At 35.9% G+C, this 61,183-nt stretch overlaps 3 protein-coding genes across 3 annotated transcripts; all 3 read left to right on the top strand.

The window, feature by feature from the left end:
• Nucleotides 1-12,913: 12,913 nt before the first annotated feature.
• LOC127198149 (olfactory receptor 18-like) lies at nt 12,914-13,843 on the top strand. Its single transcript, XM_051155949.1, has one exon. It carries the CDS (start codon nt 12,914-12,916, stop codon nt 13,841-13,843), a length of 930 nt encoding a protein of 309 aa, XP_051011906.1.
• A 15,508-nt stretch (nt 13,844-29,351) lies between these two features.
• Nucleotides 29,352-30,347, top strand: LOC127198145 (olfactory receptor 867-like). The gene has a single exon (XM_051155945.1). It carries the CDS (start codon nt 29,352-29,354, stop codon nt 30,345-30,347), a length of 996 nt encoding a protein of 331 aa, XP_051011902.1.
• Nucleotides 30,348-50,179: 19,832 nt separating this feature from the next.
• Nucleotides 50,180-51,130, top strand: LOC127198147 (olfactory receptor 7D4-like). Its single transcript, XM_051155947.1, has one exon. It carries the CDS (start codon nt 50,180-50,182, stop codon nt 51,128-51,130), a length of 951 nt encoding a protein of 316 aa, XP_051011904.1.
• The last annotated feature ends 10,053 nt before the right edge of the window (nt 51,131-61,183 follow it).

Below are 61,183 nucleotides of genomic sequence, written 5' to 3' on the forward strand. Positions count from 1 at the left end.
AATAACCCTGTTTTTATGCCTATGGCATGGTCCAATTCAGTGCTTTCCCTGGACCCTTGCTTTAGTATGAAAATTAGTAATATCTTCTGTTCATAGTATTACCAAAGCCTAATGTGTTTTATAAGTAAATGCATCTTTCCTCATTTTCCTGAGTGCATGGAGTTATTCCTTACAGAAAAAAAAATATATATATGAACAAACCAATACATTTTTACCATGTGTTTTATAAACTCCTGGAAGAAAAATATGTTTTATTTCTCTTACCAAAATAGATTTAAATAGGGTAGATTAATGGTCCACTTAATAGTATCTGAAAAGTTAAAGGACACCATAACTAAAAAAATGACTATTTATTGTTTAAAAAGCAAAACAACAAAAAGGAGGATGAAAAAAGTAACATTGTCCAAACTGTACATTTACAGAGGACACAGGAGAAGGTGATGAAATTTTTGTTTCCTTTGAGGATAATGAGGGATGGTTATCAGAATGTTTTCTTATACAATATGGGGGAAAGTGTTAAAAATACAAAACAAGTCACTGACATGCCTAAATTTTTCTCTCCTACAATTTAGACCCTAGGATCAGTTCAGCAATTACATAGTATTTAATCTCAGTTCTCAGCACAAATAATTGAGTTTCATTATCACATGCTACTATTGCATAGTCATTCAAAAAGTCATTTTAACATTTCTTTTCATACATGTTTGCATGTATGTGTGCATGCATGTATGTATATATTTCTTACATTTGGTCTTCCTCAAAATTTTCTCTCTGCAGTTATATACAAATATATAATTATCATTCTTTTTTCCATCTCCAAATATTTATATCTGATGTTATTCTTCATGAAAGAGAATAATACTCAACTTGTCAATTGTTCACATACAGTATTTTAATTCAGGGAATTTCAAAAATAAGAACTGAAATATGCTTTAGAAGATAATTCGCATCAAATCTTAATTATTACACAGTATATACTAAAGCCATTTTCATAAAGACTGATGTGTTTCAACATAAAGAGCATGTTTCAAAGAAGAGCTAATACCAATACTCTTTAAACTATTTCTGGGATATGACTTTCACACGTGCTCTAGTGCCTCATATTTGACCACGTCCCCTGGATGAGGAGACCTGGTGGCACTCAGAGGAAGGATCGCAAGCTACCAAGAAGAGACTTGATACCCTATGAGCATATAAAGGGGGAGAAAGTCCCCCTCAGTCACAGTCATAGGGGAGGGGAGTAGGGGGAAAATGGGAGGGAGGGAGGGAGGAATGGGAGGATACAAGGGATGGGATAACCACTGAGATGTAATAAGAATAAACTAAAATAAAATTTTTAAAAATACAAATATTTAAAGATAAATGGAAAAATAAGAATAGAAAAGCAAGTTATTATTTTTTAAATTTTTTTAAACTATTCCACAAACTAGAAACAGAAGGAGCATTGCCAAACTCATTCTAAGAGATCACTGTCACCCTGATACTTAAACCACACAAACAATCAACAAAGGAAGATAATTTCAGACCAATTTCCTTTATGAACACTGAAGCAAAATATTCACAAACCAAATCCAATACCACATCAAAAATCATCCACTATGGCCAGGTAGGCTTCATCTCAGGGATGCAGGGATGGTTCAGTATACAAAAATCCATCAATGTAATCCACTATATAAACAAACTTAAAGAGAAAAAACCCACATAATCATATCATTACATTTTGAAAAATGTACTCCTTCATGTTATAAGTACTCCTTCATGTTATAAGTGTTGGAAGGATCGGGGATAGATGGTACATTCCTAAACATATTAAAGGCAATATACAGTAAGCCAAGAGCTAATATCAAATTAAATAAATAGAAACTTAAAGCAGTTCCAGTTAAATAAGAGACAAGACTGCTCACTCTCTCAATATCTTTAATATTGTACTTGAAGTTCTATCTAGAGCAATTAGAAACTAAAGGAGATCAAGGGGATACAAATTAGAAATTGATAAAAAAAATATATATAAAAATAAAAATAAAACAATAAAAATAAAAGAAATTGAGAAGTCAAATCATCACTATTTGCAGAAGATAGGATAGTATACATGAGTGACCCCCAAAGTTCTACCAGAGAACTCCTACAGATGATAAGTGGCTAGGTACAAAATTAACTTAAAAATTAGTATCCCTCGTTTATACAAATGATAGGTGGACTGAGAAAGAAATTAGAGAAACAACACCCTTCACTATAGCTATGAGCAATATAAAATATCTTAGTGTAGCTCTAACGAAGGATGCAAGAGATCCATATGACAAGATCTTCTTATCTTTGAAGAAAGAAAATGAAGATATCAGAAACAAACAAAAAACCTCTCATGCTCATGGATGTAGGTTTAACATAGTAAAAATGGCAATCCTATAAAAGCATTCTAAAGATTCGATCCACTCTCCATCAAAATTTCAAACACAATTCTTTTTTTTTCTTTTTTTATTATTAATTTATTCAAATGACATCTCAGTTGTTAGCCCATCCCTTGTGTTCTCCCATTCCTCCCTCCCTCCTGCTTCCTCCCCATTCCCCTCCCCTATGTTTGTGACTGAGGGAGACCTCCTCCCCCTGTATATGCTCATAGGGTATCGAGTCTCTTCTTGATACCCTACACATTATATATGTATATATGTTTATATTTTTATTTCTGTAATTATAATTTCATAATTCCACCTTCTCTTGCTTCCTCCAAACACTTCTTATACCTCTCTTAGCTCCCTTTCAAATTCATTGCCTCTTTATTCATTCATAGTTGTTTATGCATATATATATATATATATATATATATATATATATTTCTAAATGGAACATACACACAGAAGCTTGAAAAGCTGTATAACTATATCATGGAGTCTTGAAGATATCAGAATTAAAAAATATAGATGGCTGCAACCATGACAATTATTACCAAGGAGCCTTACAGACTAATTTGCACAGTATTACAAAGATTTGTTACTTTATTTTTTCATTACTTAATTAATTTATTTCCATGCTATTCACAGCTTCCCCTCCCGCCTCTCCTCTCAGGTCCTCCCTTTCACCTGCGCTGTCCCATGTGTCCCCCCTTTCTCCTCTGAGTGCCACCAGGTGTCTCCATCCAAGGGACATGGTCAAATATGGGACACCAGAGTTTGTGTGAAAGCCAGATCTCCTTCTCCACTTAACGGTGGAGAATGTCCTGTCCATCAGCTAGTCTGGGTAGGGGTTCAAAGTTTACTGCCTATATTTTCCTTGGCTGGTGCCATAGTTTGAGGAGGACCCCAGGGCCCAGACCCAACTGTAGTTTTCCAGGACCCTCTGGATCCTTCTATTTCCTCATTCTCCCAGGCTTCTCACACCTAAAGTCTCAATAGGATGTCCTCCCCTCTGACCCACTTTCCTGGTAGGTAAAGTTTTCCATGGGGACGTACCCCTTGGACTAGTGTCTCGATATAAGTGAGTATATACCATTTAACTCTTTTGCTGCTGGGTGAACTCACTCATTATAATAATTTCTAGTTCAATCCATTTGTCCACAAATTTCGGAAATTCCTTGTTTTTAATAGCTGAGTAGTATTCCATAGTGTAAATGTACCACAGTTTCTTTATCCATTCTTCTACTGAGGGACACTTAGGCTGTTTCCATGTTCTGGCTATTACACAATTCTTTATACACACTGAAAGAACAATATTCAACCTCATATGGAAAAACAAAAACCTAAGATACTTAAAACAATCTTGTATAATAAACGAACTTTTTGAATGTATCACCTTTGTTGATTTCAAGTTGTACTACATAGCAATAGTAATAAAAACTGCATGGTATTGGCATAGCCCGACATGTTGGTCAATGGAATCATCAGAGACCAGCCATATACCTGGGATTAGAAGTATGTCTGTATTCTAGCCAGAATAGCTATATTGCTATTTAAAATTCCTCTATACCATACTATGGGAAAAAGGTAGCATTTGTAACAAATAGTGGTGGTCTAACCTGGTGTCTGAATGTGGAAATGCAAATAGATCCATATTTATAATGCTGCACAAAACTCAAGTCTAAGTGGATCAATGACCTCCACATAACATCAGATACACTAAATCTAATAGAAGAGAAAGTGGGGCATAGCCTAGAACTAATTGGCACAGGAAACAATTTGTTGAACAAAACACCAACAGATCAGGTACTAAAATCAATAATTAATAAATGGAACCTCATCAAAGTGAAAAGCTTCTGTGAGGCAAAGGACATCATCAATAGGACAAAATGGCAGCCTAACAGAATGGGCAAATACCTTCACAAACTGACAGTGGAATAATATCCAAAATATATAAAGATATCATTAAATTAGACATCACCAAACCAAATAACCCTATGTAAAAAAATAGACTATAAAGAATTCTCAACAGAGGAATCTCTAATGCCTGAGAAGCACTTAAAGAAATGTTCAACACCTACAGTCATCAGAGAAATGCAAATCAAGATGTCTCTGAGATTCCATCTTGCACCCATCAGAATGGCCATGATCAATAACTCAAGTGACAGCACATCCTGGTGAGGATGTGAAGCAAGGGGAGCAATCCTTCATTGCTGGTGAGGGTATAAACTTGTACAACCACTTTGGAAGTCAACATGGCACTTTCACAGGAAACTGGGAATAGCTCTACCTCAAGGCCCAGCTATAGTACTTCTGGTCATATACCCAAAAGATGTCGTACTACACCACAAAAACGCTTGCTCAACTATCTTCCTAGCAGCTTTATTTGTAACATCCAGACACTGGAAACAACCTAAATGCCCTTCAATCCAAGAACGGATACAGAAAATGCAGTATGTTTACACAATGGAATACTACTTAGCTATTAAAAACAATGACAGCGTGAAATTGGCAGGCAAACAGGTGGAATTAGAAGATAATCCTAAGTGAGGTAACCCAGACTCAGAAAGGTACACACAGTATATAATCACTTATAAGTGGAATTAGCTATAAAATACAGAATAATCAGACTACAACACAGACCCAAAGAAGGAAGGCCCAACATAGGATGCTTTAATCACTCAAAGGGAAGTAAAATAGACATGAGAGGTGGATGAAGGGAGTTAACTGGGTGGTAGAAGGAGTAGGGAGAGAAACAGGAGGCAACAAGTGTGGGGTCGACTGAAGGAGAGAGAGCTAGGAGAGATTACTGAAATTGATGATGGGGCAGATCTGGAATTAGCCAGAAACCTAGGACAAGGGAAACTCTCAAGAATCTATGAGGGTGACAATAGCTAAGACTCCTACCAACAGAGAATATGGAACTTAAAGTGTCCAACTTGTGTAACCAGGCAAGACTTCCAATAGAGGGATTATGATACCAATTAACCTCCCCCACCCAAAAAAAAAAAAAAAAACCCTTCCAACCAAATTTGTCCTGCCTACAAGATGCACATACATAAAGAAGGATCAGAAATTAAGAGAATGGTTAATCAGTGACTGACCCAACTTGAGACCCATCCTGTGAGAGAGAATGCCATTTCCTGATATTATTAATCATATTCTTCCATGCTTGCTGACAGCAGCCTAGCATAACTGTCCACTGAGAGTCTTCACCCAGCAACTGATGGAAACAGATCCACAGCCAAACATTAGATGGAGCTCAGGGAAACTTGTGCAAGATGAGGAGGAAGGATTTAAGTCACTAGAGGAGTCAGGGATATAACAAGAAAACCTACATAATCAACTAACCTTTCCCATAGGGACCCACAGAGACTGAACCACCAACCAACTAGCATGTAAAGGATAGACCTAGCCCCCCTATACATATGTAACAGATGTGTAACTTGGTCTTCATGTGGGCCCCTAACAACTGAAGCAGGGACTGTCCTGACTCTATTGTCTTCATTTGTATCCCTTTCCCTTACCTGAGCTACTGTGTCTAGCCTCAGTGGGAAAAGACACATCTAGTCCTACCAAATCTTGATATGCCAAGGCAGGTAGATATACATTTCAGATCTCTCATTCTCTGAGCAGAAAGGGGGGGCACATGGGACAGGGCAGGTGAAAGGGAGGACCTGGGAGGAGAGGCGGGAGGGGAAGCTGTGAATAGCATGGAAATAAATTAATTAAGTAATGAAAAAATAAAGTAACAAATCTTTGTAATACTGTGCAAATTAGTCTGTAAGGCTCCTTGGTAATAATTGTCATGGTTGCAGCCATCTATATTTTTTCATTCTGATATCTTCAAGACTCCATGATATAGTTATACAGCTTTTCAAGCTTCTGTGTGTATGTTCCATTTAGAAATATATATATACATATATGCATAAACAACTATGAATGAATAAAGAGGCAATGAATTTGAAAGAGAGCTAAGAGAGGTATAAGAAGTGTTTGGAGGAAGCAAGAGAAGGTAGAATTATGAAATTGTAATTACAGAAATAAAAATATAAACATATATACATATATAATTTGAAATAAAAAGTAGAACATGGAATGTCATGCAAATTTATGAAAAAACACACAAATTTGGAACATAAAAGACAAAACTCTAGTATATGACTACAAAGTATCAAACCAAACTTCTCAGAGATATCAATTAAAAAAATAAATTGTTTCAGATTCCTTCTACAGAAAATTTAATTCTCTACAAATTTCATTAATCATTTAAAAACTGCATATGCAGAGACACATGGGAGAACAGCAAAATAAAAGGATACAGAGGGTCCTAGAAACCTACAAGTAGAACAATATGATAGGCAGATTTGGGCCCAGGGGTCCCGCTCAAACTAAGGCACCAGCCAAGGACAATACAGGAGGTAAACTTTAAACCCCTTCCCAGATCTAGCCAATGGTCAGAATATTCTCCACAGTTGAGTGGAGAGTGTGATATGACTTTCTCACGTACTCTGGTGCCTCACATTTGACCATGTCCCCTGGAGGGGGAGACCTGGTAGCACTCAGAGGAAGGACAACAGGTAGCCAAGAAGAGACTTGATACCCTATGAGAATATACAGGGGGAGGTAATCCCCCCCAGGAACAGTCATAGGGGAGGGGAATAATGGGAAAATGGGGGGTGGGAGGAATGGGAGGATACAAGGGATGGGATAAACATTGAGATGTAACAAGAATAAATTAATAAAAAAAAAAGAAAGAGAAAAAAAAGAAAAAAACTGCATATGCATGTATGCATATGAATGTATGTGTTTTAGTTTTGTAATATTTCTACAACCTGGATGGCAGAACAGGAAAATTAAACTTCTTCCTCAGACAGAAAATGTTATATTTTTCCTAGTATTTTACTTTTTGCCTTTCTCTTCTAAATTACTACTAATAGGTCCTTAGAGATTTGAACAGCATGAAAGGATAATTATCGGCTCTGAATTGAGCTGCAAAATCTCATAAATATCCACTCTGTATTATAGCTCTAAATTTCAACAGTTCTTACCCAGAATAGCTTATATGTATGCTTTCTTATCCTCCCAAATCCATCAGCCTCATGGGAACTGTCGTGACTGACTGTGTTTCTACCAGTCCTGAATTCAGAACCTGAGCCACCATATTCCAAGAAAGAAGGCAACAGTGTTTCAGTCACTTCTGATCATTCTCATGTGGAAATAATTTATAGCCTAGTAAGTGCTAATCTTTGCAAGATAAAATAGAAAGACACCAGTGTTTTCAGTGTTGGTAGAGAAAGATAATGTTATGTGGTGTGGGGTAATCAGAGAGGAAGGCATAACAATAGAAAAGTTTTATGTCAAAACGCTATGAAATTTATTTTATTAGTTAAGCTTATTATTAAATTTATTTTAATAGTTAACATGAGAATTCTCACATACTGTTTAATATTTTTACCCTCATGGATTCTAACTTCTGTAAGAATCTCTTCAAACAGAACATGAAATTGATGCCTCTCTAAACTGTCCACTATTGATTTAAAATATCATGAAACTATTAATGAAAATAAAGATGAAAATGATCACAGGATCCAAATATCAAGAACCAGTGAATGGGGCTTTGTGGCACACACATGATTACAGTATTTAACAAAGGTATTAAAATTTTGAGTTTGAGGTAAGTCTGGAATCAAGGCAAGCATGAACTATTTAGCCAGAAATTGTAGGAAAATTAGACAAAAATGAATAAATAAAGAAAAATTTACCCAGAGCTTCCAAATATCAAATTACAAACTTTCACTGAGCTTGTAACTTTATATATATTCAATTATTTTCCTATAAAATATATATGCATTATAATGTAATTTTGAGGTTAAAAGAATATGCTTATGTACCTTTTAATAACTGTCTTTTATTTGGAGAATTTTAATTTAATTTAAAAATTCCTCCTTTGCCTTTCTTCTCTATAAACCATCACCCCAAACACTCTTTATTCTCCTTCAAAGTAAAGACCTCTTTTTTCATTAAGAGTTGTTGCATGCATACATGTATACATAAATACATATTTATTCCTAACTATTACCTGTTAAGTCCAGAGAGTGTTACTTAAATGTATGTTTTAGGGCTACTTTTTGTAATTTTTCCCATACCTTGCAGTACAACAGAGTAATAGCAGGTTAAATAGGGATGGTCAGATTCCATCTCCTGTATAACTAAGAGTTGTCTATTCTACCAATCCAGCCACAAATTTCTTTTCTCTTTAATCGCAAGAAGAACTTGTAGCCACTATGTTCTTTCCTCTGTGTCACTGGGATAACACATAGTAGAGCTGTAGGTTCCCTTTTCCCATCCAGCTACAATAAGGATGGCACTAACATGGGGGAGGGGAAACCAGAGTGCTAATACAGAATAACTCATACCAAATCTGTAACTTGTCCTCATTTCTTTATTTTACATCCACTGATTATTGTCTCGTTTGTTATTTACACAGCCACACGTACACAGAAATGTTAACCCAACGGGCACTGTAAATTACACTTTTGGGTTGCATACTGAGGCAACTGAAAACTGTTATTGGGATCTGAAGAGGTAACTCAGTGGGTTGGATGTTTGCTGCACACAAAGAGGACAAGCGTTCAATTACCAGTATCCACACCAAATATCTGCGTATGGTGAGGTGCGTCTGTAACCCTAGAATTAAATGAATACACATAAGCAGATCTTGGAGTGTGATGAGTCAGCCAGTGTAGCCCAAGTAAGGTTGAGGATCGATGAGATGCCCTGTCTCAAAAACGAGGATGTCTAGTAAACAAAACTGAGTCTGACATAAACAAAATTCTCACAGGTACAACATCACACATCTAAAAAAATTGAATACACTTGAAGATTTATAACTATATCTCAAAACTTCTGCTTAAAACATATGAACTTGAGGAAACTGAGTAAGTTCTTCATATGGAGCTTAAATTTTAATCAAATAAACTTATTTAATCAAATTATTTAATTGCTTATTACCTAAAAATTATTTGTAATCAACTTGATTAAATAAAATATAATTTTAATATCATGCTTTATGTGTTACCAGTGTGGTAACAGACAAATAATTATTACAACTACAATTCAGTTTTGTCATCTAAGTTGAGTTCATATGTTATAATTATGAGTAGATTTTAAATCATGGCAACCAGTTTGTGACTGAACAAATGACATAAAATTAAGTATGGTGTTATATTAAAATGGAAAGTATCATTTCAAAATTCAGCAAAAATATTATTTGAAGACTCAAATTGCTTCCTTTTTTGTTCATTTTTCTCAATAGATGCCAAACAAAATTTTTATTTTTGATGTTGTTATTTTTATTGCTGTTATTTCTCATGCTGTATTTATTCTAAGCAATTCTGGGATTTTCATTCCCAGAAAATACCACATTATTTTTGTCCTATAGGAGTACACTTTTCTTATACATATTCTGTTGTCTTTGTTCTTTGTTTAAGATAGTGCCTCACTATATCGTTGAACTAGCTTGGGGTCACTTTTTGCTTACATCAGCTTCTATGTGATGGAATCACATTCCTTTATAACAGGACAGAATCAATGATAATAATGATAGTTATACAATGACAAAATACACAAATAAAAATATGAAAGCCTTAGGGTTCTATAACACCTAAACACCTAAAAGAAATGAAGTTTTAAAAGGGATCTAGACTAGATATTTACAAATATTTAAGATTCTGTGGGATACAAACCAAGAGAAAACAAACAGGAAAAAAGGAATCCATTAGAGCTAGGTGTTCAGATTTTTAATGTTACCTTGTGTAATATCTTATCAATGAGGAATATCTCAAGTTATCTTCATCAATGGAGTCTTCCTTACCTTCTAGGTGGGAATAAAAAAAAAGGACAACATAAAGACCACTCCTAACACATAAAGAACAGAAAAAAAAAAGAATAGGAGCCCTTTATATTTCTGGAAGATACGTAATCCCATGCAATTGCTATGTAAAATGATATAGGGGCTCTTCAAAGAAAGCTAAAAATAGAACTATTATATGATCCAGTAATCTCATTTTTCAGTCTGTGTCTAAAGTGAATAAAACCAGTAGCTTGAAAAGCTAAAGAAATAAAAAATAAAAAAACTTTTTCCATATAAATTTCTTTCAACAATCTTTGCTTCAACTCTCTTCATTGCTAATTAATTGAATGTATTCTTGGCTGCTAGAAGAAATGAACACTCAAAGTTTTAAAATTAAGGTATCTGATTTTACAGGAAATGCAATAATCCTAAGGAAAAAAAATACTAAACAGAAAAGATCTTAAGATGTCATAAGAAGGTCAAACCAAAGTTCACAATAAAGCTTTGGCCCTGTGTTTTCAACTGCACATGATAGAATGAAAGATAGAAAGAAAGATTACTAGATTACAACACACAACAACAAAAGAACAAATTGTGAGCTCAGCCTTAGTTCTTCGCTTATGTCATGCAGCACTTACAGAATATGCAAAGTTTGAATGTAGCCACATGTCTAGCATGTGCAGCGCTTTGAGCTCACAGCTTACCCATACTAAAGAAAGGAAAGAAAGGAGGGAAAGGGGAGAGAGAGGGAGAGAGAGAGAGAGAGAGAGAGAAGGAAAGAAAGAAAGAAATGAGCAATATATAGAGTGATAATTAGACAATAATGTTAAAAAAGAAAGTAAGGAAAAGGATTATTGCAGCTAAATGTGGTACTACATGCCTGCCTGTATTTCTGGGACTTGAGATCGTGAGTTAGGATTGCAAGTTGGACTCTAGTGAGTAATTTTAAAAATGTCCTGTTTTCTCCCGTATGTAACCATAGATTCAAATGCATAAAGGAGAAGAATGTGTGGAAGGGGACGGTCAGAAGCTGAGGGGAGGGAGACTAGGGAGGACACTTGAGAATGGATGTGTGCAAAGTATAGTAACATACATTTTGGAATGTTGCATAATGAAATTTGTTATTTTGTATATCAACTAAAAAGACAAAGGAAAAATATTGCTTAATCGCCTGTACTTTATCAATTAGTAGTCCCTTTAGAATCAAGTATATAGAATATTTATGCAGTCTATAAAAACAATATGTTTATCAAGCTCTGAAAACATTGTTAAATGTTTATATATTCACATATACTTGAAAATACTTTTACCTGATAATTTTCACATATGTGCAAGAAATAAATCTCAGTTGAATATGAGTTACCAAATCAGGATATGGAAAGATGAAGAAACTATATGAATCATGTAGAATATAAAAATTATATTTGACATTTCAGAGAACTAGAATCGAGGGTTTTTAAATTTTCAAATTTTTGAATATTTGTTTCATTTTTGTGTACAAGCCAATTGTGTATAGAAACCCAAGAAGGACAAGAGAGGGTGTGGTTCCTCTGGTATTATGGTTATAGGCTGCTTTGAGCTACCTGCTATGAGTTTTGGGAACAAAACATGCGTCCCCTAGAAGAGAAGGGAGTGCTTTTAGTTGCTGAGGCAACTCTTCACACCTGGTTTTAGCACGTGTACACAAAATATAAATACAAGAAAATAAAATTAGTGCATTTTAAAAAGATAAAATATACATAACTTCCTCATAGTGTTTTTAATTAGAATAATTTCCCTCCCCCAAGGGAAGCTGGAAAAAAAGCTTCTGTGGAAAAAAGCTTCTTCTTGTGTGGTTTTAGTGGTAGAACTTTTACTGTGTTCAAGGATTAATTATTTGAAAATATTCTGCCTCTCTAATATATTTTTCTTAGAGTTTTTATAGATAGTACATGTAGAAACAAGGTATCTTGACAAAGGCCATTGAAGGAAAGGTGGTAGTGTTTGCACAACTGAGAAATTGTCCATGAGTTAGTTTTGCATTATTATCAAAAGTGCCGAAGACAGATAAGCTTTACTGGAGAAGGAGTTTATGTAGCTCACAGGTTTGGTAGTCTATAAGTTCAAACAGTGTAGCACTGGCTTTGATGGCGGTCTGATAGTGAATGGAAGAAATGAAGTCGTGTTGGAGAGGAAATCATAGTACGTTGTAAGAGGAACCCAGAGAACCTGGACTCTCTTAATATGTCTATCAGGAACATTTCCTAGTTGGCGGACTTCCCATGAGACTCCTTTCCTTTTCTCTTGTTTTCTCTCTTTTCTTCCTTTCTTGCCCCATAAGCCATATAATTTAACAAGTACCTTGGAATTCCCCCTTCATTTCTCTATTCCCAGTTTGTGTTGAATTTGGATTTAGGTTCTTACATTTACTAGACAAGAGTGCTAACACTGATCTACATTCAAATCACGGATCGCACTTCTTAAACGCTACAAGTAACTACCAAACAGAAGACAAAGCTTCTAGCCCATGAATCCTTTTGCTGAGAAAATAATGTCTTAACCTTAACAGTTCTAATGTATGAATGATTCCCTATGAATTGCTGCTTTAGAAAACACTGACACGCAGTCAATTGCCTCTATCAAGATTAATTCATTGCACAGTCTCTTTCTTTTTAAAAGATATCTTACCCCCATGGAGCCATATAATTTAACAAGTACCGTGGAATTCCTTCTCCTCGGACTCTCAGAGGACCCTGAACTGCAGCCCATCTTATTCGTCCTATTCCTGATCATCTATGTGCTCACAGTGCTTGGAAATGTACTCATCATCTTGGCCATCAGCTCTGATTCCCACCTCCACAGCCCCATGTACTTCTTCCTCTACAATCTTTCCTTGTCTGACACAGGCTTCAGCACCACCACAATCCCTAAAATGCTGAGAAACATGCAGACCCATAACAAGTCTATAACTTACGCAGCCTGCCTAAGTCAGATATCTTTCTTCTTTCTTTTCGGATGTATGGACAGCCTACTACTTGCTGTGATGGCCTATGACCGATGGGTTGCCATTTGTCACCCTCTACACTACCAAGTTATTCTGAATCCTCGCCTGTGTAGATGTTTGGTCTTGGCATCCTTTTTCATTAGCCTCATGGATTCACAAGTACACTGCCTGATGGTGTCACAACTAATATTTTGCACTAATATAGAAATCCCTCATTTCTTCTGTGATGTTCCAGAGCTTCTAAAACTTGCCTGTTCTAACACCTCTATCAATAACATTGTCATGTTTCTTGTCAGTATAATTACTGGTTTTCTCCCTGCCTCAGGAATCTTTTACTCCTATTATAAAATTATTTCCTCTGTTTTTAGAGTTCCATCATTGTATGGGAAGTATAAAGCCTTCTCTACTTGTGGATCTCACCTGTCAGTTGTTTGCTTATTTTATGGAACAGGCCTTGGTGTGTACCTTAGTTCATCTGTTTCTAGTTCTTCCAGGGAAAGTATGGTGGCTTCTGTAATGTATACCATGGTGGTTCCCATGATGAACCCTTTCATCTACAGCCTAAGGAACAGAGACATCAGGAAAGCTCTCCAGAAAATTGTCAGTTGGATAACATAATATAACTACCTTTATGATCACTTTCTTTATGATATACTTTCTTAAGCTGTGGGTCACAGAGCTGAGGATGGTATCATGAAAAATGTAACAATTCTAATTTTTTGGAGAGGAAAATCATCAAAAATTAAAGCATACATATAGTGAATGAGGGTGTGTCTTGCTATGCTTATCCAAGTTACATGTTATAGCTTCACTGTGACATTGTTTCTAAAAATATAACATTAAAAATTAGCACTGCACATTTTTATACAATAAAACACAAAAATTACAGCCAGAAATACTTTGAATTGAACTCAATTTGTTTTAAATCATTATGCTTTTACTATATGAACACATGGAAACACACATGGTTTAGTTACAGAAAGTAAAATTTTTCAATATTTTCCTAACATAATTCATCATCATAGAGCAGATATTTGCAGTATGCAATTTTTTTAAGAACAGAGAATCATTCCATTTCATCATCTGGCCACTGATAGTATTTCCATGCTCTACAGTTTGCCCCAAACTTGAATATGGAACTCAATGGACTATTAGGATATAGTTATGAAACTGGGTGGAGAACACATAATGAAAGACACAGAGAGTGATGGTAGGGGTCATGTGAAAATCAGAACTTTATAATGGGCAGATCTGGGCCCAAGGGTTCTGCTCAAACTATGGCACCAACCAAGAACAATACGTGCAGTAGACATCTAATCTCTACCCAGATCTAGCCCGTGGACAGGACATCCTCTATAGCTGAGTGGAGAGCAGGGTCTGACTTTCACACGAACTCTGGTGCCCCATATTTGACCACGTCCCCTTGAAAGGGAGGGCCAGTGGCACTCAGAGGAAGGATAGCAGGCTACCAAGAAGAGACATGATACCCTATGATCATATAGAGGGGAAGGAGGTCCCCCATCAGTCACAGACATAGAGGAGGTGAATAGGGTAAAAACGAGAAGGAGGGAGGAACGAGAGGATACAAGGGATGGGATAACAATTGAGATGTAATATGAATAAATTAATTTTAAAAAATGAAAATCAGAACTTTATATGCTTATATTTCATTGTATACATGTATGAACTTCTCTGTCCTGGCCCGCGGGACAGTCAACGGGAGACCCTAGAAATGGAGGGGAAGGGGGACAAGGGGAGGCACGAGAAATGTAGACAAGACAGGTTTCTGATCAAGTCTCATTTATTGAAAATCCTCACAGAGCTTTTATGGGTGGTTACTGGGGCAGATGTATTTGCATAAGTGAGGTCGCTATGGATACCCAATTATAAAATGTTCCAGAAGTTATCTACTTTTACAGCTGCTCTAACCACAGAAGGAGGAAAAGTTCCAGAAAGTGAGAAGTTGTAAAAGGTCTGGATAGTCAAGCAAACAGCTCCATTGACTGCTGTTCCCGGAACAGAGTGGCCTCGCCGGCAGCTGGCCTTTACCTGATCTTACCAGTAGTCTTACTGGAAAAGATAGTTTATAGTCAGAATGGAGTAACTCTTACTATGAGGTCGGAGGTCTAGGATGACCGTTCCCCACACTTCTCTAGAATAAAGAAAATTTTAAATCACTAAAATTTTTTGACTTGATATTAGTGCAGAATTGGCAACAATTTCTGAAGAGGTGTTGAATGTACCCCCCCCCATCTTTGCTATGTATTTATGTAACTCACATATCCTTGCAGTAATGACTACTAACTCAAAATAATTATCAAGTCTGAAAAACAATGAGAAAGTTATATATTCTGATTTGTAATATTTTCAGTCATGATTTTTTTGCTTATGAAAACCTATAAAACCTACCTCTAAATACTAAGTATGCAAATTTGCTTTTATCTTATTAAATGCTAAAATTTTATGAATGATGAAGTTTTTGTTATTATTATATTCTATCAATATTTTGCATTGTACATGAGTTGATTACATCATAACATTTTCTTTTTAATAAATTAATTTGGCCACTTTATATCCTGATCATAGCCCTCTCCCTCCTCTCCTCCAGACTAAACCTCCCTCCCTCTTCACCCATCCCCCTTCCCATATTCTTCAGAAAAGGTGAGCCACACACCCACCCCAGCTCATCAAGCTGCATAAGGACTGAGCATGTCTTCCTCCCCTGTGACTGTCAAGGCAATCCCACAAGGGGAGGTGATCAAAACAAAGGCAACAGAGTCCATATCAGGGACGGTTTGCACTAGGCTTACTAGAGGACCCACATGAAGCCTAAGCTGCTCATCTGTGGAGCAGAGAGGACCTTGGTCCAGTCCATGTATGATCCTTGATTGATGCTTCAGTGTCCACAAGCCCCTCTGGTCTCTGGTTAGTTGGCTCTGTTGATCTTCTTGTGGGGATACTGTCGCCTCCAGATCCTTTTATTCCCTGCCCCCACTTTTCCGTAAGACTCCCTACACATCGCCAGTTTTTCACAGTGTCTCAGCATGTTCCCAACCACTGCCGGGTAGAGCCTCTCAGAAGGCAATTCTTCTAGGCTCCTGCCTACAGGCGTAGAAGAGTGCTATTCATAGTGTAAGGGGTTGGCTCTCCCATAGGATGAGTCTTGGGTTGGGTCAGGCATGGGCTGGGCATTCCCTCAATCTCTGCATTATCCCTGCAATTTTTAGGCAGGTTAATTTGGGGTCAAAGTTTTTGTGGGTGGCTTGATGGTCCCCTCCTCTACTAGGATTCTTGACTAGATAAAGAGTGTCCTCTTCAGTCTCCTTAGGCCCTGCTACTAGGAGTCTCAGATAAAGTCCCCTTATATCCTCCCAGAAGTCTACCTTGACTTAGGTCTCCAGATTGTCACAGAGACACCCCACACACAGACTCTCTTTTCACTGCAGGCTTTCTGTCCTCCTGCCCCTGCTCTGGCCAGGTCTGATCTCCATCCTCATTTCTCTCTGCACTGTCTCTCTCTCTCCTATCTTGTTTCCCCTAATCATCCACTGCTGATGTCTATTTTTTCCCTTCTGAGTGAGATTTAAGCATCTGCCCTTGAGTCCTCCTTGCTTCTTGTCTTCTTTGGGACTATACACTGTGTTGTGTTAATCCTGTAATATATTGCGAAAATCTGCTTATAAGTGAGTGTATGCCATGTGTCTTTTTGGGTCTGGGTTACCTCACTCAGGATGATCTATAATTCTATCCATTTGCTGTAAATTTCATAATTTTTAATAGCTGTTTAGTATTCCATTATATAAATGTACCACAGTTTTCTTATCCAGTCTTTGACAGAGGGACATGTAGGTTGTTTCCAAATTATGGTTATTATTAAAAGGCAGAAATGACCATAGTATAGCAAATGTCCTTGTGGTATGGCGGATCATCTTTCATGTATATGCCAGAGTGGTATAGCTCTGCCTTGAGGTAGAGGTATGCTCAATTTTCTGAAAAACCTCCAGGTTGATTTCTACAGTGGTTGTACAAGTTTGCACTTCCACCAGCAATGTAGGAGTGTTTCCTTTACCCCACATCCTTGCTAGCATGTGTTGTCATTTGAGGTTTTGGTCTTAGTCATTCTGTTAGGTGTAAAGCAGAATCTCAGAGGCATTTTAATTTGCATTTCCCTGATGACTATGGAAATTGAACACGTCTTTAACCGAAATCCTCTATTGAGAATTCTCTCTTTAGCTATATACCCCATTTTAAAAATTGGATCTACTTGGACATGAGTTTTGTGCAGGGTGATAAATATGGTTCTGTTTATGTTTTTCTACATGTAAACTTCCAGTTAGACTAGTAACATTTATTGAAGATATTGTCTTTTTTCATTGTATGGCTTTGGCTCCTTTGTCAAAAATCAAGTGTCTGTAGGTGTGTGGGTTTATTTCTGGGCCTTTGATTTGATTCCATTGATCCAACAGTCTATTTCTATGCCAGTACTATAAAGTTATTATTACTATTATTCTGTATTATAGTTTGGCATCAGGGATGAAGATACGTCCAGAAGTTCTTTTATTGTACATCAGTGTTTTAGCTATTCTGGGTTTTTTGTTTTGTTTTGTTTTTCCATATGAGGTTTAGAATTATTCTTTCAAGGGCTGTAAATAATTATGTTTGTGTATTGATAGGGATTGCATTGTATTTGTAGATTGCTTTCGGTAAGATGGCCATTTTACTATGTTATTTCTACAGATGCACGAGCGTGGTATCTTCCCATCTTCTGACACCATCATCATTTTCTTTCTTCAGAGTGTTGAAGTTCTTTTGATACGGGTTAGAGTTGCTTGGTTAGAGTGACACCAAGATATTTTATGTTATTGTGCTATTGTGATGGGTGTAGTCTCCCTAGTTTCTTTCTCAGCCCATTTGTCATTTATATACAGGGGTGCTTGTGATTTTTTAAAATTAGTCTTGTAACCAGCCACTTTTCTGAAGGTGGGTATCAGCTATAGGAGCTCTCTGGTGGAATTCTTCTTGTCACTCATGTATACTATCATATCATCTGTGAATAGTGATACTTTGACTGCTTCCTTTCAAATTTGTATCCCCTTGATCTCTTTTAGCTGTCTTATTGCTCTAGCTAGAACTTTAGGTACTATATTAAAGAAATATGGAGAGACTGGCAGTCTTGTTGTATCCCTAATTTTGGTGGAATTGCTTTCAGCTTTTCTTCGTATAATTTGATCTTAGCTATTGGCTTTACTGGGTTTACCTATGGGCCTTGTATCCCTGATTTCTTCAAGACTTTATAATGAAGGAGTGTTTGGTTTTGCATCTAACGAGATAATCATGTGATTTTTTTTTCAATTTGTTTTATGGTAGATTACATTGTTGGATTATTGTATGTTGACTCATCCCTAATTCCCTGGAATGAAGCCTATTGATCATTAATTTTTGTTGGATTTGTTTTGTGAATATGTTATTGAGTATTTTTGCATTGACATTTATGAGTGAAGTTATTCTAAAATTCTCTTTGTTTACTCTTTTTGTTATTTAGGTATCAGAGTGACTGGGGCCTCATAGAATGAGTTTGGCAATGATTCTTTTATTTATTTTTTGTGGAATAATTTGGGGAGTATTAGTATTAGCTCTTCTTGAAAGTCTGGTAGAAATCTGTGCTAAAACCATTTGAGGTTGTTTGTTTGTTTGTTTGTTTGTTTGTTTTGGAGAATTTTGATGAGTATTTCTATTTCCTTAGGAGATATAAGACTGTTTAAATGTTTTTTATTTAACTTTGGTAAGTAAAATATCACAAAATGTTCATTTGTTTTATATTTTAGAAATTTGTGAAATTCAGGCTTTTTAAATACAAACTTAATGATTTTTTTTTTTACTTCTTCAGTATATCCTGCTATGTTCCCCCTTTTACTTTCTGGTTTTGTTAATTTGCATACTTTCTCTTCCTTTTTGTTAGTTTAACTAAGGGTCTGTTTATCTAGTTGATTTTCTTAAAGAAACAGCTCCTGGTTGTTTTGGTTTGTTTTTTAATTCTTTGTATTTCTTTCTTTTTTCTATTTTATTGATTTTGGCCCTAAATTTATTTTCTTCTATTTACCCCTCTTGGGTGTGTTTGCTTCTTTTTTTCTAAAGCTTTAAAGTGAGTTGTTAAATTGCTAGTATGGGATCTCTCCAATTTCTTTATGAAGGCACTTAGTGCTATAAACTTTCCTTTTAGCACAGCTTTCATGGTGTTCCGTAAGTTTGGATATGCTGTGCCTTTGTTTTCATTGACTTTTAAGAAGTCTTTATTTTTTTATAATTCTTTATTTAAATAATTTATTCAGATTACATCCTGATTATCATCCCCTTGCTTGTATCTTCCCATTCCCCCCTCCCTCCCTCTTTCACCCTATTCCCCTCCCTTAGGCCTGTGAAGGAAAGGGACCTCCTTCCCCACCATATGATCACAGCCTATCAGGTCTCAACTGGATAATCTGCTTCCCCTTCCTCTGAGTGCCACCAGGCCTCCTCACCAAGGGGAAGTAGTCAAAGAGGGGTCACTAGAGTTCATGACATAGTTGGTCCCTGCTCTACACCCAACTGTGTCGAATGTGCTGTCCATTGGCTAGATCTGAATAGGGGATCTAGACTAAGATAAAAAAAAAAAAAACTCAAGTGGGGGCTGGAGAGATGGCTCAATGGTTAAGAACACCACCTGCTCTTCCAAAGGTCCTGAGTTCAATTCCAGCAACCACATGGTGGCTCACAACCATCTATAATGTAACCTGGTGCCCTCTTCTGGCCTGCAGGTAAACAAGCAGACAACACTGTATACATAATAATAAAATAAATCTTTTTTAAAAACTCAAGTGGCAGCACATGCTGGTGAAGATGTGGAGAAAGTGAACACTCCTTCATTGCTGGTGGGAGTGAAAATGTGTACAATCACTTTGGAAATCAATCTGGCACTTTCTCAGAAAATTGGGAATGGGACTACCTTAAGACCCACCTATTCTACTCCTTGGAATATACTGAAAGATGCTCCACCACACAACAAGGACATTTGCTCAACTATGTTCAAGGCAGCCTTATTTGTAATAGTCAGAATCTGGAAACAACCTAGATGTTTCTCAGTCAAAGAATGGTTAAAGAAACTGTGGTACACTTACACTCTGAGATACAACTCAGCTATTAAAAACAAGGAAATCTTGAAATTTGCAGGCAAATGGATGGAACTAGAAATGATCATCCTGAGTGAGTTAGCCCAGTATTTAATTTCTTTATTTCTTCCCTGACCCAGTGATCATTGAACAGGTCAGTTTCTGTGAGTGTATTGGCATTTTTTTTTTTTTTTATTTCTGCTGTTGTTGAAATCCAGCTTTAATCCTGGGTTATCTGATAAAGAAAAATGGGTCCATAAATTTTCTTGTATTGGTTGAGGTTTGCTTTGTGACCAAATATATGCCTATTTTTTGTGAAGGTTTAATGTTGTGCTGAGAAGAAAGTGTATTCTTTTGTGTTAATGCGAAAATTTCTGAAGACATGTATTAGGTCCATTTGATACATTACCTCTGTGAGTTTCATTATTTTTCTATTTAGTTTCTGTTTTAATGGTCTGTCCATTGGTGAGAGTGGGTCCATCAGAGCCTTGAGAAGGAATAAACTTGATTTCCTGAGTATGCTGGGAGTGCATACAGTTTGTCATATTCTCTATGTAAAAGCCTTTTCTCAAAACAAAACACATAGTTGAGATTCATAGCCGAGCATTAGGTGTTGAAAGGACTTGGAGGGGATAAAGATGCCAGAAGAGAACCAACAGTCAACTAACCTAGAACCTTCAAGGCTTGTGGAGACAGAGGCACCAACCAAGAAGCATGCATGAATTGGGCCTGCCCCCCCCACACACATGTGCAATCAATGGACAGTTTAATCTTCTTGTGAGTTCCCTAGTAAGTTTAGTAGGTGTTGTTTATGGCATGGACTCTTGCCTGCTTTCACCATTTCTCTCTGGCAAGGCTGCTTTGTTTGGCCTCAGTGGATGAGGATAAACTCAGTCCTGACGTGACTTGATGTGCTGAAGTGGGTTGGTGGGTAGATCCCTGTTTTGAGAGGAGGAGAGGAGGATGATGGAAGGAGGTTGGAAGTGAGAAAACCAGGAGGAAAGGAGGGAGGGGCTATGATTAGGATATAAAATTAATATATAAATTAAAAACAAACATGATTATAAAAGTTTTTAAGTCATGAAGAGCCCCATGAGGATCAGAGAGTCATTTAACCCTAAACCTGTATTTATTTATTTTGTATTGAAAATATATTCTTCTCTCATACAATATATCCTGAACACAGTTTCCCATCCTTCCAGTACTCCCAGACCTCCCCTTCTCCTCACCTAGACCCACTCCTCCTCTCTTTCCCTTCTGAGAGGAGCAGGCCTCCTAGAAACAACAACCAAACATGACATAACAAAATAAAATAAGCTAAGGCAAAAGCCCTCATATTAAGGTTCGACAAGGCAATAATGTAGAAGGAAAAGTGTTCCAAGAGCAGGCAAAAAATTCAGAGATACTCTCTCACTGTCCTCCCATATGAGCCCTGTGCAGTTGAATGGGTGTGCCATGTTCTTTTGTTCCTTCTGACTCCTGTAACCCTTTCTCCCCCTTTTCTACAGGCTCCTAAGCTTGGGAACATAGGCTGGCATGGGCTCCGTCTCATGGTCTGGGCCTCAAGTAAAACCAGATATTAATTGGTCATTCCCATAAATTCTGCACCACCATTTCCCCAGCACATTTTGCATGAAAGACAGTTTGTAGGTCACAGGTTTTGTGGGTGGGTTGGTGTCCATATTTTTTTCAGTACCGTGCAAAGTACATTGCTATACCAAGGAGACTAGAAATAGCTGTGAAGGGTCCATGCAGACACCAGTTTAACCTCTTCATGTTTTATGACCTGTGTGGACATTGCTCTCAGAAATGGGTCATGCTGTCAGTTTTCTAGGAATTACCCTCTGTCCTTGGATAATCCTGAATTGTTTAGGAATCTCCATGGATGCCCTTGGCCGACAACTCTACCAAGTGCAACTCTGAGCCTACTTTGGAAGTTTTGTAGGATTAAAAAGATGGCCAGTTCAGACTCCATATACTCGATTACTAGGAGTACTCACTAGGGCATCCTCTTAGACTCTAGGAAGTTTCCACTGCATTCAGTTTCCACACAACCCCCCAAGATCCTACAATTCCAGTTGTCTCTTCTCACACTCTTCCTTTCATCCCTTACCAACAAATGATCCAACCTGCCCACATCCTACCTGCCCTCAGTTGACCTGCAAAATCTACTCTATTTCTCCTTCCCAGTGAGACCCATGAGTACCCCCTTTAGTCTCCCTCTTTACCCAACCTCTCTGAGTATGTGGATTTAACTTTTATTATCATTTACTTAACAGATAATATCAACTTAAATGTGAATTACACATTTGTCTTTCTACATATTAGTTATTGTACTCAGGATGATGTTTTCTAATTGTATCCATTTGCTTACAAATTTCATGATCTCATTTTTAACACCTGAGTAATACTCCATAATGTAAATGTACCACATTGTACTTTGGTTGAAGACACCTAGGTTGTTTCCCATTTGTGGCTATGACTTAAAAGGCTGCAATGAACATGGTTGAGCAAGTGTCCTTTTGGTAGAATGGAGCATCCTTTGGCTGTATGCTCAGAAGTACTATAGCTGGATCTTGAAGTAGATCAATTCTCAATTTTCTGAGAAACCTCCATATTGATTTCCATATTAACTTTACAAGTTTTCACTCCCATGAGCAATGGATGACTATTATCCTTGCTTCACATTCTTACCAGTAGGAGCTGTCATTTTTGTTGTTGTTCTGAGACATTCTGACAAATGTAAGATAAAATATTTAAATAGTTTTGATTTGCATATGTCTTATGGCTAAGTATGTTGAATAATTTTAAATATTTCTCAGCTGTTTGAGATTCCTCCAATGAAAATTCTCTTTTTAGATTTGTACCCAAGTTTTTAATTGGATTATTTGGGTTTTTTTATATCTTAATTTCTTGAGTTATTTCTATATATGGATATTATTCCTCTACTGGATACAGAGCTGGTAACCATCTCATCTTTCCCCATTCTGTAACCCGGTGATTTATCCAATGGGGGGGGGCATTTATTTGCTTTACAGAAGCTATTGAGTTTCATGAAGTCCAGTTTATTAATTTTGTATATTAGTGTATGCACTATCAGTCTTACGTTCAGAAAACTGTCTCTTTTACCAATGTGTTCAATGTTATTCCTCATTTTCCCTTCTATCGGGTTCAGTTTTATGTTTTATGTTGAAGTCTTTGATCCACTTGCACCTGAATTTTCTGCAAGGTGATAAATATGGATCTATTTGCGTTCTTCTAAATGTGGAAATTTAGTTTGGCCAGCACCATTTGTTGAGGATTTTCATTATGTCCTAGATTTCCTGGGTGTTTTGTGTGAGATTTTTAGATTTAAATTTTTATTTAACTAATGTATCAATTTCTTGTATCTTCTACATCTGAGATTCTCTCTTCTATTTCTTGTAGTCTATGGTTGATGTAATTCCTATTATCTTACTTAGGTTTTCCATGTCCAGGATTTCTTCAGTTTGTATTTTCTTTATTGCTTTTATCCATTTCTTTCACCTGTTTGATTGTATTTTCCTGTATTTCTTTAAGTGGTTTATTCACTTCCTCTTTAAAGGCCTCTATCATCTTCATAAGATTGGATTTAAGGCCATTTTCCTGTGCTTCAACTATGTTAGGAGATCCAAGGTTTGTTTGAGTAGGATAGCTGAGCTCTGATTGTGCAATATTGATCTGACTGTTGTTTACTGTGTTCTTATGCTTGTCTCTAACCATTTATGTTTTGTGGTTACTATAGACTTATATTCTGATTTCTGAGTTCATCATTGTTATATAGGTGTTTTGCAAATTTTTCCTCTTAGGGTTTTTTTCTTCTCTCCGTCTTCTTGCCTTAGTTCCTTGTGGTTCTGCTGCTAGTGAGTCTCCAGGTCCATTATGGTTTCTCCACTGAAATTTTTGTAGACTGCATAGCCTCTGGAGTTTGAGTGCTAACTTTGTCTCTGGGGTCCCTTGTACCAGCATGACCTGGGTCCTAAAGTATTTGAGTGGCCTCTTGGAAAGCAGGTGGAGTTGTGGCCCACAAAATGGAGTTCACAGCTTAGGGGTACAGTTTACCACTGTTGTGTGTGCTTTCAGGGATGTAATGTGCAAGGACTTGGGAGGTGTGTCTTACATGGTGTCCCTAGCGTTGGTGGGCCTCCAGGATATCAGGCAGCAACGTGTGACATAAAATGGAGCTAAGGGTATAAGGGAAAGTTTACCACTACTGTGTGCTTTTAAGGGACTTGGCAGGCAATAGTTTGGGGGAGAATCTCACCTGGTAACCCTGGTGCCATCAGGCATCCAGGAAAACAGGCAGAGCTTTGGGATAGAGAGTAGGGCACAGATGATAGGGTGCCAAGTTTATAATTATTTAAGAACAAACTTTTTTTTTTGTATGTGTTGGGTGTGGATCCCAGGTACCTATTCTCTATGCTAAGTAAGCTTTCTACCACTATTTTTTTTAAGATTTATTTATTTGTTTTATGTATATGAATGCTCTGTTTTTATATACACCAGAAGAGGGAATCAGATTCCATTACAGATGGTTGTGAGCCACCATGTGGTTGCTGGGAATTGAACTCAGGACCTCTGGAAGAGCAGCCAGTGCTCTTAATCTCTGAGCCATCTCTCCAGCCCCAAGAACAAACTCTTAAGGAAACTATTTATTGCAGTGCCAAAAAAAGAAATAATTTTTTAACATCCACGAATTCCAATCAAATGATTTTAAAAAATAACTTGAACGCATTAAGAAAGACCATACTGTAGACTAATGAGATGTTGAATGAAGAAAGATTTTAGTAAAGAAAATAAAATAGTAGTGCTACAAATGGAACTCTCAGTAACATGAGAAGCCTCTGGAGATTATCACCAACAGCATTTATCAGCTTGAAATTGCTAAGGACCTGTTTATACATTCAAAGTGATTTATCTTATAAACACAAGAATGTTAGATCACACAGTGGTGAAAAATAACTGGCTGTTTAGGAAGCTAAGACAGCCAAGACAATTTGACTGTGGACATACAAAAGTGTAATACTCCACAATAATTTATATGTTAATCAGTCTTATAGAATGTTTAATGTTGTTGAAGCTTTTCCTGTGAAGTTGAGTTAATGTGTAAAAATAGAAATATAAAAGTAAAGATTACCAGTATGTAAGATCAAAATACATCAATACTAAAATATTAAAAAACACTTAGAAATCTGTGGAGTAATGGGATTGCTTGAACACTGTTTTCTGTTTATTTGTTTATGTTCTCTGTTTATGTAGCCCTGGCTGTTCTCAAAATTGTTCTGTAGACCAAGCTGGCCTCAAACTCAGAGATCCATCTGCCTCTGCCTTCCATGTGCTGGAATTAAGGTGTTTACCACAGGTGTGCCAGTTCCATGCTGAATACTGGTTTCTAATTGTAAAAAAAAAAAAAAGAAAGAAAAAAAAAGAAAATTAACAAATACCAAATTATTGTATTATCTGTTTAGTATAATCACAAGAAAAATTAGAATTTCAGAAAAATATGTGTGTTTGTGTGTGGAGGGGTTGTCTTGAAATAAACCAAAACAGTAAGGAAAATCCCACATGGTGTCATTGATATTTGCACCTTTTTAAGTTCATCCTAGAGAAATAGAAGAGGGGGTTATCAGTGGTCAGGACTATTGGAGGGTCATATTAGACAGACACTTGTCAAATATGACAAAATCACATTTAGACTAGAGAAATGTACAGTAGTACGTACAGCTGCATAAATATAATTAGCAATATATTTCTAAAATATGACTCGTGAGTAGTATTCTTATATAAAATAGTAACTTTGTAAATATGTTAATTCTCACTTTTCATTTATGAATAACATAAAACACCTCTAGACTTGACATTGCACGGACTATGTAGACATGATTTTATCTGTCAAACTGAATGGTTAATTTAAAAACTGAAAAATAAACCATGGAAGTTTATAGTACAAAAAAAAAAACATTACTTTCCTTTGTAATGCCGTGGATGTAGTATTTCTCAAACCTACTAATGCTCTTAAATTTGTTATGTTTTCATTCTTTTATAAACCACCCAAAACATTTGAAGCTATTTAGTTCCATATTCTTTATAACTGTAACAATTTCCTCTATTAGCTCAATAATATCACTAAATGAGATTTTCCCACTATAATAGTCATAAGTTTTTCATTCTGCTTTCTAAATTTATATTGATTCCTATGATTATGTTTAAAATAACTTGTTATCAGTATACTTCAAGGGGAGATGTTTTTCATTATTATACTATTATTGTTAATATTAATATACTCCTTTAAAATACTTATTTGGAGTACACATTATTTATATAATGTATATTGTTTTAAATTTTCAGATTTCTTTGCATTGTTTGTTGTAGAATTAACATTTCCTTTAGGGACATAGGATGATTTTTAACCAAATCTACATAAAGAGTTCTTCTTTAGAGAAAATAAATCAATCTCCCTTTGCTATTAACTACATAAACACAAAATTGACTAACAATTATTAATTTTCTTTTTTGTACCCCAAGGATTGAGTTTGGAGAGTGTAAAGACAATAGAACAATTTAAATAATGAGGAGCTTTGAGAATTCAAGCCCTGGGACACATGACAATTTAATAATGCTCTTTCTCATCCGTTTCTCCCTATTTCCAATGTCTGTGCTGTGAGAACTCATCTGATTCTTCTGTGAACAGGTAACTGAGAAGAAAACCCTTCAGTAACAAATACTGGAAGAGCTGGTATGCTCTGGTCAGGGCTGGTGGGGCAGGTGTTGAAAGCAGAGGGGATGCATGTACCGTGCTAGGCTCTTAGAATAGTGCAAGCTAGAAGGTGCCCCTGTAGTGCATTGTTATAAACACTCTGTACTTCAAAGGCACTGCAGTTTCAATGGAGTCAATTTTCCAGATCTTATTCTGTTTCCATCTCTCCACCTTTGAAATATTGGGGATTTTCTCACATTTTTTTTTCTGAAGAGAATCTATTTATTCTCCACTCTTTTGTGTGACTTGCAGAGTCCTGTCAGACTTCCTAGTTTTATATTTCATAACTATTCAAAATCCATTTCAAGATTTATGTTCTCCTGTTCACCCAGTGTTACTCCCTTTAAATGTATGGTGGTTTTTATTTTAATTCACTATTCTTTCATGTACCTACATTCAGGCATACAAAATATTGGAAGATTTCTCTTTGTATGTGATTTCTCATCAATATTTACTTCACTTCCAACATTTGCATTTATTCAGGTCCTAAAATTTAATAGGCAAAATCCAATTCTCCAAAAATACAAACAATGATACAAAACAATCAAGATGTCAGACTAATAAAGAATATGAATTAATCAGTGTTACAGTGGCATAAAGAAAATTCAGAAGATAGTTCATGAACCTCATACCTTTCCTTGATGCCTTCACCCTTTGCTTCTTATTTCACTGGCCTTTCAATTTCCCCACCAATATCAGATCCCTACATCACAGAGTAACTATGTACTCTTCTCTCAGCCTGTGTGCCTCTCTCTCTCTCTCTCTCTCTCTCTGTGTGTGTGTGTGTGTGTGTGTGTGTGTGTTGTCTATTATATTTTTGCCTCTGCTCAAACATTCCTTTTTCAGAGAAGATGATGTTTTCATTCTCTCACTCTCACGGGATGAGTTACTTTATTATTTTGCAGGTATTTTGTCACAAGTTAAGTAACATTAAATCATAAATCTCTCTTTTTTCTATGATAATTTGGTTTACATTGTGTTTCAATATTTGTGATCATAGTCATTAATTGTATATTTTGACCATTAGTGCTCCTGGTTTAACAACAATGTATCCCTACCCCTATCTATGGACATATAAGCACATATGGAAATGCACCCCCTGATTTATTATAACGATGGTGTGCTTTATTGTTTCCTACTCTTAACTACGTAGACCGCGTTCTCTTTTCTTTTTTCCAGAGACATTCACTTGGAAACAATTATTTGGAAAAAAAAAAGGAGGTTGGGAAATCTCATTAACTTTAAGTGGTTCATGGTTTTCAAATGGAAGGAACATCTATTGTATTTATATTAATAAATTTATTTTCAATTTCTGCTGCTTCATGTAACACAATCTCTCAATGATTATTATTCCTGACAAACTTAAGAGTTCTCATAATTTTCTCAAGTTTATACAGATGTCAATGAATGAACCCAAATTATGTTTAAGAAACCTGACACAGTAATTCTAAGTAAATCACAATTCGACATTTACTTTTTGAATTTTAAGTACCCAAAATAATTATTATAAGAAAGTGATTAATACTAACAATAATAGTATAATAATAAAAACCAACACCCATTGAAATACATTGTTCATAAGGTATTTTTAAACATAAAGCATAATAATTGCAACATCATGAAGTAGAAAGCAATTAAAGTCTCAGAGGGGAAAAGCTCATGAAAATAAGAGTGGAGAAATCTCATTTAGTGAATATTATCAAGCTATTAAAAGAAATAAATTATTACAGTTATAAAGTAAAAGGAATTAAATCATTTCAAATGTTTTGGAGGATTTATTAAAGAATAAATTATCTATATAAGTTCACACTGAAGAATTCCAGTAATAGCAGTTTTAGATAATAAAGGGGAGAGATATTTGAATTAATTAAAAGCAATAGTAATTAGCCAGATGAGGTGTGGTGGTGCATGCCTATAATCCCAGCACTCTGTGAGGCAGAGGCAGGAGGATCTCTATGAGTTTGAAGCCAGACTAGTCTCCAAAGTGAGTCCAGGACAGCCAAGGCTACCCAGAGAAACTCTGTCTTGAAAAAAAAAAAAAAGAAGATTTACACTTGTTTTTAAATAGTGAAGAAAATTACTTGGTTAAGTAAATGGCATTCATTGTTTGAATGAAAGATAAGCCTCCAAGGGTTATTCTGGGGCACGCCAGTGAATATTATTTGAAAACCATCCTTAAATTATCTCTAGCAGATACAAAAGATACATGGAAACAGAGAACCACACACTGATAGCGGAATTTCTCATCCTGGGTCTCTCAGATGATACTGAACTGCAACCTGTTCTCTTTGGACTGTTCTTGTCCATGTACCTTGTCACGGTGCTCGGGAACCTGCTTATCATCCTGGCTGTCAGTTCTGACTCCCACCGCCACAACCCAATGTACTTCTTCCTCTCCAATCTGTCCCTTATTGACGTCTGCTTCGTCTCAACCACAATACCAAAGATGCTAGTGAGCATGCAATCACAGAGAAAAGACATCTCCTACATAGAATGCCTTACCCAGGTATATTTTTTTAATACTTTCGCTGGAATGGATAACTTTTTACTTGCTTTAATGGCCTATGATCGCTTTGTAGCAATCTGTCACCCGCTCAAGTACACTGTTATTATGAACCGTCGGGTGTGTATCCTTCTGGTTCTGATGTTTTGGATCATCATGTTCTGGGTCTCCATAATTCATGTTCTGTTAATGAAGGAACTGAACTTCTCTAGAGGCACTGAAATCCCACATTTCTTCTGTGAACTGGCTCAAGTTCTCAAGGTATCCAACTCTGACACCCACATCAATACCATCTTTCTGTATGTGGTGACTTCCCTACTAGGTGTGATTCCTATGACAGGAATTCTTATGTCTTATTCACAGATTGTCTCATCCTTACTAAGAATGTCCTCTACTGTGAGTAAGAACAAGGCCTTTTCCACCTGTGGGTCTCATCTCTGTGTGGTCGCCTTGTTCTATGGGTCTGGATTTGGAGTTTATTTCAGCTCTTCCATGTTCCATTCTTCCCAGGGAAGAATGATCGCCTCATTGATGTACGCTGTGATCAGCCCCATGCTGAACCCCTTCATCTACAGCCTGAGAAACAAGGATGTGAAGGGGGCCCTTGGAGAACTTTTAGACAGAGTTTCTTCTTGTACTTCATGGATAATTGACATGAGAACTAAATTCATACTGAGTACTGTAAGGCAAGTTTTGTGAACATACCTCTCCTGGGTCTTTTTCTATCACAAGTCATATGCCTAATGCACACTATTCTGAAAGTATATGTACGTTTGCATTTGTATATTTTTTCACAGAAAATATTTTAATCCCCCTATGCATGGTGTTTAAAGTTTACATATGTTCTTATGGTTTTTAATATTCTAAGTTCGATATGAATTATGACTCATGAGTTCATAGAAGTTCATCTTAAGTAATGTTTTAAAGGTTACTGTGCTTCACCTTAATTTGATAGTATTCTTGTTTTCCCTAAATGAAATGTAATGAAAAACTAACACCAATGTTGTTATCATATCAGTTGTTATTATCATTTAACATATGAGTTTTCATCCTGAAAACAATGTATTATTTTTTATTTTAATTTTATTAAAATTATTTTATTTTATTAATTTTTATTTTATTTTTGAGATAATATTCTAATTCTATTCCTCCCCTTATTTCTCCCTTCCCAAACCTGCCCCTTTTTCTTCAAATTCATGTCCTCTTTATTAACTGTTATTGCAAATGTATATATAGAGAGAGAGGGGGTGTGGGTGTATTTATAAATATAATCAGTTCAACTTGTATGATATTATGTGTTTGTATTCTTCAGAGCTGAACGTTTGACATAGTGTGCTCTTCCATTGGAAAGACCACCTTTTCTGCTCCCAGATCTTTCTCAGTTGTCTATAGTTACAAGAAACTATCTATAGTTTGACATGTTTACTCCTGTCATCCTTGTTCAACTCATATTTGGGCAGTCATGTTGGAGTGCCTTTATGGTTGTCACTTCTGGTATTACTTCTGATATTACCTGAAGACACAATCTCACAGTCTCTGATGCTTTGTATCTCATAAATTTTCCTTCTATTTTTTTTTCTACAATATTTGCTGAATCTTGGGTTTAGAGATGTTTTGTAGGTGCATCCATTCGTACCAGGCATGACAACTTATACTTGGTTGGTTGTGGTTTTCCGTAATGTTCTCTGACAGTTGCAAAGAGAAGCTGCCTTGATGAATAGTGAAGACTGCACTTATCTGTAGGTATAAGGACACATACTTATAAACTGTTAATAGGAATTATCATGGTTTAGTAAATTAATGGCTGCATGTTCTCCTTCAGTATCATGATATGTGAAGGTACTATTCAAACTTCCAACAGAGATAGAAAAGCAACAGTTCTATCTAGCTGTGACTCCCATGAGAGTCATCAACCACACTGAAGACCAGCATGGTATGATAACCTTAAAGGAACAAAAGTGGTGCACATTCTTTGTATGTATGAAGAGTCCGCAGTTCACTCTTTGGACTTAAGACCTGCTCATCAAGAAAACAATATAGCTGGTACTTCAAAGCTAGCTAACTACACACTGCTAGTGCGGTCATGGTTTCTTAGTTTTATGATTTCTCAGGGGAGAATCTGAGGTTGTGGTGGATTGTTATGCAAGCCTTATACTTAGTTTTATATTTAATGCCTTTCTTTATGAAATGATGATTGGAGTTTGGACATGAAATCTCTATATAGTTGTTTCATTCCTGTGATTCTTTTTATAATTGGTTGTACACTTTATTAGTCTGCTCCTTCGAAATTTGCACGAGCACAGAAGGTTGTTCTCTACAGAATCTCTATTCCTTTACCTATTATCCAACCCCCAGCTCACGTTTTGCCATCAGTTTTACCAAGTATACAAATTGTACTTTTCCTTGCCATGAATCCATCCACTATATAATCTTGATATTTGATGCTTGTCACATATGCTTTTGCAAGTGTTTTCAATACTCTGACAGTTTTCTGTTTTGGAAGGAGCTGTTTATATACATGTATAGTATACATGTGCCATAAATAGATCTCTTAAAGTTATTGTTGTTTAACTAGACCTTTTTAAATAACATCTATTTAACAACCTTCCCTTAAACTCTGATAGTCTGTTTATTCTGTATGAGGTATACTACTTAAAATCCAAGTATAAGAAAATGCATGTCACATTTCTCTTCTTATCTGATTCTCATTTTACATGGCCTAATGATAAAGTGATTTATCAATGTTGTAACAAATGTATTATTTTATCCATGTGCCTGTATATTTCTGCATTAGATACACCACATTTATCTGTACACCTTAAACATTTACATAAATCTACACACAATTGAAACTAATTCTGCCAAAATAATGAGAATATACAAAAATCTTGATGCATTGATTTAATATCTGTTGGATAGACATGTATAAATGAGACTAATAAATCTTATGTTTCTCATTTTTGAGAAAATTATTTTTGTTCTTTTTATAAATATTATATTAACTTATGTTATATTCAACTTATGTTGAATTAACTTAGTAAATTCAAATATTTACTATTTTATAAATATTTATTGTCCATTATATTTTTATGACTTTTTAGAAGTATACATTAATATTCTATTACAATTTTCATTTTTGTATTATCTTTATGATCATTGAATTAGTGATATTGGATAATATGTTCTAATATCTTTTATTTGTTTATATTTTTGAGGATTTTCTGATCAGAACCTTTGTTGATTTTAAGCAGATTATTTATTTTTAATCCAATTATTATTATTTTGTCACAGTTGAATTGTGTGATTTTTAAATACTTCATGTTGAACTCTTAACTAATAAATGTTTTCTAAATATATTCTTCTCTCATTTAGCCTTCTTTCCTTTCTTTTGCTAAAGGCACTTGTAATATTTCAAAATGTATTTTAAGGACTTTATTAAAATATGATAATTATAGAAAAATGGGTTTCATTATATAATTTTCATGCATGTACAAAATGCAATTTGCTTATATTCCACTCCTTTTAGTCCCTTTTCTCATCCCAACTCTCTTCTTTCTTTCATGTCATTTTCTGTAACCTGGTAAGTTTTATTCGCTTGTTTACAGGAGCATGTGGACCTTACAAATGGCTATCCTACTTTAATGTATTTCTCTCGCCCATCAACAGTAACTTCAGAGATGGGTAGGGCCTTTTAAGTCTCTCCTGCTTCCATGAAAAGGTGTGGCAGTTCCAATTTTGTGGAGGTCTTGTGCAGTTAATCACACCTTCTATAGATTCCAGGGTACAATAACTGTCATGACTGGAAGCTAGCATTCCACACCACCCTCCTCAGGTTTCTCCGGCTTTTCAATTCTTTCTACCCCTTCTTCCAGAATGTTTTCTGAATTATGGGGTGATACTATGATTGTGGCACTTAGGGTTGGAAGTTTATACTTGGTATGATGTAAACCCGAGAGACAGACAGACAGACAGACACAGACAGAGACAGAGAGACAGAGACAGAGACAGAGACATAAACACAGAGACAGAGACAGAGACATAAACACAGAGAGAGAGAGAGAGAGAGAGAGAGAGAGAGAGAGAGAGAGAGAGAGAGAGAGAGAGAGAGAGCCCCATGGCTGGAGAAGCCATGGGACCTAATGGGATGATACAAGATACGGCTGTCAGTTTTCTCCAAATAAACATTCTGTGCCTGACAAACTACCTTCTAATTGGCTGATTCAGTCAGTACCCATAGAATAATGCAGCTGGCAATTTTGGTGGGAGGAGCTTCTTTTTTAAGTGGTCAGATGTGTCTGCAGAGAGGTATAGGTTTACAAAGCATTGTATAGGCTGTCTTTCTCCCTCTGAAAATTGTTCAGCTGTGAGTGAAAGAGGTGGTATTATCCAGTCTCGGTTTGTGAGTACTTTTACTGTCTGCACTTTTGGTACATACTCATAGGCAAACATGGATTGAACACTTCCATCGTATATCCTCCCACACAATTTCCTACCCAACAGCGTACCTATTCATTAGTTGTGTGAAGCAACATCCTAGACTATTCTCATATTTTCATTAGTCTTTCTTTTAGTCTTACACTTAAGTCTTTATCATCTTCATTTTTTTTTTCTTCTTGGAATAGGGAAACCTAATCTGATTCTTCTGCATGTGGGTTTCCTAGTTTCCTATCAGCTTTACCAATTAGACTGCCCTTTACCCAACATGTCTCGGATATTCTCAAAAGCTATCAAATGGTCAAATTAATTTATGAATGTATTTCTGTATGTGTAACAAGTGACAACTTTTCATTTTAAAATAATTGCTGTAATAATTATATACAAAAATTATATACATTAACTGTGACATTTGATGCTTTTATCTATATACTGTACATTTTAGTAATTTATAATTACATATATAATCAACTTGTCATGCCATTTTCCTCTCTACCTTTTCTTTTTTGTTTTTATTTTATGTGCATTGGTGTAAGGGTTTCAGATCATCTGGAACTGGAGTTACAGACAGTTGAGAGCTGCCATGTGAGCTCTGGGAATTGAACCCAGGGCCTCTGGAAGAGCAGCCAATGAGTGCTCTTAACCACTGAGACAACTTTCCAGCGCCTCTTTCTACCTTTTCTTGTTTGTCCTTTAATCTTTCACTGAGCAGCCATCCCATTCGTATATAGCACTGCTTTGACATTATCTTCTTTTACAATCTTTTATAATCCTTTTGTTATTCCTGTCTGATGTCTGCAATTTTTTGCTTAAAACTATGATACCCTCTTATATTTCCTTTCTAAAATTTCATTCCTTTTTATGTCTGATAGGACGCTATTATAAAAATATGTGCCATAATTTCTCTTTCCACTAACATGTTAATGGGAACTTAGATTGATTTTAGATCTTCATTACTTTGAAGAGTTTCAGCATAAAAATAGTTATACAGTTAGCTGTTTGTATGCTGACTTCAGATACATAACCAAGAATGCTATAGGTGGTTCCTAGAGTGGCTTTATTTTGAGTTTGTACGTGTATTAATGTGTGCGTGTGTACATGTGTGTGTGTGTGAGAGAGAGAGAGAGAGAGAGAGAGAGAGAGAGAGAGAGAGAGAGAGAGAGAGAGAGAGATAATAAATATTATTTATTTATTTTATTTTCTTTATTCTTTTCTCATATAATACATCCAAACTTCAGGCTCCCCTCCTCCAAGGTTCCTCAATTCCTCTTTCCTCCAGTATCATTGCTACTTTGTTTTCCTTCAGAAATGAGCTGACCTCTCAGTGATATCAACCAAAAACAGCATAAAGAGCTGCAATGACTAGTCATAAAACTGCATATCAAGTCTGGATGAGGCAACTCAGGAGAAGAAGGGCCCCATGAGCAGGCCAAAGAGTCAGAGACAACCCCACTCCCGCTGTCAGATGTCTACCAAAAACTCCAGTCTAACCACAGCGTGTATGCAGGGGCCAAGCACAGGTCCACCCAGCTGTGCGGTTGCTGCTTCACTCTCAGGGAGTGCCTGTGAGTGTGCTGAGTTGGCTCTGTGAACTGTGTCCACAACTCCCCTGGCTCCTACAATCCTTCCTCCTTCTCTTCTGCAGGGTTCCCTGTGGTCCCCCTAATGTTTGGTTGTGGGTCTCTCTATCTGCTCCCATAAGCTGCTGTAGGAAGCCTCTCTGATGATTATTGGGTTAGGCACTGACCTATGATTATGGAAGAATATCACTAGGAATTAGGAATCATCTCATTGACTTTTTCCTTTTTTTGTTTTTTTGTTTTGTTTTGTTTTGTTTTGTTTTTGTTTTGTTTTTTGTCAGTCATATTTGTTCTACCTTAGGTCTATGAGCCATTCAGCTTCCAGACCCTGGCAGTGTTGAGCATGAACTCCCTCTTGTGTCATAGGCCCCAAATTACACCAGTCATTGGTTAGCTGCTCCTACAAGCTCTGAGCCACCACTGCCTCAGCACATCTTATGTAGAAGGGGTTGTGAGTCATAGGTTTAGGGGAAGAGTTGGTGTCCCAGTCCCATGAAGGTGAACCTAGCCTGGTTGCATAAGGTTCAGTTCAGGGTTTATATTTTGCATTTATAGGACTCCTCCCTAGAGTAACCAACCTGCACAGGTTCTAGGACGTTTCCACTACACTAGGTTTCCACATTGCATACTAAATACCCACCTATTTTGGTTTCCTTTCATGTACTCTCTCTATATATATATACTTCCTTCTTTCATATAATCTCTCCTGATTTTATCCCTACCCACCTCCTGTACACCCACAAAATGTATTTTCTTTACCCAGGGAGATTAATGTGTCTCCCTAGATCTTTTCCCTTTATCTAATTTCTCTGACTGTGTGGATTGTAGTGAGCTTCCTTTACTTAACATCTAATGTCCACTTAAATGTGAGTACAGATCATTTTTGCCCTTATGGATCTGGGTTCCTTCATTTGGGATGATTTTTTTTTCTAGTTCCATTCAGTTGCCTGCAAATTTCATGATGTCATTTTTTTCTAGCAGCTGGATAATACTGTGTATTCTTTGGTAGAAGGACATGGAGGTTGTTTCTAGTTACTAGCTATTATGAATAAAGCCACTATTGACGTAGTCGAGAAAGTGCCCTAGTGGTAAGATGGGGCATCTTCTGGGTACATGCCTAAGAGTGGCATAGCTGTATTTTGAGGTAGACCAATTCCTAATTTTCTGAGTAACTGACATATTGATTTTCATAGTGGCTATACAAGTTTGCACTCCCACTGGCAATTTAGTATTCCCCTTTCTCCAAACCCTCACTAACATAAGCTACTGATCTGCCATTCTAAGAGGAATAAGATGGAATCTCAAAGCGGTTTTTATTTGCACTTTCCTGGTGGCTAAGGATGTTAGACATTTTAAATGTTTCTTGGCAATTTAAGATTCCTCTAATGGGAATTCTCTGTTTAGGTCTATATCCCATTTTTAATCGGATTTTGTAGTTTGCTGATGCCTAGTTTCTTGAATTATTTATATATTTTAATCAAAGACCGAGTACTATGTCCGTACACCTATGGACAGCTGATTTTGATAAGGAAGCCAAAAATACACAATGAAAAAAAGCATATTAAACAAATGATACTTATCTAGCTGTATGTCTGCATGTAAAATAATGAAAATAATCAGTATTTATCATGCTGCACAAAATTCAAGTCCAAGTGGATCTAATACTCCAACATACAACAAGACACACTAAATCAGGTAGAAGAGAATGCATAGGTACAAAGGATAATTTTCTAAACAGAATAGCAATAGTGCAGGCTCTAGATCTACAATTAATAAATTGGACTTCATTAAACTCTGAAAAGCATCAGTAAGGCAAATAACACAGCCAATAAGACAATACCACATCCTGCAGAATGAAAAAAGAGTTTCACCAGCTTCACATCTTATTGAGAGATAATATCAATTTTTTTATTTTTAATATATGCATTACAGAAAATAAAACTCAAGAAATCAAGAACCAGTCTTCCAGTCACATGCAGCTCAGCTTGATTTGGACTTCTAGATACTGCCAGTAGGCACACATTTAGGTAATTGGGATTGTGCAGTGCATACTGTGCTTTCCCCCCACATTGTGAATATTCACCAATTTTAAAAAATCCCATGCTACATGAGCATTTTGGCAGCAAAGAATACACCATGCCATCTCAGTCTTTTAGGAAAAATGTAATTCTGTCTTCCTTGGCAATAAAAATGTAACAGAAGACAAAGATGTCAGCAGGCCTCCAGACAGAAGTACTAGCAAATTTACAATTAAAATTCTGCATTCTCTCAATGCTCAGTATACAAGGAAATACAAAGCAACCAACCACAATAAGCACAGCGTTCCAAAGGTTATCATCAGATCCATATGCTAAAAATATGAAGAAGAAGGCATTTTCCTGCCTAATATATGTATTTTTATGAAGTAGCTGGAAGATTCACCTATCACAGGGAGTCTCAGAATGTCATTCTTAACACAACAGATCTCACATTGTGACACTTTATCTGCCCCTCGACAGCTAGTCTAGCAAAGTGAATTAATTAAGGTGTCCATATGTGGCTTAATAACTCTATGTTCAAGAGGAATATTTTCTGTCAGTTCTATTATATTTACCATCTCTACTTTTAACCATATGATATTCCTTAGGACAGTTATAACATTCAGGTGTTGTGGAATAAATTTTGTGCACAATAAAAAACAAGTACTTTACCAGAAACATACATATAGTCCCCTGTGTACTGCTGTAAACTGTCTTCTAGATGTGGTGATACTACCAAAGTGTCCTTCCTTCATCCATCCTCATCCATCCTCGTCCATCCTCGTCCATCCTCGTCCATCCTCATCCATCCTCATCCATCCTCGTTCTCTTCTATGTACAACTCAGGTTCTGGATGGTGTTAGTGAAAGCATTAAGGCCACACCCAGAGGAAGCTCCTCCTGAAAACTAGCAAAACTTTTATGGTGATTATTTTGCTACTTCCTTTGGGCCTTAGAACTTATTCTCTAATGCTTGTGAATATTAACTTAAATTCACATCTAAACAATGGCTTGGAAACCAGAACAAGCAAACAGGTACAGTAGCGTCCTCTGGCACTATTCTTTCCTATAGCCCACCTCTACCATCCGCTAACAGCATATGCCAGCAGTTCTCAATCTGTGGTTCATGACCCCTTTGAGAGTCAAACACCCTTTCACAGGGGTCACCTAAGACCATCAGAAAATGCAGATATTTACATTACAATCTATAAGAGTGCCAAAAAAAAAGTAATTTTATGGTTTTGGGTCACCACAACATGAGTAACTGTATTACAGGGTTACAGCATTAGGATGGTTGAGAACCACTAGTGTATTATATGCTGTAAAAGCATGTTTAATAATCCATCCACTGAACATAGCCATTCCTATGAAATAGCAAAACAGTCCTTAAATGGTGGTGTTGGCATTCTTACCACACTGTGCTTCTTTTTCATTTATGGACTAATTAGTCTATATGTGTAAGGACACACATTTCACTGCACTTATGGGAAAGCTAAAAGATATTTTTTAAAGACAAGGGAAAAGGTCATACATAAAATTTAGGACAACATAAAAAAAAAAAAACCTTGAGTTATAAGCATAAATGGGGAAGAAGAATTCCAAGATAAGGACTTCAACACTCTCATGAAAAAAACTTTCCCAAACTAAGAAAAAACATTTGTATAAATATAGGAAGCACACTGAACACCAAATGTTCAAGCCTCAAAAAGAAAATTTTCAACTTAAACACTCAATATACATAATAAATATATTTATTGTATATATTTGTATTATATATAATGTATTGAAAGTAGCAAGAGAAACAACGTAAGTTTTATGTAAAGGAAAACCCACCAAAATATGAGCTGATTTCTCAATGGAAAATTTGAATACCAGAATAGCATAGAACAATGCATTCAAATTTCAAAAAATTATGCTGTAGATTTGAGACTAATATTCTCATCAAAAGTATCCACCAAAGTTTAAGAACAAAGAAAATTGTCTCAAGAAATAGCCTAAAGTAATTTAGATACAACAAACGAAACCTAAAGAAAATATAGAAAGAAACATTTTGAACTAAAAGAAGAAAAAGCATAACAGATAAAATAGGAAGCCATAAAAGTTTAAACACCCCTCTGTCCCAGGTTCTTGGTAGGTGAAGGCTTTCATGGGACATGCCCCTTGGGCTAGTATGCAGATATAAGTGAGTATATACCATGTGAGTCTTTCTCTTCTGGATTAACTCATTCATTATGATAATTTCTAGTTCAATCCATTTGTCCACAAATTTTGGGAATTCCTTGTTTTTAATAGCTGAGTAGTATTTCATAGTGTAAATGTACCACAGTTTCTTTATCCATTCTTCTACTGAGAGACACTTAGGCTGTTTCCATGTTCTGGCTATTATGAATAAGGCTGCTATGAACGGTTGAGCTATTGTTCTTGTTGTGTGCTGGAGCATGTTCTGGGTATATTCCAAGGAATGGAATAGCTGGGTCTTGAGGAAGCCCTATTCCCATTTTTCTGAGATAGCCCCAGACAGATTTCCAAAGTGGCTGGACTAGTTTGCATTCCCACCAGCAATGAAGGAGTGTTCCTCTCTCTCCACATCCTCACCAGCATGTGGTGTCACTTGAATTTTTGATTTTAGCCATTCTGATGGGTGTAAGATGGAATCTCAGAGTTGTTTTGATTTGCATTTGCCTGATGACTAAGGAAATTGAGCATTTCTTTAAGTGTTTCTCTTTGATATTACCCTGTTGAGAATTCTCTGTTTAGTTCGGAGGCCCATTTCTCAATTGGGTTATTTGTTTTGGTGGTGTTTAATTTCTTGAGTTCTTTATATATTTTGGATATTAGCCCTTTGTCAGATGTAGGGTTAGTGAAGATCTTTTCCCAGTCTGTAGCTTGTCGCTTTGTTCTCTTCTATTGGTTCTCTAGATGAGATAAGCATGGGAGAATAGCAAAGGAGAAAGATCCAGAGGGTCCTAAAAACCTACAAGAAGAACATTATGATGGACAGACCTGGGCCCAGGGGTCCTGCTCAAACTATGGCACCAGCCAAGGACAATACATGCAGTAAACTTCAAACCCCTACCCAGATCTAGCCAATGGACAGGACATTCTCCACAGCTGAGTGGAGAGTGGGGCCTGACTTTCACACGAACTCTGGTACCCCATATTAGACCATGTCCCTTGGATAGGGAGACCTGGTGTCACTCAGAGGAAGGATAGCAGGTATCAAGAAGAGACTTGATACCCTATGAGCATATACAGGGGGAGGAAGTCCCCCTCAGTCACAGTCATAGGGGAGGAGAGTAAGGGGGAAATGGGAGGGAGGGAGGAATGGGAAGATACAAGGGATGGGATAACCACTGAGATGTAATATGAATAAATTGATTTTTAAAAAAGAAAAAAATTAACACAAAGTACTACTGGCAACACAAACAAAAAAAAACAAGATAATAACAATTAACACATACATTTCAATATTAACTTTACATATCAATGATCTCAATTCTCCAATCAAACTGTACAGGCTGACTAAATCAATTAAAAAAACAAACCTCATAAATCTATCTGTTGTCTACAAGAAATGTATCTTAGCTTTCAAGATAAGCAGCACACTAGAGTAAAATGATGGACAATATGCTCCAGTCAAACTGGATCAGTAAGAAAACAGCCATTTCTATTCGAATACCTAACAAAACAGACTGCAAACTAAAACTAATAAGTGATTTAAAAGGGATTTTTCATTCTTTTCAGTGGAACAGTTAAACAAAAAAAAATTAATGTCCTAAACATATATGCACCAAACTAGGGTGCTCACAAATTCTTTTAAAACGCAATACTGTATTTAAAGACACAGATTAAAAGAACAAGGATGGAAACTTTTCAGGTTCAATTTTGTTAGACCTTAACAGGGACTGATATTCATATTTTTATTAAGAAAAAACTGTTTTTAACCCATTTGTTTGATGTATAATTGAGAAGGATCACCCAGAAACAATGTTAATTTCTTCAAGAACCTAATCCTAGAATGTTGGATGGCATTTTTTTTCTCTAGTCCTCTGAGGTCCTGGGGAGGCAATGCGACTGGGCACACTGCACAGAGGAGTGGGAGAATCAAACAGGGGTGGGCATGAGCACGCCTTTAAGTGCAAAGCTGTAACAACGTGCAGCGGCTGCCACCCTGGAGAGAAATGGAGCAGGAAAATGTATGTGTTCTCCAGCAGAGAGATTCCAGGTTCTCATGACTCTCTGCTGGGAGATACCTCCTCTGCCTAAAGAGCCCTTCTACTTCTACATGCTGTCTTAAATACCCCTCAACTCAAGGTCTCTCCTACTCCTTAATCCCTGTCAGCCGATTTAGTGCTCCACCTCTTGACCTAGGGTTAACTATTAAATCCTGTGTATGGATAGCTCTTGTATTAAAGGTGTGTGTTTAAGGCTCAACCATGTCAAAGAAAAGACAGGTTTACAGTTCACAATCTCAGGACTCACAATGGGATCAAATAATCCTGCAACATATCCTCCTAGTTTCTACATATATCAAAATGGAATTGACTTGTTTGAGGAATAGAAATAATAAAGCAATTAGTCAGCAGCTCTGATTAGCTAAGAGAAAACTTACATTTTATGATTGACAGGCACATAAAGTCCCAAATTATTTTCATTGGATGATATGGAGACAGAAGCCTTTGAGACCTCTATTGAAAGAAATAGTGCCAAATATTACTAGATTTGTTAAGATGTTAGAAAATATACAGTACTAATTGCACTTCATAGTATACACAGAAACAAACGTGTATATCCTTCCTTAATTAATGTATTTAACTCTACCACATTTTAATGGTTACTACTTATTAATAGGATGGGGTGTATATAATTAAGTTAATTTAAATTTATTAGGGATACAAAGACAATATGTTAGTGAAGAAACAAGGGGTAGAGTTTAAGATTTTCAGGGTTAATTTTTACTCTCCTTCTGGTCTACCATTACTATTTCTTGATTCTTACCCTCAGCCATATGGTATTATCTTGTAGGTGAGCCTTCTTCCACCTCCAACTCTTGGTTCAGAACCATGGTTCGCTTAGCCCTTTCGTCCATGTTTTTCCAGACACACCCTTTCTCATCCATGTTTTTCCAGACATACCCTTTCTCCCACTACAGCCTGCTTTCACACGTCCCTCTTCCCACTACACTCCCAACTCTCTTCAAGACCCTGCAGCTTGGCATGGACAGAGTATCCACAACTGTTTCCACACCCCTCTCGGACCTTTCTTCTAGCTCATCTCTAATCCCACAACCATCACAAAATGCAAGACATAACCATATAGAAAACTTCAATTAATGTAACCACAGATGTCTAAAAACCATTGCAAAACACAAACATTAACATTCAATACAATATTCTTCCACCAGAATGAAGTAACACTACTAAAATATGTACAGAAAATGCCCATATAGCTGAAGTACAAGACAAGAGATGTAAAATAGAAAGTATGAATATATTCAATGATGTGAAGTAGTAAATGTATAAATCTTTTAATGAAGTCAGTGAAAACACAAATGAACAGTACAATGAAATAATGAAAAGAGATCAAGGCATGAAAATAGGAACAGAATCACTCAAGAAAACGAGAACTGAAACAAAAATAGAAAAACAAAAACTTAAGAAGCCAAACATAAACCTCAGAGGTAAGCCTTACCAACAGAGTACAAAACCAGGAAAGAATTTCAGGCATTAAATATACAAAATAGAAGAAATAGATATCCCAGTTATGGAAAGTTTTGAAGCTAAAAAAAAATCCAGACAGAAAACATATAGAAATATAGTACACATGAAAAGACAAATCTATGAATAATAGAAACAGATAAAGGAGAAAAAATTCTGATCAAGATATCCGAAGATATCATAGAAAAAAATTTCCTCAATCTAATGAAGGGGTGTCTATCAAGTTACAAGAAGGAAATAGAACAGCAAGTAGACACCAAATAAGTTCCCTGTAACATGTAAAAACCAAAACGCTAAATGTACAGAACAAAGAGAGATTATTAAAGACTTCAAAGTAAAAAACAGTAACATAAAGATAGATCAATTACAGTTACAGCTGGCTGTTCAGTGAAGATTCTGAAAGCAAACGCATCCCGAGAAGACGTTCTACAATCTCTTAGAGACGCAGATGCAAACCACAACTACTAAACCCTGAAAAATCAGCAATCACAGTCAGCAAATAAAGTTCTTATTTGAAAATCAGTTTTAAACAGTATCTGACTACCAATCCAGCTCTACAGAATGAAGGAGAAGGAAAACATACGTCTTAAAGTTTCATCATACCTAAGAAAGCACAAGGAATAACTAATTTTTGAGCAGCAAATCAATAAAGGGGGAAAACCTACATTATATAAAAATAGTAACCACTATATGATGCTAACAGATAACTCTCAATATTAACATTTTCAGCTTTCCAATAAAAAGACAGACTAACATATTGGAATATAAAATATGATTCTTCTTTCTTCTGTATCTGTAACACATCTTGTTATCAAGGATAGATACCACCATAGAGAAAAGGATGAAAATTGATACTCTAAGCAACTCATTCTATGAAATAAGCAGGTGTAGCAAGCCATTTTAATATCTGATGGAATAGACATCAGAATAAAAACTAATAAGAAGAGATATTAGACACTATATATGAATTAAAGAAAAACTTCGCATGAGGACATTGCAATTCTAAACATTTATGCATAAAACACAAGGGACTCCAACTTCATAAAAGAAACATTATTGCAGCTAAAGCCACATAATAATCCTCACACAGTAATAGCAAATTACTTCAGTACCACACTCTAGCCAATATTCAAGTAATGTAGACAGAAACAAAATGGATAAATGACGGATTTAAATCACATCATAAATAAAATGAACCTCATTGATATTTACCGAACATTTCACCCAAATACAAAATTAAGTTGTACAACAAAACTATAGTAATTTAAAATAACATGGCATTGGCACAAAAAGGCATATTATTCAATGTCTTCTAACTGAATGCATAAACTTAGGAACTATGGATACCTGACATTTTACAAGAAGTCAAAATACACATTGGAAAAAAGAGAGAATCTTCAAAAATGGTACTGATTTAACTAAATGGTTGCATGTAGAAGAATAAACATATTTCAATACTTGCCACCACTTGAAGTGGATTGAGGACCTTAACATAAGACCAGATATCCCAAATCTGACAAAAGGTAAATTGAGAAATACTCTCAAGCCAGTGATGCATAAAAAGACTTTCTGAACGGGACAGTAGCACAGATGCTATTAACTAATTGGACATAATGAGATAAAAAAGCCTCTTAATAGCAAAGGACACCATCATTCAGGAATAGTAGCAGGTCACAGAATAAGAATGTTATTTATCAATCATATATCCAATAGAAGGTTCGTGTCTAAAATATATAATAAACTGCAGAACCTGGACATCAAAAAATCAACTAACAAAACTTACAAATTAGGACAAAACTAAACAGACAAAACACTAAGAAACACTTGAAGAAATGTGCAGCGTCCCTAGTCATTGGGAAGTGCAAATCCAAACTGCATTGAGATTCTATCTTATACCAGTCATTTCTTTGTTTGCACACAGACAGACCAGCTTTCTATAAAGGAAACTTGGGAATTTTGTTCAGGAATGACCTACATTAGGGACCATCACTCTGTGACCTGATTATTTTAAACATTATTTTGTTTTAAGTTTTGCAATGTTGTACAAGAAATAAAGTAATTTCCTTTTGTTTGTTTGCTTGTTTTTGTTTTTATGACAGGATTCCTCTGCATATGTTGTATGTTCTTGACTCACTTGGAGACCAAGCTGGCCTCAGACTCACAGAGATCCTCCTGCCTCTGCCTCCCTGAGTGCTGGGATTACAGGTGTGTGCCAATGCACCCTGCTCATAAAATTATTTTACCTAACTAATTATTTCCAATGGTTTTCTATTTAGCAGTCAACTAGAATAATGAAAGGATACTTTATATCCTCTAGAATAAGATGTCTAGAATTAGTTTTACATTGTGAAATATTTAATTAAAAAATTAAACACACATATATGTACGCACACATATATGTATCATATAACGTGGTACATTTGTGGGAGAATACTTCACAATGTCACCATTTTTTTTAGGAACATTCTATATTACATTACTTGTGCCGCTTTGCAAGATAGACTACAAACCTATTTTACCATGTCTAAATAAAGTTTTGTGCCCCTCAAACAACACTGCTTTAACCCTATCACCTAACTCATCTGGGATGTCCTGTTAATCACTTTTCTTGCCTGTATTTTTTTTTAAATCAACACACAACTGATACTAGTGCAATGGATAATTTCAATTCAGTATACCGATTTTAAGTCACAATCACCTTTACAACAAGGAACGTATGGAATTGAATTTGTCACTTTTACTGAATTTAAGTTTCTCTCTCTTTTGATTTGTATATTTTTGTGATACTTGGATGCTTTAGTAATAACTTCGTGTTTATACATACAAATGTTTATATGCATCTACATTAAGATTTATTTTATTATTTTCATAATATGTATGTATATATTTCTGTGTGCATATAAGTGAAGGTGCCTATGAAGTTTAAAAACACTGGATCCCCTGGAGCTGAAATTAAAGGTAGTTGTGAGATGCTCAACATAGGTGCTAGGAACTAAACTCAGGTCCTCTGCAAGATGAGTGCATACTGCCCCTGAGCAATCTCTCCTGTGTCAGTTGCTATATGTTCTTATTTATACCTTTGTCACTGTGTAAGATTATTATTTTCTTTTTAGGTATGAAGACTGAACCAAAGATCTTGTGAGTGCTCAGCAGGGACTCTATTGCTGAACTCTAATCGCTGTCCTTGTTTGTTCTTTGGAGTATTAGACTCAGAACATATTTCACTAGATATGTTACTCACACTGGCCATCGTTGTGACAAAATATTTGAAAAGACAACTTATGAGTATGTAGTTAAATATTTTCCATCCAGTTTCAGAGGCTTCAAAACATAGTTTTTGGACTTGCTTTTTGTTAGCTAAAGGTGAAATATGTTTTATGGCAATAGAATATGGCACATAGCTTTCAAGTCACTTGGACAGGAAACCAAGAGGATTCAGAAAATAAATGAATGGTTCACTGCTTCCAGATAGTCCTTCATTATTATTACAGGAGGGATGTCTCTTACTCACCTATAGTTGTGTTTCCATTATACAAGGGACTATTTGGCATTTGGTGTGTGTAAATTTATAACCATAATATATTCTTAATGAATTGTTTTCTTGGCAAATACCTAGTTATATTTTGTGTTTGTTCATGATATTTCTGTCTTAAAGTTTTATATTGGATTTATGGACAGCTCCAATTTGCATTCAGAAGCCATTAACTTAGATATAAGTTATTAAATTACTATTATGGTATCTATGTAAATAGTATAACAGGGTTTGTCAAAGACTACTGCATTTGAGAAACTAGGGTGGTAAAAATGTTGGTAAAATTATACAAAGAGCTATTTAATTTGAAGTAAAATGTTCATCATAATTATTTTAATATGATGATAGCAATTAGTGATAACTACTGCATTCTGAATTTTTAAAAAATCAGGGATGTCAAAATGCTTCAAGAAGACAAGTGTGGTATTTTTGTTTAAAAATTGTAGAGTGTATTTCTAGATATTGCATATGTATAATTTTACATTTTCATTTCAATAAACACTCAAGTAAAAATTAAAATTAAAGCCAGATATTATTAAAATTACTTCATTTATCCATAAAATTTGGATCCAAATAAATGGCATGATCCCCAAAGTGTGTTAAGAGATTTATCAAATGAGGTGCTTGTTAGATTTAAAGCTCAGGACACATACTCTAGAGAATAACTTCTGACATTAGAAGCAATTATTGAGTCTGGCCTCAGAGGAAATTAAAATGTCTATCTTTGCCTCCTTTAGTTATACACATACTTGACTGAAGGTTTCTATTTTGTTGTCTTCTTTATACCCTAAGGTAATGAGGCTATTTAGAGAATTTTAAAACATAGAACATTAATTTTAATTAGGAGCCTTGACAATTCAAACTTAGACAATTATAATGCCCGTTACTCGTAATTTCCTGATCTTAACCTTTGAAGACCACATGAGTTAAATTTCCTAGGTATAGATCATAAAGAGAAGGATGTATTGTGACAGCAGCACAAAAAGCGATGCCTCTCAGTGAGTGCAGAAAAAGTAGAGGGGATAATATAGGTTCTTAGCTGCAATTCTGCAACAGTGTGAATAGCAGGAACTTGCATAGCTTAATACTATGAAGGCGCAGATTTTGTATGTCACAAGAACTATAGTTTTCATAAACACAGTCTGTCCACTATCACTATTTCTTTCTGTCATTTAAAAACAACTAAAGCACCTCCCCAATAAAATGTATTTTCTGAAAAATCTTCACCTCTCCTCTACCATCCTTCAATAAAAGGTAAGCTCTTTAGAATTGTGCTATAAATTTATGTATTTGTTTTCTACTCAATAAGTGTCTCCTATGAATAATATAGAGTGTATATTTTCAGATACTTTTGGGCTATTATTTCACAGTTACTGGCTAATAATTTGTAACTAATGTTGTAATGGTGAGATCACTTTAGTATCTACAACATATCTACACTGGCATAACCCTGAATAATGTTAAATAGCTCAATTTTCTTTTCTCATATTACGAGATCCTTTAAAGGTCCGGGGAAAGAGCAACTAAAGTTGGAGAAAGCTGCATTGGCTCATTTAGATATTTAACCCATATGCTTTAGAGATTTCACATAGCACCCCCTACTGCACATGATTAGAACGTAGTCATCATCTATTAGGATGAAAAGCAATCCTTCAACTCTTTATTTAAATGTATCCGATTAACTTTACATACTATGATTTAAATTATGATTCCACACCACTGGCCTAGCTTTCTGAGGACCTATAACAGATAAAATATTTATCTTGCTTCATACTATATTTCCAGAGTTACTATCAGTTGCTCATTACATGCTGTTCTTTAAAGCTAGGTATCACATATTTAACTAGATGACTACTATTTTCTGTGTGTATTCAGGATGGTAATGAGGAATACATTATTTATGTATCCACTGGAGACTGACATTTGTTATATTTCCAATATATGTTATATGTTTAACAAATATATCATTCACTATTTTCACATGCTTTTATTTTGCTTTTCAATGCTACTGTACACCCGTACTTATGTTCCTATTTTACAATAAAGATAATTATAGTACAGAATATATAAATAATTTTATCAAGGTCAAAAATTTGTTTTCCTTGTGTTTCCATTTATCAAGTCACAGAAAATAATAGTCAATTCACACGTACTCTGGTGCCTCACATTTGACCATATCCCCTGCAGGAGGAGACCTGGTGGCACTCAGAGGAAGGATAGCAGGTTACCAAGAAGAGACTTGATACCCTATGAGCAGATAAAGGGGGAGGAGGATCCCCCTCAGTCACAGCCATAGGGGAAGGGAGTAAGGGGAAAATGGGAGGGAGAAAAGAATGGGAGGATACAAGGGATGGGATAACCATTGAGAGGTAACATGAATTAATTAATTTTAAAAAGAACTTAAAAAAAAAAGAAAATAATAGTCAAGATTCCCAGTACCAAATTCTACATTCTACACAGGAAAATATTCTTTACAAAGGATGAATTTCTGTTCAACATTCACAAAAAATTATGAAAATATTCTTTACTGAGAATCTTCTTTTGCCAATTCATTTTAGATATTACTAAAAATGTTATTAGTAACTGCTTGTTAATTTATATTAGTCTATATAAAGTAGCTTAAAGATGATATTTCAACTGAGACATTTGTGTGTGTATCTGTACTTTCATCCAATTTTGCCTCTTTCGTTTTTCTCTCATTCTTTCATACTTCACCATTTTACTTTCATGTCTTAACTCCCAAAAATATTGATTCTATATATAAAAGAGAAATTTACTACATGTGCAAAAGGAAAAAACCTCAAATGCTCAGAGAACCAACTTCTATATAATTATGATGTGTTAAATAACACAACATATAATTCGGTCTAAAAAGTATATAGTCCATATGATATCAAGACAAAATAAAGACTGTAGAAAGCATAAAAGAAAGTATATAAACAACCTCCATTACTTTGGATGAGCCATGTAAAAACAAACAAATCATCTTGGTTTTAGATGTATAAAGAAGTAAAACTGTTGTGTTGATAATAAAACAGCCATGTCTGTTGATTTAACAAATGAATGAATAATCAAACATTTTAAGAGAGCTGATTGACCCTTGACTATGAAAGTCATATTGCTTTGCATACATTTACACAGAAAAGAATGAATCCATCCCAGAGACAAGCCTAATAGTCTTTACACCTGAGCACTTAATGGGCATGCTATTCTTTCTTCCTTTTTTCCCCCCCAGAAAATAAACAAGCTGCATGGAAGAGGAGAACCATACAGCCATCGAACAATTCCTCCTTACTGGCCTTTCGGAACATCCTGAAATGCAATCTGTTCTCTTTGGACTCTTCATGTCCATGTTCCTGGTTACCATGCTAGGAAACCTTCTCATGATCTCAGTCACCAGCTGGGACTCCCGCCTTCACACGCCGATGTACTTTTTCCTCTGTAACCTGTCGTTTGTTGACATTTGTTTAATCTCCACTACCATCCCCAAGATGCTGGTGAACATTTACATGCACACCATGGAAATCTCCTACCCAGAGTGCCTTACTCAAGTATATTTTTTTAATAATTTTCTTGGGATGGATAATTTCCTTCTGACCATTATGGCCTATGATCGCTTTGTGGCCATTTGCCACCCACTTAACTACACAGTAATCATGAACCCTCGAATCTGTGGTCTTCTTGTTCTTTTGTCTTGGATCATTATGTTCTGGGTCTCCCTGATTCATATGCTATTGATGAAACAACTGGACTTCTCTGTAGGCACTGAAATCCCACATTTCTTTTGTGAACTCACTGAGCTTCTCAGGGTGGCCCACTCTGATACTCACATAAATAACATTTTTCTGTATTTGGTTACTGCCATACTGGGTGTTTTTCCTGTCATTGGGATAGCTTTCTCTTATTTTCATATTGTCTCTGCCTTATTGAAAATGTCTTCCATTGGGAACAAGTATAAAGCCTTTTCCACCTGTGGGTCTCACCTCTGTGTGGTCTCCTTGTTCTATGGGACGGGATTTGTGGTTCACCTCAGTTCTGCTGTGGCCCATTCATCCCAGAGAAACACAATCACCTCAATAATGTACACTGTTGTCACCCCTATGCTGAACCCCTTCATCTACAGTTTGAGAAACAAGGATGTGAAGGGGGCCTTGGAAAGACTCCTAAAAAGAGCCAATTTTTTGTCCTTGATGCATCACTGATATGAAAGCAAAGGTAATTACTGGGAATATCAATATTCAGAAACTTTTCTTTCCTGGATCTTTGAATTTTTTTTCAATTCTCATTGTTTTGATTTTGTATACATTCTTATTGGTTTCTTGCTAAAAGCCAATCAATTATCTTTTCATTTTTATCCCTATTTTTTATGTAGAAACGTAAAAGTGACAAAAATTTTATATACTCTTCTGATGTTTTCAAGTTGTTCTATAGAACTTGTACGTGGAGCAAATCTGGTTTTCTCAAGTGTATTGCTTGAGAGAAGGTAAGGTAGTTCAGTAGGTAAAAAACTTGCAGCTCAACCCTGCCAATATAAGCTCAAAACTGGCATTTATGTAAAGGTGGAATTAGGAAACCAACTTCACAAAATTGTCCTCTGACACCCACATGTGTGCTATGGCATGCATATGTACACATAAATAAAATGTATTCTAAAATTTGAAATGAATTGCTTGAATATTAATATTCTTCATAATAGTTTTATTGTATTTGCATCTTCTTATGAAACAAAGAAGAGGAAAGTCACTGCAACCATACTGCCACCGCTTTGTCAGGAATGTGTTTTCTGCTTTACACCATTGAATCTACTCATCTGGCAACATGTCCTTGAATTTTTTTTCTCTTTACTGTAATTTCTAAAGGGAAAGTACTAAATTAGAATGAACATCTGGAATTTGACACTCAGTGCATGTTCATATATTACATAATACACATACATAATGAATAAAGATGCTCTTAGAAGTTGCTTCATTCTCTTAAAACATTGATTTTTTTTTCTTTTTATCTTCACTTATTTTCTATGTTTCTGCCCTCCTTTCTTTTTCCTTTCTTATCCTCTTTCCTTTCTCCTGTTTTTTTGGTTGTTGTTAATTAATTGCTTATGTCTGTGGATGAATAATTTACTTTATGCATCAAGTTTGCCCACTCATATACTAATGAGCATTTCACTAATTTCTATCATTTATTAATTGTAAAGTGTAAATTCATTTGTTTCAGCATTAACTGTATTAACTACGAACAGAGTAAACACATGAAGGTTGAATCAGAGCATAGATTGGTTACCAAAAGTGATATCCATTTTTACATAGGCAGCATAGTCTCCTTTGCTTGTTTACACAATGATAAAATTTTCCTAATGCTGCATTTGACAAAAATATGTTCTTGTCATATCTCGAGTGTGATCAATTATTTGGAAAAATGTATAAGAATAAGAGAGATGGCTCGTGCAGCAATTAATGATGTATATAACCATTTAAGTAATTATTTTTATTTGTATTGTATTTCACTTTTTACTTTCTAATGTGTAATGGTTCAGCCTCTCTTCAATTTCTTGCCAGACTTGTTATTTTGAGAATTACTGAAAGTATAATAATATGACAGACTCTAGGTTTGTAGCTCTTAGACTCACTCAGCAGTGTCTAAGTTTTCTAGAATTAGAATAAAAACAATTAGAAAGGAGCTATCATTTGAGGTAAGTGATGCTGAAAGGACACTGAAGCTCTCACTCCTTCTCTTCTACTTTAAGGTCTATTATCATCTCAAAGAAGGCCCCCTCTTTTAATATCAAAAAAGATATTGATTAAAAAAAAAAGCCTCAGAGACTTTGAAACAGAAATGAAAGTGAGAAAAGTGGTAGTTGGAGATTAGTTACTACTGTATTGGGGAAGGTATTTGAGAGAATTCACACTGTAAACTACTACAGGAAAAGTAGATTAATGATTACACTGCAAGAGAGGTGTAGGGGCTAAGCAATAATTCAAGTGTTTCAGAAATACATGGCATACTTTTGTTTGAGAAACAATTCAGCATATGGCAATGGGCTCTGTGGTACTCTATTTTTATGAATATGTTACGCTTTTTCTTATACAGTGTACTGGCCCTGTAGGCCCTGTCCTGGCCCATATCTATACAATGTGGAGAAGAGCAGTCAAGATTGGCAAGTTTACAGTTCTGAGACATAACCTAGACCTGTTAGGAAAGCAATTTCCAGGTATCCAATTTCTACCACATTAAGTGTTAGTCACTTAAGCCAGAGTGATTCAAATAAATACATTGATCACAGTTCAGAAAGTGTCAATGACTTTGTCATTGGATGGTGGCTTGCATATCTGTAGTATCTGGTGTCAAGAGTCTGATGCTGAGAGGTTTGGATTCCTAAAACACACTGAAAACGTACTAATGGAAAACTGCTTCATTTTCTGGTCCCTTATTTGTGGTCTTACTTTCACAAGAAAAGATACCTCTCTGGTGAACTCATTATGTTGTAGAAGTATAGGAGGAAGTAAAATTATAGGCAAAAGAAAGAAGAGGTCCAAGTTTGATCCAACTAAGAAACACAGCTTATAGAGATGACCTGGAATCTGAATATTATTCCTGCGCTGAAGAAATCCTCTCCACTCCACAGCATATTATCATAGTGTAGGGCTGGTAAGGCATTTTAAGAAAGTCCAGTCTGAGACTGTAGTTTTGGGAAACAACTACATTTACATTGCTTGTTTCTGTTAACTCAGAATATCATTTATATATGGATAAAATTGAGTGTGGGTGCTTTAAATCAAAATTACGGATCACTCCTTTCAGTGAGATGAAAATATAAAACACAAAAAGTGACCAAAATCACTTGTCTCTGAGAACCATTTTATCTAGAAATTATCTATGAGAGCTTTATGAGCAAGAGACAAAATGAATGACTGTATGCAATTATATGTGGTAGTTAAGTGTCAGAAAGTGAGAATAGTGGGAGAATTTATAGGCATGAGATCCATGCCCCACCCATTCCACTTTTCAGTGAGATGGTTGAAGCAAACATTTAGAAAGCACCGGAGATTATTTTCATTTCTGCCACTGCCATTGACCATGGAATGAAAGGAAAGAAAACACATATTCTTTTGAATATGAAGCTACCCTTTAAGGCAGTGATTGCTCCTAAAAATGCCAGATTCTACAGCTTGATGAAAACATGCCACAGATTTCTGAAACAGAGAGTTAAGAAACTGTAGAAAAGCCCAGGGACGGTGGTCTATGCCTTAAGTCCCCAGCACTCTGGCGGCAGAGGAAAGTGGGTTTCTATTAGTTTGAGGCAAGACTGGTCTACAGAGCTAGTTCCAAGATGGCCAGGGCTACACAAAGAAACTCTGATCTTATGACTCCAACCAACCCCCCCCCAAACAAACAAAGAAAAGAAAGAAACTGTAGAAGAAGAAAAGAGAGTTGGTGGCGGATCTAGAGTAATGAGGGAGGGAAAAGAATATGCGCAAATGTATTGTATGAAAATAAACAGATAAATAAATAAATAAATATTATTTAAAACTGTCCCTGCTATGGCCTAAAATAGCTCCTGGTACATGGTATTAACTATTCCTTAATTATTCCATACATTTTGTCACATGAAATTATTGAACAAAGCATATGCTAGACACTTCATTCCAATACTACAAATTTAATAAAACTGCAGGTTTTAAATGGAAATCTTTTCTTCCATTTGAGGTCACACTTTATTGGGGGCTTTATTTGTTTATTTGGTTGTTTGGACACAAGGTCTAACTATGTAGACTAGGCTAAGCTTGAATTCACAGGTGTCTATCTGTTTCTCAAATATATTTTCCACCAATCTTGCCAGGTTTCTAATATAACATTTCTGTTCATTGTTCTTTTCCTTCTACTTAGAAGCCCAATTATTGTGTTTAAGGCATTATTTTCAAGAATGAAAATGTGCCTGGTACTAGAAACCCAGCCAAGTACCCAGAGCTAGTGAAGTTACGGATCTTGAAGAAAAGCCTACAACCACCATGTTACTAAGCCAACACCATCTTTAATTGTATTCTAAATATTACCCACACATAAGTTAAGTCTCATCAAAAACATGTCTACTTGCAATAGATAGATATAATTACAAAAAAATTACAAATGACTTTTTCATGTCCAGTTTCAACTGATACTTTTACAATGTAACTATAGCACATAAGGCTCAGGGAACACCATGGAAGAGAGAAGACTGTAAGACCCAAAGGACCATGAAGTGTGGAGCAAGAGTTCACCTCCTAGAAATGTCAGAGAAGATGCACTTATAAAGTCTCATCAATATGGCTGCCTAAACAAGACATGAACAAAGATTACACCAATACCTACAGAAGCAGGAAAGGGAGAAATCTCATGGATCCTCAACCCTAGACAAGGAACTATAGTCACACAAAAAAAAGACACTTAAAAACAAGGGAGAAATCATCTTCTCTAAGAAAGTGCACCCAAATTGGTTATCTAATGCCAACTGGTCAGTCTTCAAATCATGCATATACAAGTAATATTATATGGAATGAGAAGGTTCTAATGATATATTTTACCTATATTTATATATTTATTTTTATTATATAACTGTAAAAATGTCCTTCCATTCCCTTTTCTTCCTTAATATGTCTCAGGTAATATAAAAATAAAATTAATTTCTCTCTGTGACAATTAATTTTTGAAATGAATTTTAATATCTTCAAAGATTACTCATTGGAGTTTAGTCTATAATAGTGAATTCATGTGCTTGAGAAGCTTCAATTTGGACACGTTTCTAGTAATCTATCTCTCTCTCTCTCTCTCTCTCTCTCTCTCTCTCTCTCTCTCTCTCTCTCTCTCTCTGAGTCTATTTACTAAAAGTTTTGCTTTCCTCATCCAGTTATTCATTTTCTTTTTAAATTATTGCTTTATTTTTATTCAGTTATTAATTTTCTAAACTACACATTGAAGGTGTATTAAATATGAAACAATATATTTGTGCCATGTTTTATAAAATTTTAGGTAAAGTCCAAGTATCTTATGGAATATTTCATTTATTAATAGATCTTATTCATTCCATTCTATAGTTATAATTTCAATGTATTTCCATGCATTCACTCTTAAATCAGTATTTCCATTGTTAAGCAGTCCAATGTATTCTATTTTTCTTAAACTATGAATTCTTTATTGTTCTAGAAAATACTGTATTTGAATAGCCTTGCCTTAGATTATTCAGGAATGCAGCAAAAATACTGCGAATGTCTTTGATCTAACATTTTATGTTGAATGTGCTTTGAAAACAACTACTTTTGATGACGTTCTGCCATTGGTTTGTTCACTTAATGATAGTCTTAGGCTTGACTGCTAAACAGTAACAACCATTATATTTTCTAAAGTAATTTTATATATTTTTGGTTTATTACTTAACTGCAATGAAAACATCCTAAAATATATTATGGCAATTATAATGAAGTCTCCAAATAATATGGAAATTGACTCCCAATTGGCCATCTCTTGTTACCTAACAAAACTTCTAGTGCCAGAACTCAATTGGATGTCACTGGGATGTTTGTCTGTTAAAGGGAACTCATGGAAATCCCATTCCCAAACCAAGCTGTTGAGAAGACAATAAGTCCTTTTCATAAACTGACAACAAGGCCCCGGCTCTAAGGTCAACAATTAATAAATGGGAACTCATGAGGCTGAGAAGCTTCTGTAAGGCAGGAGACACTGTCAACAGAACAAAGCAGCAGCCCACAGACTGGGAAAAGATCTTCACCAGCTGTACATCTGACAAAGGTCTAATATCCAAAATATATAAAGAACTCAAGAGATTAAACACCACCAAACCAAATAACCCAATTGAGAAATGGGGCTCAGAAAAAAACAGAGAATTCTCAACAGAGGAATAGCAAATGGCTGAGAAACACTTAAAGAAATGCTCAACCTCCTTAGTCATCAGGGAAATGCAAATCAAAACAACTCTGAAATTCCATCTTACACCCATCAGAATGGCTAAGATCAAAAATTCAAGTGACACCTCATGCTGGCGAGGATGTGGAGAGAGAGGAACACTCCTTCATTGCTAGTGGGAATGCAAACTAGTCCAGCCACTTTGGAAATCTATCTGATGCTATCTCAGAAAACTGGGAATAGGGCTTCCTCAAGATCCAGCTATTCCACTCCTTGGAATATACCCAGAAGATGCTCCAGCACACAACAAGAAAATTTGCTCAACCACGTTCATGGCAGCCTTATTCATAATAGCCAGATCATGGAAACAGCCTAAGTGTCCCTCAGTAGAAGAATGGATAAAGAAACTGTGTTACATTTACACTATGATATACAACTCAGCTATTAAAAACAAGGAATTCCCGAAATTTGTAGACAAATGGATTGAACTAGAAATGATCATAATGAGTGAGTTAACCCAGAAGGAGAAACACTCAAATGGTATATACTCACTTATATCTGCATACTAGCCCAAGGGGCATGGCCCATGAAAGTCTTCACTAACCAGGAAACTGGGACAGAGGGAGGACATCCTGTTAGGACTCTAGGTGAGAGAAGCATGGGAGAATGGCAAAGTTGAAGGATCCATAGGATCCTGGAAACCTACAAGAAGAACCTTATGATAGGCAGATTTGGGCCCAGGGTTCCCGCTCAAACTATGGCACCAGCCAAGGACAATACGTGCAGTAAACTTCGAACCCCTACCCAGATCTAGCCAATGGACAGGACATTCTCCACAGTTGAGTGGAGAGTAGGGTCTGACTTTCACACATACTCTGGTGCCCCATATTTGACCATGTCCCCTGGAGGGGGAGACCTGGTGGCACTCAGAGGAAGGATAGCAGGCTACCAAGAAGAAACTTGATACCCTATGAGCATATACAGGGGGAGGAGGTCCCCCTCAGTCACAGTCATAGGGGAGGGGAAAAGGGGGGAAGTGGGAGGGAGGGAGGAATGGGAGGATACAAGGGAGGGGATAGCCACTGAGATGTAATATGAATAAATTAATAAATTAAAATTTTAAAAAAGACCTAGCTGTACTGCTCTTGGGCATGTACGCAAAAGAGGAGTTTAAATACACTGACTGGGTAGAGGTCTCTGATTTGCAGTGAATAGTCTACTTTTTATGTCACTGTTAATCAGTTATGTTAGGCTTACACTGAGGTAACTAACCTTATCCCTCATCGTTCTATTTCCCAAGATTTTAGGCCCACTTTATAAGAGTAGCCCATTCAGTTTGATGATAAATAAATTCTAACATGCCTAGGTAATAATACAGGCAAGTTTTTTCATTAGACAAAGCAGTGCCACAGAATGGAGTTCAAAAAATAAATTTTTACTATATAGCAAAACCTAGAAGAATAAATGAAAATAAATGAAAAATAAAAAATCAAATAAAATAATTCAATATATATTTATAATAAATAGAAATAATATGAACATGTACTATTTCCTTTACCAAAAAATTTTACCTATGTAATAATTACAGAACATAAGGACATTATGAATTTAAAATCATTGATGAGAAGCTGTCTTCATAAAAATATTACAACTGTGGTACTTTTTAATTTTTAACTTTAATGCAATATAATAATACTAGCCTCTTTTCCTTTATCTCCCTCCAATCTTTCCTATCTACAACCCCTATTCCCTCACAATATGATCACAGTAAGCCTAAAATATGCAACATATTATCATTATGTGAAATAATTAGCCAATGAATATAGTTTCATACAACATTGGAATCAGAAATAATTAGAACCTCCATAATGTGGCTTACTCTAAAATATATCTGCCTTAGTTTGAGCATGACCCTTGGACCCAGATCTGCCCATCATAATGTTCTTCTTATAGGTTTCTAGGACCCTCTGGATCCTTCTATTTCCCCATTCTCCCATGCTTCTCTCATCTAGAGTCCCAATAGGATGTCCTCCCCTCTGACTGACTTTCCTGACACATATCCCTTGGGCTAGTCACTGTCATAGGGGAGAGGAGTAAGGGAAAAATGGGAGGGAAAGAGGAATGGGAGGATACAAGGGATGAGGTAACAATTGAGATGTAGTGTGAATAAATTAATAAAATATATTTTAAAATAAAATAAAATACATCTTCCTGTACCTGCCAATGTGTCCTTTCGTTCCTTGGAGGGAAATTTCATCAACATTTGGTTGTCTGTGTGAGGAAATGTAATTATAATACACAAAAAAAGAGCTATCTTGTATGTAGTTTCATTCAGCATTCCTTGAAAGAACTAATGTTCGGACAAGAAAACAGCTATTCCCTTTAAGCTGCATTAATTGAAAGTCAAGGCATTGAAGAGTTTATTCAGTGGTTATTAAAAGTTTTTATGTTCATGCTTCTATATCCTGAAGTACAGGCCTCAGAGAATTATAAATGAACGAAAGAATTTATTTATGTCTTTCCAAATACATGCAGGTAATTCAAATGATATGTTACTTGAATGACATGTATATTTGCCTAAGTATTGCCAGTAACAATATCTGAACTTTCAGTTTCATGAAGTATAAAATATTTGTAAATATAATATAGAAAATACATCATAAGCCTATATGGAGAACCTATTAACTTTTGTTTACTGACTCAGCATTGTTACCACCTAGAAACCAATTTTGAGAATGGCTTCCCACACATAGAAGTAAATGGAACAAAATAACTAAAAAGCAAATCATCAGAGCCTGATACAGTGGAACACATGTGTAACTTCAATACTCAGGGTGCTGATACAGGAGAACTGTGAGTGTTAAAATAGCCTTCAATCAACAGCAATACTATCTCAAAACAAAACACAGAAAATGGCCTATCACAATCTGCATGTGGTTCACTAACTTATTTTTACCAATTTCCAGTGCAGAAATATATAAATACATGTTCAGAGATCCTTACCACAGTTACATTTCAGGCGTTTATTTTTTCTGACTCCTTCCAAGTTCTTCAAGTCATTCTTTCTTATTTTACCTGAAATGCTTACACACGAGATCACCCATTCTGTTTTGCCAGGGACTCCTGTTATTGTTATTAGATGTTTGTTTCAGTTGACTACCTTTTTACTTTTTATTTTTATTTTTTGGTTTTTAGTTTTTGGTTTTTGGAGACAGGGTTTCTCTCTGTAGCCCTGGCTGTCCTGGACTCACTTTGTAGACCAGGCTGGCCTCGAACTCACAGTGATCTGCCTGCCTCTGCCTCCCAATTGCTGGGATTAATTTTCTAGAGCATATTGACTTGGTGCTGAGTATAAGCCATCAATTTAGAAGCATAAACAAATGTATCTCTTAATTTGTCTTTTTCTTTTCTTTAGAAGGAAAAATACACTCAGGATCCAGAAGAATATTGTGTTGTATAACAGTTTCCTGGAGACTGAGATGATCCATTCTGAAAGGAAACTGATTAAAGTGGAAACACACCCCTCAAAATAGTTTCTGAAAGTGACAGCATTGTGTATGTTAAATTCTAATGAAGAAACTTTGACAAATTATAGTTCTTTTCAAAAGATTTGATAAACTGAGCCACCAAGATAGGATGCTCCTTAACCTGTCAATAAGCCTACAGGTGTGCACCATTCTCTAGGTTTCCAGTGTTAATAAACTGTATCATATGAGTTTTGAGTTTCATATTAGCAACTGTCTTTGAGTCCCTTGTGCTCTGGTAAGCAATTCCTTCCCAGTAGCCTTGTAAGTAACTCCAATAAAGTTCGTTGGTTCAACAAGTCAGACTTGAGTGTGTTTTCAGTTCTGACTTAGGATGTATAGATGAAAGTATATGTTGCATCTCTCCAGGAAATATGGTTTTTTTATTTTGTTTTTTGTTTTTTGTTTGTGTGTGATGGTTTCTTGTGTAACAATCCTGGCTATCATGGACTCATTCTTCAAAGCCAGACTAGCCTCGAACTCACAGTGATCTGACTGCCTTTACCTCCAGATTGCTGGCATTAAAGTCTTGTCCCACCAAACCCAGTTCAGGAAATGGTTTGTAAATTATGTGCTGAATCCATTAATATTTTTTGCAAACTTGCAAACAGAAGTTTGATACTAGAACAGTGGTTTCCAACCCCTGATTAGTATCCCCTTAGAGGGTGGAATGCAGGAAACCATATATTTTCCAGTCATCTTAGGACTGAGATACCACTCCTTTGTCTCCAGGCTGGCCCACCAACACGAGAGTACTTTGAAGTGTATTAAAGTGTTGCCACATCAGGAACGTTGGAAACGCTGTATTAGAGAGAAGGCATTTGAGTTATAAGGGCT

This window comes from Acomys russatus, chromosome 14, assembly GCF_903995435.1.
Source record: "Acomys russatus chromosome 14, mAcoRus1.1, whole genome shotgun sequence".
Lineage (NCBI taxonomy): Eukaryota > Metazoa > Chordata > Mammalia > Rodentia > Muridae > Acomys > Acomys russatus.

Bases quoted from the DNA above. Each gene is read 5' to 3' on its own strand.
- LOC127198149 (XM_051155949.1), top strand. From the start codon at position 12,914: ATGGAGCCATATAATTTAACAAGTACCGTGGAATTCCTTCTCCTCGGA.
- LOC127198145 (XM_051155945.1), top strand. From the start codon at position 29,352: ATGGAAACAGAGAACCACACACTGATAGCGGAATTTCTCATCCTGGGT.
- LOC127198147 (XM_051155947.1), top strand. From the start codon at position 50,180: ATGGAAGAGGAGAACCATACAGCCATCGAACAATTCCTCCTTACTGGC.